At 40.3% G+C, this 64,673-nt stretch overlaps 5 protein-coding genes across 7 annotated transcripts; 3 read left to right on the forward strand and 2 right to left on the reverse strand.

The window, feature by feature from the left end:
• Nucleotides 1-1,757: 1,757 nt before the first annotated feature.
• Nucleotides 1,758-20,211, forward strand: LOC141810343 (aldo-keto reductase family 1 member B1-like). Its single transcript, XM_074697772.1, has 10 exons — nucleotides 1,758-2,039; nucleotides 12,292-12,459; nucleotides 12,538-12,654; nucleotides 12,743-12,820; nucleotides 12,931-13,053; nucleotides 16,603-16,709; nucleotides 17,240-17,321; nucleotides 17,451-17,534; nucleotides 17,631-17,713; nucleotides 17,789-20,211. Exons 1-10 carry the CDS (start codon nucleotides 1,974-1,976, stop codon nucleotides 17,829-17,831), a joined length of 951 nt encoding a protein of 316 aa, XP_074553873.1. The 5' UTR covers nucleotides 1,758-1,973; the 3' UTR covers nucleotides 17,832-20,211.
• A 3-nt stretch (nucleotides 20,212-20,214) lies between these two features.
• LOC141810342 (aldo-keto reductase family 1 member B1-like) lies at nucleotides 20,215-28,832 on the reverse strand. 3 transcript variants are annotated; one of them, XM_074697770.1, is made up of 10 exons: nucleotides 28,678-28,832; nucleotides 28,017-28,184; nucleotides 21,976-22,092; nucleotides 21,765-21,833; nucleotides 21,480-21,602; nucleotides 21,282-21,388; nucleotides 21,122-21,203; nucleotides 20,819-20,902; nucleotides 20,492-20,574; nucleotides 20,215-20,362 (listed from the first exon to the last, which is right to left on the reverse strand). In XM_074697770.1, exons 1-10 carry the CDS (start codon nucleotides 28,741-28,743, stop codon nucleotides 20,320-20,322), a joined length of 942 nt encoding a protein of 313 aa, XP_074553871.1. In that variant the 5' UTR covers nucleotides 28,744-28,832; the 3' UTR covers nucleotides 20,215-20,319. The 3 variants fall into 3 exon arrangements, with proteins under 3 accessions (XP_074553871.1, XP_074553870.1, XP_074553872.1); XM_074697769.1 differs by having other exon boundaries at nucleotides 21,765-21,842; XM_074697771.1 differs by lacking the exon at nucleotides 28,678-28,832 and adding an exon at nucleotides 28,362-28,449 and having other exon boundaries at nucleotides 21,765-21,842.
• A 2,436-nt stretch (nucleotides 28,833-31,268) lies between these two features.
• LOC141810818 (dnaJ homolog subfamily B member 9-like) lies at nucleotides 31,269-35,271 on the reverse strand. The gene is made up of 3 exons (XM_074698637.1): nucleotides 35,115-35,271; nucleotides 34,573-34,814; nucleotides 31,269-32,661 (listed from the first exon to the last, which is right to left on the reverse strand). Exons 2-3 carry the CDS (start codon nucleotides 34,787-34,789, stop codon nucleotides 32,186-32,188), a joined length of 693 nt encoding a protein of 230 aa, XP_074554738.1. The 5' UTR covers nucleotides 34,790-34,814; nucleotides 35,115-35,271; the 3' UTR covers nucleotides 31,269-32,185.
• Nucleotides 35,272-35,391: 120 nt separating this feature from the next.
• LOC141810817 (THAP domain-containing protein 5-like) lies at nucleotides 35,392-37,610 on the forward strand. The gene is made up of 3 exons (XM_074698636.1): nucleotides 35,392-35,775; nucleotides 35,861-36,047; nucleotides 36,315-37,610. Exons 1-3 carry the CDS (start codon nucleotides 35,690-35,692, stop codon nucleotides 37,062-37,064), a joined length of 1,023 nt encoding a protein of 340 aa, XP_074554737.1. The 5' UTR covers nucleotides 35,392-35,689; the 3' UTR covers nucleotides 37,065-37,610.
• Nucleotides 37,611-42,455: 4,845 nt separating this feature from the next.
• pnpla8 (patatin-like phospholipase domain containing 8) lies at nucleotides 42,456-58,807 on the forward strand. The gene is made up of 10 exons (XM_074698615.1): nucleotides 42,456-42,543; nucleotides 44,126-45,238; nucleotides 45,678-45,827; nucleotides 45,938-46,089; nucleotides 46,168-46,262; nucleotides 46,340-46,511; nucleotides 46,595-46,652; nucleotides 50,768-50,962; nucleotides 54,459-54,654; nucleotides 57,645-58,807. The coding sequence occupies exons 2-10, from the start codon at nucleotides 44,294-44,296 to the stop codon at nucleotides 57,917-57,919; spliced, it is 2,238 nt and encodes a 745-aa protein (XP_074554716.1). The 5' UTR covers nucleotides 42,456-42,543; nucleotides 44,126-44,293; the 3' UTR covers nucleotides 57,920-58,807.
• The last annotated feature ends 5,866 nt before the right edge of the window (nucleotides 58,808-64,673 follow it).

Consider the following 64,673-nt stretch of genomic DNA (forward strand, 5'->3'; position numbering starts at 1 on the left):
TTCAGTTTTCTCTCTTTGTCTTAAAGTTTCCTCCAGGGGCCTCTGGTTTTACTCCAGGTCTGTTTTATCTTCAAATGTACACTTTTTTCTTTACCCAGTACTCTAATCAATGCACTCTGAGCGGAGAAAAGGTTTCACTCTGCCTGCAAACACTAAATAAGAGCCAGTGAAATGAAAACTTTCCCCCTTTTTTAGATAACTATTGATGTACCTGTGTCTTCATCTGGTTTACCTGCCGTTCTTTGATCATGGAAGCATGCGACAGTGTTTGATTCCTGGGCTACTTTGACAGTTTTCAAGCAGGCAAAAGGCCCCTTCAGTGTCTGAAGTCAGATCAGAGGAGACAGGGGCCTGAAAGCAGGTGTCCAGCAGGGAGAAGATCAGAAGAGACACAAACTTTAGCGAGAGCCATTGTGAGGTACACAGGGGCTGCTGGATCCCATAACTTTTCTCTTTGTGTGTGTGTTTTTATTCCCGCTTTCCTCTCCATCTCTTATCTGCTTCTCAGTGTTGAATGGCTCAGTTAAAGGTCTGTGAGGTTTTATCTGATTCTGACAAAGAAATCCTTCTATTTTTCGCCCCTTTCAGTTTCCTCTTAGGGTTTAGTGTGTGTGTGTGTGTGTGTGTGTGTGTGTGTGTGTGTGTGTGTGTGTGTGTGTGTGTGTGTGTGTGTGTGTGTGTGTGTGTGTGCGCGCGCTCATTTACAGTGACACTCATCTCTCAATAATGTCATGTAGATGTAGCAGTAAAGCTAATGGAGGCTAATAACAATGAACATTATTTCCTACATTAAATAACACAAACTGGGTTTTAAATATACCAAAGACTTATTCGGAGCTCATAATTTCTAAGGATTAAGTTAGGATAATATTGAATGTGTGCCTTAAGTTAAATATAAAGCATTGATCAATCATTGCAGCCACTTTAATTACCACATACATTATCTAATTATGGGAAAATTATGAAATTATGGGATAATTTGACTTTGGAGCCTTAGATGAGTGATTTGTAGAGACTCCATGCTTGGTAAATAGAATAGAAATGGTGCCCTCTGGTGGCTGGACAGCAGAACAAACAAGTTCATCCAATAAATGAAAGGCAGGCTTTGAATGCATGATATTTGTTTTGTTTGTTTGTTTACAAAGTATTCAGTAAACAAGATGACATTAAGAGGAATGTTCTCTGAGTTCCTTTGGTAGTGAAATGTCTAAAACCTGCAGATGAAAATAACTGCAGCTACATAAAACTGGTGTTGTGCCATATTCTGCACCCCTCGTGTGAAATGCTCCCTCCAGCGGAACGCCCATTGGAAGCATAGATATAGATAGTATAGACTGTAAATGCTCACAGCCACTGGTGCAAATTTCAAGGAAGTGCGCCCCCCCCCCCCCCCCCCCCCCGACGAAGTCACACACTGCACCCCTTAAAAAATTGATATATTTTCAAATATGAGGGAAGAAAACGCAGTAAACAGGCTATTGCTTGTTGACATCATTGAGTGTATGCCATTTTTGTTAACCTTGACTGTTGGGGAGGTTGGCAGAAAATAAAAATAAAGATGGTTGATTCAATAAACATGTGTAATTGCAAGTCATTAACAAAAACTGAAAGAAGTCTGTATTGTGGAGAGGATAAAAAATTCACACAGAAAATGACTGACCACATGAGCTACGTCTGGTGGCCATGTACGGCGACTGGCCCTTTAAGACGAGCGTCCTCAGGCTGTGAGCGTTTACAGTCTATGCTCTATATCTATGCTTCCAATGCGCGCTTAGCTGGAAGAGGTGCATTCACGCGAGGGGTGCAGAATGTGGCACAACACCTGATCAACAGGACGTTAAGGTTATGATCCCCCAGGGTCCCTTAGATAAATTATCAGGCATCATCAATCGATTGCCGAGCTCTTCGCTCTGCGACACAGTGCTCTTTCTGCATTTGTAGCCTCTGCTCGGCAACTGCAACCCTTTGGAAGAATGGCAACAACAGTGAAGCTCAACACCGGTGCACAGTACCCTATTTTAGGCCTGGGAACATGGAAGGTGAGTCTGTTTCGATCCCTCGAAGTTAACGGTTAACTTTCTAGCTGAACGTGCCAACAGAGAGCTGACGTAGAGTGTGTTACATAAACGCACAGTCGAAACGAACTTTACACGAAATGCCTCCAAGTGCTTCAACCTAAACTCGTCTTTAGATAAGCACAGTGTAACGTCAGGTGACAGAATTTGGCTTTTGAGCTTGAAGGAAGGGATTTTGTCACAGACTGCTGTAAGGTCCGTGTGCTCGAGTGGAGTTTGTGTCAGCTTTCAGTGTAACGTGGAAAATAGTACAGCCATAGAATGCTTAGCTGTTCTTAAGGGTATACAACTATGAGACCCGACCAGCTTTTCTTGTTAAGAGTGTTCATACAGACCACTAGTTTTTGCGTAACCCTGCTCCCAAAGGCACTCATTATGCACTGTTAGATACCCTGTGGAAATGTTCCCTGAAATGCTTCCCTTGAAATTAAATAGAAATGTGGTTACAAAGTGATGACCCTTGAAAAAAACGCTCGAAGTTATGAGCACTGTGACACTGAGTACATGATTTTACCTCCATATGTGATCTTATCGTAGCTCATAACAAATCATGTGGCACAGTTAGATTATGAAACCAGCAGTGTGTCTTAAATCGCATACTTCCATACTGTGTACTCAAAATTTTCAAATTGAGTGTACTAAGCATACTACATACTCACTGGCTTAGTGCACGAATTTTGAGGGTTTAGTGCTGTTTCAAATCGCATACTGCCGAGCGCCGTACTTACCAGAAATGACGACATGATGTCGACTTCTTCTTCTTCTACGTCTAATTGTGACCGGCTTCCAGCGCATTTCTGTCAAATACCGCCACTATTTTGCTGCAAATTTTCAAAGCCTTTTCAGTAGTATATTTAACACAGCTAATAACACAATCAAAATATCAAGATCTTACCATCTTTCTTTGTAATTACAATGAATTTCAATCGCGCTTTGCTACGCCGTAATCAGTGCCAACAACATCTCCTCCTCCTCCTACTGGCTGAAGATGTCCCAGTATGTATTGTTTATTTGTATTTTTACCGTGCTGAGCCAACGGCCACAGCTCTCTTCCGCCATTGCAGCCATGAGTATGGAAGTATGCAATTTTGGACACACACACCAGGGCTCTCAAGTTTTGAGTGCAGACTAGAGTGCCTGCCGCTGGTTATAGTAATGGGTGTCTTTCATAGCTTTTCGCCTCAATCCACTGCTATTTTAGGATGTGACAGCCCTCAACATATCACAACAATAAATACTATGTTATAATTAAAAGAAACTCAGCTTATCTTCATCGTCAACAACATTTTGCCTTAAAAAGACATTTTTTCTGGTTAAAATTTCAGTAGCTTTCTCATTTTAAAATTTGTTGATACTAAATCACCTCTCATGTGTCCTGGACATCCTCTCAAAACTTTCATAGTTTTTAGTTAGTATATAAAAAGGTCATTGAAAAAAACACTGAAACCGTAATCAAGGGCAAGTCACTATAAATGTGCTTTTTTTCAACTTGGAATTTCAGTGGCTTTGTCTTTTTTTAATTTATGACCAAGAAATCACCTCTAATGTGTCCTGGACATCCTCTCACAACTTTTACAGAAAAAATGTTAAAAATGAAACTGTCTTCACCCCGGTATAAACAATTTGTGATGCAGGATACCTCAGGTTGAACTTATCATTTCAGTGACTAAAAACAGCAGCTTGGAGATGGAGTTTTCTGTCTGCGTCTTTACTCTCACCAGCACACAGGGCGCTGCCCCCAAAGACGTTGAGCGTCTCTGGAGGTATTATTCTCACGTATCGGCTGAACTGTTAAGTGACATTACTGTCAGACAACAACAGTAACAGCCACTCTTTAAATGGAAGATATCGAGCCTTTAGTCCACAGAGCGGATCATGGCGGCATCAGATATACTAATGTGTGGGACCGCCAGACGCACGTCATATGATGCGCCATAGCTGATCAGACATTTCATAGTTTTCCTAACATTTAAGCCAGGAAAAGAGGGATCATAATGATTGTTCAAGGGTACAAGTCAAGTCTGAAGTCTCTCTGTGGACATTTTTTTCAGTGTGAGAAATACAATGTGTGGCGGGAGTGCGCGACAAAAGACCCAAAAGAGTGACTGTCACGCTCAATGCGTGACACTTGAGAGCTCTGTGAAACATCGAGGGCACGGCTTTTCAAATAAAAATTAGGTCGGCTCGAAATCCGAAGTCCTGAATTTCCCCTCGGGGATAAATAAAGTCCTGAATTTCCCCTCGGGGATAAATAAAGTATTTTCTATTCTATTCTATTCTATCTGTGGCCATCGGAACATGTAATCACATGGGGCGATGGTGGGCATTGACTATGTGTGCGTTGTCAAAAAAAAGTGGGGAAGAAGTTGAGTTGCATTAACGGCGTGCGCAGAGATTTATTGGGGTAAACATTTGTAAATTCTGTAGAAATTGTTTGTAATTTATCCAAAGTCCTTGATTGTTGTTGCTTTATCTGCGACCCACCAGTGAGCACCGTTTGATATCAAGAAATCATCCCATATGCAGTAACGTAACCCAGGAACTGAAAAACCTACATTAGATCAGGCGTCTTTTGAAGGAAGTAAAACCATAATATGTGTTTGCTAAATGTGAAAGTCTATGAACTGTTTCAAACATGGAGTTCGTTGTGCCTGTTCACATAAGACACATGTACAAAACCTTCTTAACGTTTTAGTTTATTTATATTTTACTTCACGATCAATCACAAAAAGATTCTGATAACAGCCATCAGAAAATGTGACCCTGCTTTACTTCCATTATAATTTATCAGTCCCCGAAATAACTTTTTCTGTGGGTCTATGTCATCATCTCACATTGATCTGGACTCAAGTTTTCCTATTATTGATCAACCCACATTCAGAGACACAGTGATCACACATTCTGGTAGACCATCAGATTATCTGACCCTGCTTTAATTTATTAAAACACCTAAATAACTTTTCAGAGGCTCTTTGTCGTGATCTCTCATTGATCTGGACTCAAGTTTTACTATTGTGGATAATCACACAGAAACACAGGGTTCACAGATTCTGATTGACCATCAGATAATGTGACCCTGCTTTACTTGCATAATAGTTTATCAAATAACCTTAATAACTTTTCTGTGGCTCCTTTGTCATCCCCTCACATTGATCTGGACCCAAGTATTCCTATTATTGATCATCACATGAATCAGAAGGACAGGGGTCAAAGATTCTGATAGACCATCAGATGATGTGACCCTGCTTTACTCACATAATCATTTATTGAAACACCTAAATAACTTTTCTTTGGCTCTTTGTCCATGGAACCCCGAAAGATTCATAATGAAATAAATAAAAACAACACTTTGAAATAAGTTTAATGAAATAAATACTGTTTTGATAAATAATTGACAAAGAAAAATATGTAATATGGTCATTAAATTGTGAAATAAAGCAATGTTAAGTTTGAAATGTGTTATTATTCTTTTATATCGAATTATTATAATCAAATATTTCATAATGATCATTTTAGAAATTTCATGTTTTTTAAGATAATTACTTTTATCCATTTTCAAACTTTAATTAAAAAAAAACCAAATTAAAGGAAAACATTTTCAACAAAGTCAGTTTTTAGTTCATATTGTTTTTTCCACAATGGCCTTTTTATTTCATCATGTCATTTTCCATCAAAATGACTTGGTCTGTTTTTCAGTGCAACACCGCATCAGAGCATTGCTACTATTACCTCTTGGTGCAAAACACCTTTTAAGTATTGTCACCTCTGCATGAGACAGTGCATCTGCTGAATCAGTGAGTCCAATCAGGGACAGCTTCATGATAAGTATAAACGTTATGCAGAACACCCGAGAGTTTTTGAAACTCTAGATCAGCTCTTTTCAATTAGCAGCCCGTAGGCCACATGCAGAGAAAGCAGCTGTTGAGTGGTTGGGACTTGGGTCCAACGAGAAAAACATCTTACACTAACATGTCATACTAAAACGGTCTTTACAAAAATTCCCACGTTATTACAAATATTGACAGCAACACCCATTGTCACCTAACAACCAACCCACAATGCATTGTGTCATTGAGCAGGTGCGTTTAAAAAGCTAACGTTAGCAGCCCTACACAGGGGAAACTAGCATGTCTCTTTCTGACCTAAAACAAAAAAGCAGCAAGAAAAATTGTCAGTTTCAACCCGTGTGGACTGAAAAGTATTTTATTTATTTTACCACCAAGTCCAAAAACCAAACCAATGTGTTTGCTCTGCAACGAGTGCATTGCAGTGCTGAAAAATTATAATGATCAATGTTCGAAGACACCACACTGAAAAACACGTCACATTTTAATCAAACTTTCCTTAGGGATCTCGTGAGGGGATGGCTAACAGAGTTTGATTACGTTTTACAACGGGAGCTGTACTACAATGAGGCAGACTTGCACAGCTCAGGCGAAGGCCACTGCAGCTTAACTTAGCTGCTAAAAGTGTACAGCCCAGCTCATGTCCTTAGTATGAAGATCTGGTGTTGTGTTAAACCTACCGTTACTTAAGTGTAGATAGTGCTAGATATTTCAATTGTCCATCATTTTGACGGACAGGGTCAAAAAAATTCTGTCATAATTAACATTGATCTGCAATTTAAAAAGTCAATGTTAATACCTATGAATTATATATTTTAGCATACCATCACAAAAGCGACTCAAAGACAACTTGTAACATTAATTACACTAGGCAATTTTATTGATTACGGGCCAAAAGAAAAAATTATAGACACAAAATAGAAAATGTGTATAATGATTCCGACCCTGCTGCCTAGAGCTTTGAAAAGCAAAAAAAATTCACTCACAGCAGGCGAAATTTCACTTGCTGTCAGAGTTATCTTGTTTTTTTTAATTAAACAGAAAAACTCAAAGCTGTTTTCACAATAACTGTTAATTTTTATTGCCAGCTCTTTTTGTATTCTGATTTGCCTGAGCTTAAACTTCTCTCCGGGGCTGCATGGATTTAAAGTGGATGTCCATTTTGGTGTAATCAAGGTCATCAAGCAAGAAAGCGGCAGAGGAGAACAGCTTCAGGTTATGTGTCTTTGCCTCGGACGGCCGACTTCTCGCGTCTGTTTGGATTTTATGGAGGCTGAAGCCCAGTTCTGCTGCTACACTACGGACTGGAATGACCACTGCTACTTCAGTGAGTGTTTAAAGTCTGGAAACATTTCACCCAGTGAAGTCATAAACAGTCAGCCCGATTCTTAAAAAGACGGGTTTCCTGGTCCTGCCAGAGCCCGCTTCACTGGGAGGAAATCCTGTAGCATGTGGTCCCCATGTACGGGAGAGATGGTCTCAGAGTCATACTGGTCACAGATGCGCCCCAATGGATCATCTCCATAGATCTTAAGCGCACTGCCAGCAGCAATCTGTGGCAACAACATATCAACATAATACCTCATTAGTTATGCACTTTCGCCACCAACTGGGCAGAGGGTCGACTGTAGGTGCTGTTGGAAATCAATGAATGGTTGTGTGTGACAATGAAAATGATGGACTGGCTCGCTCAGGTTTTCTGATCCATCAAAATGACGAGCAACCTTCAGATTTTTTCTTCATTGCTCAAAAAATTCAGCCAAAGACAGTGAATAATTAGTTAACACAACCTCTGCTGAAGAAACACCAAACCACATACACGCCTATTCAAAAGAGCAGAAATAAACATGTTTACAGCCTGGTTAAAGAAACCTGGTTCTACATAGCTCATTTCTGTGTCAGCAGAAACTGAACTAGTGGAGAAGTTTTCTTATCTTTTTTTCAGTTATTACACTTACGAGATGTAAGGGCATGGCTAATTTGACTGACAGGCGACACCCTGTAGCCGTCTGATAAGACGCTAAAGGGCCACCTCTTTACAAGGGGTGCAATGAAATGAAAACTCTTGGCTGAAATCGAAAACTAAAAGTGGGGAAACCTGGATTGAAAAATGAAACACTGAAAGAAGTTATTATGCCAGTTAATCGTACCATTGCATTCTTGACTTTGACTGTGTACTAACCTCCCTAAAATTAATACAGTGCCGTTTCATCAATATCAGTTCTTCAAATAGTAATGCAGTCTTCACAGAGATGGCATTATTTTTCCTGACCCTGTGTCCGCTATACAAGTGTGCTTCTCTCTGTGTCTAAGCACTCATGTGTTTGTGTGTTGAACACATTGGGACTGAATTCTGCCACGCATGATAGAGAGAGCAGTTTAGTCTGTTAAATAAACAACAAGTAATAGACCTCACCCATACGAGAGGTAACTTTAAAGTACTTTTGGTTTGATCTGCACTATATAGAAAATAGAATTAATTTGACCTGTAGGGGAAACACTGTTATTATTTGGGGCACTCTCTTGTCTGAGTCTTTTATTTCTGCTTCTCCATCTCCAAGCAGGCTTTCTGCATCTCGTGAGGGCATTATACGCGCTGGCCCTTTACACAGGCCCTTATCCAGACCAGAACATGCTGACTGCAGTTTTGACTGTTTTGTTTCTGTGATAAAAGTCTTTCAGCTGAAAACCAAAAATGCACTTTTGGGTCATTTTCAGCTAAAAAATTTTCATGACTCAATTTTTGGAGCATCCCTACTATTAAGCCGCGTTTCCACCAAGCAGTCCAGTTCGCTTCAGTATGGTTTGGCAAGGTTTGGTACTCTTCAGCCTGATCCCATTTGGGTTTCCACAGCAAACTGTGCCCCCTCGTGGTTGGTGGCACGTAAGCCGGATGCTGAAATCTGCATCTAATAAATAACAGCAAGACACCATAGCAGTGCAACACAGTGTACCTCGCTAATAAATCCAACGAAGAAGAAAAATGCGTTCAGTAAACAAAGAGCAGTGATGGAAGATATCCTGCAATTCATCCTCTTTGTGATTGGCATATGGCTCTTTGATACAAAATCAAGTTTTCAATCAGAGAAGTCTGTGTGCCCACAGGAGAATGCAGCCGCTGTTGCATGATAAGTGACGATTCTTTCAACCAATCAACGGTCTGCAGTGTTACAGCTCCACCTTCCGAGATCTTGGTTTCATCTGGCACCTCTATGGAAGGGTGCCAAAAAAGGGGACAGCTTGTCTTGTTTATTTGGAGGTCTGTCCCGGGATTAGTCAGCAGAAACGCTGTAAAATGCATGCTGTGCCAAGATGACCTGAACTGAACCACTTGGTGGAAACAGGGCTTTTACCTTATCCTAACTCAAACAAGGTGAGGTTGAATTCAGCTTTTCCAATATGGCCTCTGTTGATGACTGGCTTCAAAACACAGCAACAGAGACAGTTGGGTGACGTCACTGAGGGCATGTAGATACAGTCAGTGTTGTGTCATACAAGGGGTGCGGCATCCTTGTAGAGAAAAACAATTGTTCTTTCTCCACCTGCAATAATGCAAATGTCTGGATTTCAAACTATGTTACCAACTCAAAGAAGCTGTTGACAGTAACTTGGACAGTGTACTCAACCTGTTTTTCCCCAGATTTAATGCATCACACTACACTTAGAGCAGCACATAGTCATAGTGGAGGGTTAATGTATCTTTGTTTGGGAGCAAAGATACATGATAACAGGGAGGGACAGGGGGTGTTTCACAGCTTTAGGCTTGGTACAGCTGGTGGGTCCGGCCTTTTCTGGACGCGGCTCTGTGCTGGGGAGCAATCTCCATCTAATGGGGCAGTGGCAGTGGTCTCCAGTTGCGTCTGGGCTCCGGGGCCCGTGGGTGGGGGCCCGGAGTGGTGCTTGGGGGGCAGGCGGGCCCTGCTGGATCTTGCACTCCTCTGTGGCCTGTGGTGCTGGATCCGTCGGCCTGTCACTCACTGGGGACCTAGGCGTGGGTGGCTGCCTGTGGGTCACTGCTCTGTGCGGGTTGATCGGGGGCCTCCCTTGGCACTTGGGCGTCGGTCTCTGGCTCTCGACTCAGCCTCAGCTCTGCTTGGGGGCAGGGCCCTACCACGATCTCACCAATGCACTACCGCTCTCCACCTCACCTGGCCTTGCTGCAGCTGCTGCCTATGCCCTCCTCCTGGGGGGGCCAGGCCCCGGGATATTGGCCCAGTTGCCCCAGTTGCCCTGGTGTCTTCCTGAGTTGCTGAGTTGGGCACTCCTACACACCTTCTCATGTCCCGTGATGTGTGCGCCTCCATATCTCACCTCTATGGGTCCTCCCCCTTTTATCAAGACCCCACATCTCTGGTGTCCCTGGTTTCTTACAGCCTTTACTTCCTGTATGGACTTAGATCAGCACAGCACTTGGACTACTATCTTTAACTAACTACAATTCCTGTTTGTCCTTCCCCCAGTTGTCTTGTCCTGTCTCGTCCTGTCTGTCACTGTTTCCCCTTCTTTCACACTGTGGTGTGGCACAGCCCTCCCCTTCAGCTCTCTTCAGGGGTTAAATAAAGTTTGATTTGATGGAGTAGCCTACAGGTAGGGCTGCAGCGATAAGTCGACATAATCGACTAGTCGACGATAAAAATTAAGTGACGCAAATGTAATAGTTGACGCGTCATATTATTGTTTTTATTGCAGTTGTCACATAGTGAAATCAAATACCAGGGGGCAATACTCATTTGTAACTTCAGTTCACAGCATGAGGTGCTGTGTTATTGGATACTTTTATGGGAAAAGATCACTAAGTTCATACGTGAGGAATATTGATGAGGAAAAATCTCCACTCCCAGAGAGCGCTGTGCGCTTACGGAGGCTCTGCATCTCCGGCTTGGACAGCCTGACAGCTCCCGGAGTTTAGCGTCTGATAACGTGATTTAGAGAGTCTCCTTCACTCTCTGTTACAGACAGTTTTTCAGGATCTGAGTAACAAACTAGTGTCAAAACTCCCCATACTTTTTCAAAGAGAGGACACTTATCTGATGGAGCTCTCACTCTCAAGCTCACACTGCAGTGGTAACACTCAGCAGGGAGGAGGAGGGGCGGAGTGCGCATGAGTGAAGTAGCGCATGTAGAGAAACAAAACTAAACGCGTTGTCATGGAGAGCTGGGAGAGAGTCAGGCGGGATCATACAGAGAGCAAAGCCCCAATAAACAGATAAACATTAGAAAACAAGCCCAAAGTCACTAATAAGCGCTCTGTTCAACACTGCGTACAACAACTTCATTTCCCTGTTACCTGCTTCATTCATTTTGAGATTTATTTAATTTTTTTGTATAGAAGGCTACTTATATTTTTATTACGTCATCATGAATGAAATAAAGACAAACTAACAAACGAACATGACACAGGGCTGACCAATCAGAGGTGAGAACCTAACTCTGGGTAAATGCAGTGAAAATGCAACACACAGGTTGAATTATAAAGGCCTGCACATTTTAAAGGACAAATTAGTTTGAAACTCAAAATAATCGTGATTAACCGACTACTGGAAAAAATAGTCGATAGATTAGTTGACTTTAAAAATAATTGTTAGTTGCAGCCCTAATGGACTGTAAGAGTAAACAGACTGGCCTTTTTATTTTTTAATTTCATTTTATATTTTGCATTTTGCTGTGCAAAACAGTTTTGTTTAATTAGCTCTGTTATGAGAGAGATCGTTTTGGCATTTCTTTGGGATACATTATGGTTTTGAAATAACTGAACAACAGAAAAATCGTCCAAATAATCATTAGATTAGTCGACTAATCGATAAAATAATCGCCCAATTAATCGTTTCAAAAATAATCGCTTACCCCCAGCCCTACCTACAGGGAGGGCTGATGATGGTCACTATAGCAGTGAATCATATTTGCATATCTCTCACAGCTAGAAAAAAAATGCATTGATCTTTCCCAAGCTACTACAGGACACAATGCTCAGCTGTAAAGATAATGCAGACAAGGGAAAAAAAAAATTAAACGACCAATATAAGAGGAATGCAAGGTTAAAGTTACTGAAGTGCCAAACAAATAGTATTTTTCATCACTGCTGTGCTTTGTTTATAAAATAAAACTTTGAACAAAGAGTTTCTAGCTCATTTATGATGCAGCTCTTTTGAATTGTAGCTGGTTGTTTGCCCCCCCACACTGGATGTCGATTGTAGTAATACCAGATTACCTTTGAATCCTAGCTTCTAGGTTTCCTCCTTATGTAAAAGACACACTTTTTTTGTTTGTGAAACAAATAAAACATTGATTAGTGTAAATATTTTATAATGAGGTTGAAATGCTGTTATCCCCTGTACACATGCACAGTAATAACTTCTGTCACTGTGTGTTAGTCACCCAAAGGTGCAGTCAAAGAGGCGGTGATAGCAGCCATAAGAGCAGGCTACAGACACGTCGATGGAGCATTCTGCTACCAAAATGAGGTAGAGGTTGGAGAGGGCGTCCAGGCCATGATCAAGGAAGGAGTGGTCAAGAGAGAGGACCTCTTCATGGTTAGCAAGGTAAGTGGAAGGTAAAAGGCTAAATGTGTCTGCTTGTTGTTAGGAATCTGCTCCTTAAGTCTCTCCTTTCCTTTTTAGCTATGGTGCACTTTCCATGAGAAGTCCATGGTGAGGAAGGCCTGTGAGAAGACTCTGAGTGATCTTAAATTGGACTACCTGGACCTCTATCTGGTGCACTGGCCAATGGGTTTCAAGGTTTGGACACCATTATTTTCTCTTAGAGTGAAAACATTTTCTTTAGATTAATGAGGTTAAAACACAATGCTTCTTTCTGATGCCACAGCCTGGCGATGAGCTGATTCCTTTGGACAGTGCTGGAGAAACCATCAATGATGATACTTGCTTCCTGGACACATGGGAGGTCAGTCAAGCAGACACACATTGCTCAGACTATGGATGGTTCTTTAGCACAACTTGAGTTTGACGGGTTGTGCTTCTCTAACTGTTATTTTTTTTTCGGATTTCTCTTAGGGGATGGAGGAGCTGGTGGATGCTGGTTTGGTCAAAGCTATCGGCGTCTCTAACTTCAATAAGTCACAGCTTGAAGCCATCCTCAACAAGTCAGACCTCAAATACAAACCTGCCAACAACCAGGTACACTAGCTCCCTATTTATCTCAGTAAAAACACCTCTCAGTTATAAAGGTTACACATTTAATCTTCTTTTGTTTAAACAGAAAAACAACTTTGTGTTCTAAAAGGAGGTCAAACAGAGGAACTCAAAGTTCCCAAAGGGCAAGAAGCCATAATGTTATTATCTGAGTCCTCCCATCAGCTCAGAGGAACAAACGTCTTGTTAATCTAAATAGGCCACATGAGTATCCCCTCAGGCTGGTCCAATAAGAGGCTCTGACCTTTTTTATTCTGTTTTTCAGAACAAATGTTTCCAGGCAAAATCTGATTTAGTTTAATCTTAGGATGTATTTGATTAGAGCACCAAGTACCCTTCTCCTTTCCTATGCCACCAAACACAGAACAAAGACCTGGACTCAGGGTTTGGTCTAGGAATGACTTTTTTAGGATACAGAGAGTATTGGGAATAACTGAAAATACACACACACACACACACACACACACACACACACACACAAACCTACACCTATAGCAAGTTTTTGAACTGTGGGAGGAAGCTGGAGAGAACTCACAGTTTCATGTGAAGAGCATGCAAACTGCAGAAAAAGGCTCCATCTTAGTAAAAGAATTAGCATTAGCACTGAAAAAGAAACTCAGGACACAGTTACGGTCACGATTCACCTCTCAGCTTTGGAACACATTGGAGAGGTGGGCCTCAACACGGTTCACTTCATGCACCAGCACAAGCACACGGACAGAGCGTATGATCAATGACATATGATCGCTGAGACCGCTCCTCTCGACAATCATTTTAAACAATAGTGCTGGTGTTAAAGGGCTGTGTCAGACCATAACAACTTAACATAAACCAAAAAATCCCTAAAGTTGTAGCAGTGCTTTCTGTATCACTGTGCTGACATCTGATGAGAAATCCGCTTCATGTAAACCAGGGGTTCAGAAATTTGGTGTCTCCCCAGGACCCAAACTTAACCATCCTTTGTACTTGACCAAGCATGATCCTTTGGTCACTACTGTTGTTCTCTTTGGACAAACTTCAACAACTGTGATCAGAGGATCAACATGTTAAAGTGATACTCCGGGATGGAACAGGTTGGGTCCTATCACAAGGTTTAGGGCAGAAATGACCCCTACAGCAGTGTTTTTGTGCAGCAGAAGACCAGAGCGCACGCACCAAACACCCCCTCCCTGCTCCTCTGCTGGTTTCCTCTGCACTCAGACAGGGCCATATTTTACTTGACCAAAAACACAAATAAACAGACTCCCGCCAAAAAAATCTGATATGGGTCTGCATTCACGCTTTATTTAGAGAATTTTCAGCGTGTTACTTTCACATAAAAACACCGCTAAATAAGGCTCTAGTTCTCATCGTGTCGTAAAACGGCGCCACCTCCGCTGCAGAGCCACAGCTGGCTACGAGGCGCTCGCCACTTAGTGTATCATTCCTGCGCGGTGTGCCAGATATAAACAAACCCAGGTAGTCTGCCAGGACGAATTATGCAATAAAAACGTAAAGATGAGTGATTATGAGAGCGAGGACGACCTGTTGCTCACTTTGCATTCCATTCCCATATTGTTTACATCTGTTTGTTTATATCTGGCGTACTGTGTGTTTTGTTTTTTTGTTTCTGTGCTTTGTTGTTAGTGTTTCCTGTAAAAGCACTTTGTAAACCTTTTTTTAAAAGGTACTACATAAATTAAGTTATTATTATCATTGTAACAAAACACACTTCATTTATAACTAAATCTACCATTACCATTTTCTAGATTAAACGCTGCAAAATTGCACCTCACAACGAGTTGGTATCTGTCGCCTACAAACAAGAGCTGAGGCAGCAGCAGGTGCTGCTCTGTGTCCAGTTGGGCTTTCTACTTCTTTTTATGTATTTTGTTCGATTACACATTTCACAGTCAAGTTATGTGATTGGTTGATTTTACTGTCCATTCATCCAACCAGGAGCATGGGGCAGCTTTTTACCCTTTTTTTTTCCTTTTAGTATCAACCAATCACTGCTTTTAGAAGACTGTGTCATACCTATGAGCGGGGTCAACCACACCTCCCCACTCCTCACTAAGATGAACTTTTCTGTCCAATCCTTGCTCACAGTTGCTTAGGGAACCTTCCTGAACCCCTCAAAAGCTAGGAATCTTTGCTAGGATTTTTTAGGCCAATCTAGGAGCTCTCTGAGAGGAATCTGAGGAGCTCTGTAACAGGCAGTAGTGTAGGTTCGATTTCAACATGGGTGGGGACATAGCCAGTATAGCCATAAACCCCAGCACCAACACCACATTTTTTTTAAACTGTGTAATGACATAATGACATATAAAGCTGCTGAGTTATGATGATGTCTAAACTTTGCTTCAAATATAACTGCATGAAACAGACATTATACGTAGATTAACAACAAAACACAAACAGATTGACAGCTCACATATTAGCACTATACTGAGCATTGAGGAGCATGACTTGGTGTTAACAAAACAATCCTCCGGGATGTGGTGTGATTTAAAAATCAGGCTACTCTGATGAAAGGTTTCCTAAAGTAAAAAGTTATTTTCTCACGAAAAAAAACTTTAGGTCAAGATCACTAAATTGGAACTACAAACGAAAATCTGTGTATAAAAACACATTTACCTGCGTTTTATATTAATATCAAATTCACAGCTCTATCACAGAGGGTCTCAGTCGTATTTTATATACATATAATTTTTCTATTTTTAAATGAACCACCATGTCCTAGTTCCAAATCACCTGTTGCTGTTACCCTGCCACTCCACTGCTGTCTCACAAACAGGAGAGCTCTGTTGCTTCTTGTGCCGCCAGAGAAAAGTGAAAGTAACAAATCGATCATAATTAAGAGTGACAAATGGTGTTCTGCATTCAGTAGTGGTTGCCTAAGGGGAGAGACTGCTTTCCTCACATACCTTCCACTGTTGGGTGATAAAGCCTTCCACCTTTCTTTTCTTGACCGATATCCAGACTCAAAGACGTATTTGGGAGGCGGTGACAAAGTGGGAAAGGATTTAACCCTTTGTGTGTCGCCTGAGGCATATTTTCCCCCCTCTAACCTTAATATTGGTGGGGACATTTAGCCATTGTTTCAGATTGGTGTGAACACATCCATACGATCCATACACAATTCTATGCTCTTGAAAACAGGCCCAGGATTAGAGCTCTACTGCGTGCTAATGGCAGGACAACTGATTATTCACTTGATGATAGGATGGATTATTGTTTTTTGTTCAGGTTTGAACACACTCTCTGTGATTTGTTTAGTTTGATACCTAATGTTGAGAACTGACATTTTGAAAATGTCAAATTTAAATTTGTTTTTCTTGTCAACGATCAACAAAAAAAAAAATATCACTTGTATTTGTTGGTGTCTTTCTAATGCATTGACAGCTTTTGAAACACACACAACAAAATAATTTTCTTCACATTTTTCATGATAATGTTTAAGATTGTTTTAAATTTTATTTTACTTGCTGGTTTTTCTGTTCTAATACAAATTTGAAAAGCTGCTCAGGATTTGTTTTGTGTCTGTATACTCAGGTTGAGTGCCACCCGTACCTGACCCAGGACAAGCTGATAGATTTCTGCCACTCTCAGGGAATCACTGTGACGGCGTACAGCCCACTGGGCTCCCCTGACAGACCCTGGTAAAATGCAGCAGCATCAATCAAATATGATCCTATGACTTTTTTAAAGGACTGTTTCACAATTCTATCATGAAATGGGTAATTTATGATTTGATTCAGAATCAGTGTTACTCAGTGTAATCAGACATGTTGTACTTGAGGTTGGTTTTTACTTGTGACCCCTGTTCCTCTTTTTCTATGTGTGTGTGTGTGTGTGTGTGTGTGTGTGTGTGTGTGTGTGTGTGTGTGTGTGTGTGTGTGTGTGTGTGTGTGTGTGTGTGTGTGTGTGTGTGTGTGTGTGTGTGTGTGTGTGTGTGTGTGTATCTGTGTGTGTATCTGTGTGTGTATCTGTGTGTGTATGTGCTTTAATTTCTCATGATGGATGTTGAGCTATCACCTTTTTTTGTTTTGCTTTATTTTCAGTGATCTCATGAATCAAATATTTCCCAGATATTTTAAAAAAGATGACTACAGTTGCAAATGCAAATGCTTGGATGTGAACACGCCAACAGGATTTACATTGATCCATGTGAATAATATTTAATGTGCAGGGCTAAACCTGAGGACCCCTCGCTCCTGGAGGACCCAAATATAAAAGCCATTGCTGAGAAGCACAAAAAGACACCCGCTCAGGTATGGTTTCTCATCAGTAGTGTGGTGTGCATCCATTACAGAACTATGGATAGCTTAAACACCTCTGACTGTTATCACACCTGGACTCCTGACCTCTAAACTCTCATATGTTTTTCACTTTTTTGCCAGGTCCTGATCCGCTTCCAAATTCAAAGAAACGTGATTGTGATCCCCAAGTCTGTCACACCTCAGCGCATCCAGGAGAACTTCCAGGTGATTAGCTGAAGAATAGTTTGGATGTTTTCCAGGATTAGCTTACTTGCTCTCTGTGTTCTACTCATGCATGAAAACATTTTTTCTAATGTGCAGGTGTTTGACTTTGAACTGACTAAGGAAGAAATGAGCACTATATTGGGATTCAACAGGAACTGGAGAGTGTGCCCCATGCAGTGGTGAGATTTCATCTTTCTAAAGGCTGTTAAATATATTTGAGGAACCTTTTCATATTTCCTCTTTATTCCCTGCAGGAGCGTGAAGCACAAGGACTATCCATTCAACGCTGAATACTGAAGTGAAGAACGCTGATTTTCCACAGGTTTACATTAGATGCTGGGGTTTGCTCTTTAGACTGCTCGCTTTGCTCTTCTTTTGGAGCAGTTAGCAGTGAAAGAAAATGAAGTGTACTGTTATCGCCTTGAACACTCCGAAAACTTATATATGAGACACTTGAGTATTCCAAACTCAAGCTGTTAATGGTTTTCAGAGAAATGGTGGAGTGTATCATCCTTCCCTTCAGTTTGTTACTTTGTGCAAAAACAATGGCACTGAATTACTTTTGCACATGTGCCATTTTTAGTTACTGAACTACCAAAAATGTGCCAGATGCATTACTTATTAAACATAGATAGCATACTTCTGTAAGTGGAGAGCATTCAATGTTAGTCTTTGAGTACATCGCAGCCTGTTTCGTGTCTTACTTGTTGCTTTATGTGTTTGGTTTGTACTATCACCTGTCAAAAACAAAACTTGACAAAACCATTCAACGTGACTACAAAATGAAAAGCTCATCATCCCTGTTACAAAACACAAAACCGTGACTTGTCATGGGAACTTAACTGGAGTACTCACATGTGGTCCTTAAGAATCATGTGCACCTGTTACAAAACTGTCGCTTTCACTTCCTGTTTGAGCTGCTTGTTTTTTCAGACATTAAAAGAAGTCCTGTGGCAAAAAGAACATCTTTGTCCAAGTTTCCTACACAGATGTGCTGTAAAGGAACCATTATAGGGCTGAGCAATTAATCAAATTTTAACCGACATCGCAATGTAACAGAGTACAATTTTCAAATCGCAGAATCTGCAATTTAAAAAAATAAAATTTTAATAAAGTTTAATGTGCACAGACTTGGAGGGAACAAACTAACTTGTGCTCCGCCTTCCTTAAAACAAGCAAAAGTCAAAATGCTTTTTTTTTTGGCAAAAATATTACACGTCCACAAAGCTTGAAGTTAAATCAATCTGTCAATATTCTTCTGTGATCGTGATAGTTAAATGAAGATATATTATTTGTATCAATTTATGCATCAATCTATTTCATGTCATCATAACATATAGGCCTGGCCTTCATACTATAGAATGATATAGAATGATTTATGCATTGTTTTTAGTAAATAATGCAAAAGATACCCCCCTCCCAAAAAATAAATAAATAAAATAAAACTAAATTAAATTAAATTAAAAAAAATAATTAAAAAAATTGCATTCTAAATCACAATCGCAATATTGGTCCAAATAAATCGCAATTAGATTATTTTCCAAAATCGTTTAGCCCTAAACCATTATTATTCAAAGGTTAGACCACAAGAGGGCAGAAAACATAAAATCAAGAGTGAATGAGAAGCTGCAGCTTCTAATAAGGTGCTAATTTGGAGTTCATGTGCTGATTTCACAAATCCACTTTAGCTGAAAATAACCTAAAAAAGACTTTGAATGTTGTGTTAGATGTTATCACATATTGATGGGAAGAACTTTGAGTTGCATCAGCACATTTTCACCGTGACATGGTTACCACATACTTCCATAAAAAACAGTGTCAAAGCCTCCGTGTGTTTGCACAGTGTAGATCCTAAACTGATCCTTTACTAATTGTAATCATGGATTTGATTCCCTCCAAACTGGACTCTACCTTATGACAGGTGCTGACATCTGATGGCACCCAGCTAGCTTTCCAGTAAAATCCCACTCTTGCAAACGTTTGAAGGAGTTTTATTTAACAAATGTTTACATCCTCAAACAAGGAAAAATGTGTGGTTTTAAAGAGTCGTAGTTTTGTGAGAATAATAAGTTAATATTTCAGTTGTATGTTCAGTGTTTCACTTTCCTCAACCCCTGTATTTTGAGGGATGCTTCCTTTCGTGAGTCCCTTTTATTTCCCTTTACATTGTGTTGTTGCTCTTGCAAATTTTCTGACACCTACTGGCCACTGTACTTGCGGTTTTGGAAATAAGAGTTCAAGCCTTTAGTCAGATAACCAACCAAGAGATTGTAATTATATGTATGTTCAGAAGTTTTCAGAGTTGCTGAGAGATTTATGTTTTCCATCATTTATTTAATGTTTACAGTACTTTCTGCTACAAAATTGCATGGGGTCTTTAAAATTTAATAAAATTGTTCGTTGTTTGGACTGTGAGTTTAGGATCTGAAATTATGAACTACTACATTTTGTGTGATTTGAACTTTGAACTTTTCAGTGTGACCATGCACAACAATGCATATGTCTAACTAAAGGAATCTGCAGGTTGTCAAAGCGTACAGCTACCCAGGTTATGTTTATTACCTTGACTGTTTAGCTGTACTTTTGAGCTCCTTTCATGCCATCCATACAGGCCATGATCCAGACGTTTCATGACAAGGGACACACAACTTTCAAGTGCTTCATTCATGTGTTCATAAAACTTTATTAAATGAACTTTGAAGGCTTTTAAAATTATTTGACAACATAGAGACATAAAATATGAGCTCAGCAAGGACATTATTAGTGCAGCATGTTGTGTGATGAGTTAGTATTCTGCATTCAGAGGGTAGTCTTTGTGATTTGAGGCCCTGTCAAAAAAGAAGAGGAGAAACACGTTACTTAAGTTCGGCTGGTAATAATGATATTAGGTCAAATAACATGGGTTATAAACCACTAAAGATCAGTTTGATGATCAGGCTAAAGGGTTGTCCACTCACAACTCAAACGTGAATCCTCTCCAGTTCTTGTTCAGGCTCAGTATGGTCTTCATGTCGTCTTCACTCAGCTCAAAATCAAACAACTTAAAGACAAACCATAGAAGCGTAAACTTAAATGCTGCATTAAGGACATCAAACTGTTATGGCTGAGGCCAAAAAAAAAGAAAAACAAAGACAACCCAAAATGCAGCATTAAATCTAGACTTAAGATTAAGAACAAAGCAAAACAAAGACAAACCATAAACTTCAATTATCGCTTCTAAATATGTCACCTTTGTTCTTGTTATAGAACAATCAGCCTTTTTGGTGTTTTGACCTGTATGTTACCTGTATGTTTTCCTTGATTCGATGGGGTGTTACTGACTTAGCAATGACAATCACGTTCCTCTGAATGTGGAATCTGAGGAGAACCTGTCAGGGGAAGCAACCAAAAGTGCATCATTCTGGCTTTTTCATTCCATCTTTGATGGTAGTTTTACTTAAACTTGCACTGCTACTATCTCTGTGTTGTCTTTAAATACTGCTCCAAGATACTCGAGGCTTCTTCTCTTACTCATGTCTACTATTACATCCTCTGATGGTTTTATGGCTTCATTGACAAGATAAGGTCAGTAACCAGTCTTTACTCACCTGAGCTGGGGTCTTGTTGTATTTATCAGCGATGGCTTTTATCTGAGGTTCCTCCAGCAGTGAGGGGTCATCAGAGGAAGCCCTAATAACACAAAGACAGGTTAACATGGCTGATGAACCTTCAGAGGATCGTGTTTGATGGATGATGCTGTTTTTTTACCAGGGTCTGTCCGGGGATCCCAGAGGGCTGTATGCAGTCACGGAGATTCCCTTTGAGTGGCAGTAGTTGATGAGCTTCTCCTGGGTCATGTATGGATGGCACTCGACCTGGAGGAAAACCCAGATACTTTAGCTTTTATGTTCTTTATCATGTTCTTAATTACTGGTTAGGACTGTGCAAGGAGGATCTTGTTGGTACCTGGTTGGTTACAGGCTTGTGTTTGAGGCCCGGCTTGTTGAGGATGGCTTCAATCTGGTCTTTGTTAAAGTTTGAGATGCCGATGGACTTGACCAACCCTTCATCCACCAGCTTTTCCATGGCCTTTAAGACATGTTACATTGATTCTTATGTGAGGGACGACCTGACTTTGGAGAGCTGAGTTTCCTTAAATACTCGTCATATTCCATACTACATTTTGGTGAATGGGTGGCGTTTTGTACATTTCAGTTCTTATCAGAAGAATGTCAAAGTGTGCTTCATTACCTCCCAAGTGTCTAGGAAGTTACTCCCATCAGAGATGGTCTTGTTGTTCTCGTCCATGGGGAAAAGCTCCTGCCCAGGCTGAAATGTCAAAGATAAAAAACAGGCTAATTAGACTGTATGCTAAAGGTACTGGACTGAATTCTTGGTGCTGTAAGTTAATATATAACACAGGATGGAGTCCTAAGAAGAGAAGGAACAGTGGTGTCCACACCTTCATTCCTACTGGGGAGTGTATGAGGTAAAGGTCCAAGTAGTCCAGGTTGAGGTCACTGAGTGTCTTCTCACAGGCACCCCGGACCAGAGAGGGGACATGAAAAGTGCACCACAGCTTCAGGAAACAAACAGAGACATGAATACACACAGATCTGTGGATTTTACCAGGTCACACAATATATGTACTCAAAGTACATGTGATGACTCAACCAAAGTCACATCTGATAATAGGAAGCACACAACTGAAGATTAATTTATAAGCATGACTTTACATTGATTATCCTTTACTTCCAGACATGGTGGTGTATCTGTAATTTGCCCTATCTAGTACCATTAAAGGCAACTGTGTTGGCAATAATGATAGAAATGTTCTCATCATAGATACAACAAGGGCGAAACATTCCTTAGAGATTTGAATTAAGCTTCAATGGCATTCCAACACAACCCAAAGGAGCTCTACTGGCTTGAGATCTGGTGACTGTGGAGGACATTGGAGTACAGTGAACAGAAATCCAGACTCATCAGACTGGGCAACATTTTTCAGTCTTCTATGGTCAAGTTCTGGTGAGTCCGTGTGATTGTAGCTTCAGTTTCCTGTTCTTGGCTGACAGGAGGGACACCTGGTGTGGTCCTCTGATGCTGTAGCCTGTCTGCTTTGCTTGGACATGTTGTGCGTTCAGAGATGGTCTTCTTGTATGGAGTTGTTATTTGAGTTACCATTGCCTTTTTGTCATCTTGAACCACTTTCTCTGTTTGGGAACATTCTCTTTAAACCCTGGAGATGGTTATGGATGGAAATCCCAGTAGAACAGCAGTTTTCCAATACATACATATTTTTATTTCCAATAAAACAAAACACAAGATAGCAAAAATATCTATCATGATACAATTTCATTGATTAGATGAACTTCTAGTCGTAGAAGTTCTAGTGGTAAAAATGCTGAGATCTGATTTATAAAGGTCTTGAGAGCTGGAGGGGAGTCATCTTTCCAAAGTAAAAGAATGCATTTAAGCAAAGTATGTCATCAAAATTAATATGCTAACTTTTGTCCTGTCAAGCTAAAAAAAAATTGTAGTTAAATTAAATAGTGTTTTAAAAACTAATTGTGTAATGGAATGAACTGAATTCCAAAAACTTTGTAAAAGATAGCATTCCCAAAACATAAGCATAACTGTCCCCTCTGTCCTTTTACATCTAGGACATTTTGCTGAGATAGTCTTTGAGATTTTGTTCATTTTTATTGGTGTTAAGTACAATTTATGAATAAATTTAAAATCAGATTCCTTAATTTTTCACAGATTTGTAACCAATTACACACCTCAAAGACCATATTCAATTCCTTCTCTCATGTCTTCCTTAACATCTGGAAGGATGACTTACCTCCTCTTCAGAGGATATTATAAAGTTTACTTATTTTCCCTTTTATAGTCTCTGAGGACTTCTATCTTCGATCTCAGACAATTCAAACCGTAATTTGTTTGCTTTAATAAGTGAATGTACAAGACTCTGAATTTGTAAATAAATAATCAACAAATTATTTTAATTGCCTGTTCAAGTTAAATAAATCCTTAAATTGTATTAAACCACAGTTGGTCCATTCTCCTACATTGATCTTTGTTTAAATGTTTAAGTTTGGATTTTGACTGATAGGGGAATTAACAGAAGTACAAGAAGTGATACCATATTTTTTCCGACATGTTTTCCAGGTAGACAGAGTATTAAAAACAGTTTATCGCGTTCTTTTATCTTTTCAAAATGATTTATAAACAAAAGAGGGATCAAGAGTTGTCAGGGCCTCTAGCTCTGCTTAGTGGCAGCCTCCCTTTTTCCCCCCTCCCTTCTCTCTTTTCCTTTTCCCAGGTGGGCGTGAGTGAGGTGTGTGGAGTGCAACCAAGTGCAGGCAGTTGGTAATCAACAGCAGTTCCCTTCCTCTGCCTTAAAGTCAGTCTGCAGCCACCACTCGGAGCCAGACCGTTGCTTACCCCGCTTCTGGACCCACTCTGCCTGAATCACCTCTTTTGGATCTCTGTAGCCTGAAGCCTCTCCTGCCTCGCCACACACCTCCTCAGCCTGCCTCCCCTTAAGCTCTCCTCTCAGTCAGGCTGTCCTCCAAGGCTGCCCCTCTCTTCCTGGGTCGGCTACTCTCTAGGGAGAACTCAGTAGTGAGGTAGTGCAGTTAGTTTTTGCCCAGTTTGGCTTTCTCCACGCAGGTTGCATGCTTCTTTCTTTAGCTTTATTCTAGTCTCAGTTTGGGTTCTCATTTAATCTTTATTTAAATCTCAGCACAGCCTCAGTTAGCCGGTTAGTTTCCTTTGTAGCTTCTTAGTTAGCCTGACTCCTTAGTTGTTAGCCTCTAGTGGCCAGTGCCTGTTTTGTGCCCTCAGTTTTTGTAAATAAACTTTTTGTTGTGGATTTTCTGGTCTGCTGTGTCTCCTTGTTGTCCTGCATTTGAGTCTCTGATTTGCTCCGTGACAGAGGAGATGTTTCAGCAATTCTGCTTCCATCTGGATCCATAAAGATTCCTGTCTCTCCAATACACCATGTTTCTCAACTGAACTCCCAAAAAAATGATATTGTAGATTAGGGAGACCAAGACCTCCAATGGTTTCTGGCTTCATGAGAGTTATTAGACTGATCCCAGGTTTCTTATTGCTCCAAATAAATTTTGAGATACAGTGATTTAATGACTTTAAAAAATCTACAGCTAAGAAACATGGTAACATCTGGAAGATAAAGTTAAGTCTTGGGAGAACATTCATTCTGATAACATTTATTCGTCCTAATAGTGAAAGTGGTAACAAGTCTGATTTAATCGTTTGCACAAGAGGAGTATTGTTTGCTTTAAAGAGGTCATCTTAGTTCGGGGTGATAATTATAGCTAAATATTTAAAGCCCTTTGATGTCCAGTTCAAATGGCAAGATGTAAACATTTTTTTTTTTTTCCGTTGGCACCATGTGTAAGAGAAGCACATTAGATTCATTGAAATTTATCCTATATCCAGAGTAGCTTCCAAGTTGTTGAATCACATTTTGTAGATGTAAAATTGATTTCTCTGGATCTGTAATGAATAAAAGAATGTCATCAGCATATGTGGAAATTTTATGTTCATAATTATCAACTTTTAAACCTTGAATGCTTGTATTATTTCTTACAATTGCTGCCAGCTGTTCAATCACCATGGCAAAAAGCAATGGTGACAAGCAACAGCCTTGTCTTGTTCCTCTGGTCAGGGAGGAAAAAATCAGGGCAGCTTCTGTTAGTTATGACTGCAGCTTTTGGGCAGTTATAAATCTCTTTAATCTGTTCAATAAAGTTATTACCCAAATAAAATTTTCGCAAAACAGAAAAAAGAAAACTCCATTCAACCCTGTCAAAAGCTTTCTCTGCTTCTAAAGATAGAAGTAGGGATGGTTCTTGCCTATTGTTGAAACAATTTATTACATTCAGAACTCTCCTCATATTGTCAGCAGGGAATCTCTCTTTTATAAAACCTGTCTGCTCTGGGTTAATCAGCTTAGGCATAATAGACTCCAGTCTCTTTGCCAATAACTTAGTGATGATCTTATAATCCTGATCCAGGAGACTTGATGAGCACTATAGAGGTCTTTACCACTTTTATGTAAAACACTAATATGTGCCAAATTCATTGATTGATCTTTTTGTGACAGAAATTATTTATCATAGCCATAAAAATGGGTTGTATCTCTGATCAGAATTCCCTATAGAATTCAACTGAAAAGCCGTCCTGGACTTTTATTTGTGGCCATTGAATTACTTTTAAGCATAATTTCTGTTTCTGTAAATGGAGAATTTAAGCACTGTCGGTCAGACACAGGTACTTCAGGTACCTTTACATTCTCTAGATAATTATCTAAAGCAACCTGTGAATGTCCGACTAAAGATTGTTATAAAATTCAAAAAAAGCTATGTTTATTTCTTTTGGGTGATAGTTTACCTTATTTTCCTTAAAATATATTGCTTTAATAGTCTTTTTGGCTTGCTCCTTTTCTAATTGACAAGCTAATAGTTTACCTGGTTTGTTCCCAAATTCATATTCCTTTTGCCTAACATAGGTCATTTTTTGTATGATTTCATCTGGACTATCAAAATTTTATTTTGCTCTGGCAACAAATAATTTAAAAAAAAAAAAAAAAAAGGGGGAAAGAAAACAAACACACATAAAACAAAACCAAAAAAAACCCCATTACACTCTCCCTAATCTCTGTTCATGGTATGGTCCTTCCATTTTCTTTTTGGTTTTTGTTTTTTTTTACCTCCCAGATAGTCAAAGAAGTCAAACAGCTTTTCAAACCACATGTGGATTATATGGAAAGAGTTTTTTTTTTCAAAGTCAATCCATTCAAGATGTTTTTTTTTAATAAACAGTAACTTTTGGTGCAAGGTTAAATATTGAAAACGATTAATTCTGCTGTAATATAATTATATGCCTCCATTTCTTTTCCATTTCTTTTTCCAGTTTGTTGGGGTTTTTTCTTTTAATGTAACTTATAGTGGGATTATTTGTTTATCAACAACGGCGTATGCAAGCGCAACTTGGGTGCAGAAGCACTATGGAGTATAATGGTTTGTTAACCAATGTGGAGGAGGTAACAACCAAGAAACACATTTTTTAACTTAATGTCATCACTTTGATGGACGGTAAAATTCTCACGAGTTTGTGAAATATCAGTGAGTGGACAGAAGAGATCAGCAAGTGGACAGATATTAGGTGGACAGACATTTGTAGCAGAGAAACCAGAGTGTACCCAGAGAGGAAACACAACTCTCACTCGATGTTCATGACTGCATTATCTGTGGACACTTATCAGACTATGACATACCAGGATCTAAACATTGTTTCATAATATTCCCTAATTTTACTTAGGTCATAAAATCTGTTTCTGTTAATCATAATTAATACGTTCTCTCATCATTTACTGTCCATATTGAGTCCATGTTTGGTCAGAACCTCAGCCCCAAACCAACTTTTTCATTAAATAAGCAAAGTCAAATCTGTATTTTCAGTATCAGCGGTTATTATTGCTTGTTTGCAGTCAAACCTGTTGGATAAAGAATACACATTTAATTACACTTACGCAGACGTAAAGTGTGACCCAGTTAACTGGTGGCTCTCGGTCGTTAATCACGGCTGCCATCGGCTAAAAGTCACCAGTTAGCATGGTCGCTATTAACACCGAAACACTGGTAGCACTGTAACGGTCGAAACTTGACAAAAGTTGCCTCTATTGTGTAGTATTGTTTTTGACAGCTGTCCACAGAAAAAAAAAACGTACATTTTGATGCTTCTAACAGGTTGAATTAAGTGTTTAAAACACGTTAACTCGTCTGAATGAGTGGAGCTAAATGCTGCCTCTGCGGTCGAGATGCATGCGTCTTTATAATGACGTAGACTAATAATCCCTCTATACAACTGAAAATCATGAAAGGAGCAATAACACAAAAAATATACAATGACTTAGAAGAACTCCTCACTGAAATGTAATAACTTTATCACTTGCTTAATTTTATCAATGTTTTATTGACCTCCAATTTAACTTTTCTGTTTTTGTATTGTTTGTTCCTGTATCTTAACCACTGTTTGATGTGCCCGATGTTTGTTTTATACATTTATATTAAAACAAAACAAAACAAAAAATCCATCAGCTGTACTTCCTCTTTCTGAAAACCAGGGTAGAATACTACAAAACAGACCCAACAGAACAGTCAGACTACATACAACATACAAAAGCAGTGGGCATTATACAGTGCCTACTACATGTAGTAGGTAGTAAGCGATTTGGAAAAGAGCCCATGTCTATGGTCCTAAATCCATCGAGTTGCTGTGATTGGCTGATTAGATATTGACATTGATGTGCAGTGAAACAGATGTATCTAGTAAAGTGGTTGGTGAGTTTATGCTGGCTGATATCCAAGTCCTAGAGTTGGTGTCAACATTTGTTAATGGAATAAAAAAAGATATAGGAACCTCTGCTCTTAGAAATTAGCTGATTATCTCACATTTGACTGAATACCATACCTTACTGACGACAAAAAGATCCTCTCTCTTTACAACACCTTGGTCAATCATTACTTTGATTCCAGCCCCGACTTCCTTTTCATTTTGGTACACGTAAGCACCATCAAAGTGTCGGTATCCTTCACTTATAGCCACCTTAACAGCTTCAGTGACCTTTCCCAGCTCAGCCTGCAGAGGAAAGCAAGATACAGAGAAGAATCAATACAGAGAATAACACGTTTTTACGATGAACTGCATCAAATTAAAGTTACAGGCATGTCTTCAATGCAAGAATTAAAAACTACAGAAACCCAAACGTTTAGACAGTAGTAAGTAGTGCCTACATAACCTCTCCTTATTACCCACTTTGCAGAAACAGCCTCTGTAACAGAAAGGTGTAGACCAGTGTTACCCAACCCTGGTCCTGGAGGACCCCTGCCCTGCATGTTTTAGATGTTACCCCACTCCAGCACACCTGATTCAAATGAATAGCTAGTTATCAGGCTCCAGCAGAGCTTGATGACGTTTGAATCAGGTGTGTTGGAGTCGGGAACATAAAAAACATGCAGGGCAGGGGTCCTCCAGGGTCAGGGTTGGGTAACACTGGTGTAGACTCTCAAGGCAGAACGCCAATAATCAGTTCATTTTCTAAACTTAATGAGTATTAATGTTTCATTCCTACCCTCCATGTTCCCAGACCCATGATAGGCATCTTCTCTCCATTGTTGAGAGTCACTGAAGGGATCATTTCAGCTTGTTTGTTAAAGTCCCAGCTGCTGTCTCTTCACTAGGCGTGTTGGAGCTCACAGGCTTGTGCGACAAGACAGAGCAGGATGTGGGCTCTCATTTCAGTCAGTCAGGGAGGCGGGGTTAGTGCAAGGTTTGATTAGTCATGCCTGTCTCCTACAAAAATACTCCACTCAGAGACAGAAGCATGACTCAGCAAAAGCTATGACTAAAACCTGAAAATTGGTGCAAATAACTCCAGAGAATAATTTCGACTTTTTATCTCACAATTATGACTTTTTATCTCATAGTTATAACTTTTTATCTGATAATTTCGACTGTTTATCTCATAATTGTGACTTTTTTTAAATCTCACAATTATGTTTTTTTTTTTTTTCCCCTGGTGGAAGTTAACACTTTTACTCATACTTTTGCAGAAAGTCCATTGAAGGAAGGGAAAAGTGAAATACACCGGATGTGTCTGCAGTGCATCTGCGTTTCATAATGGCAAACAGATCAAATAGGTTTCATTCAGATCAATCTGTCAACTTACACAGGATCCGTTCTGTTGCATTGTGTCTGCGTGGCTGGTCTGTCATGTTGCAGGTAATATGAACCCATCCTATTTTTTGATGGGCGCCAAAATGTGATGCATTATTCACTGTAGGAAAGATCGAGCAGGACAGGAAGTCTTGACCGGATACTACCTAAAACACCAAGTGACTTTCAAAATTAAACGAACTGTGTCAAAATCAGTTTGTATTTAGCTTGACTACGATGTTAAACAGACAATAAGCAGAGCAAGACCAGGAGTCAACAGGTTTGAAGTTTTACAGCCCAACATGAATGGAGACTTATCAATGGAGCGGGAAACTCTGGGACTTCTTGGTCTCCAGCTGTCTATCAGTCATGCAGCTTGTGGGAGTGAACCATGGACTTTAAAAGAAAAAAAAGGACGTTATCTCGCTTGAAGTGAGGTCACCACAAAAACTGCTCTCTGGCTGCAGTATAGATCAAAAAATCCGACTCTTCAGCCATTCCAGATGGGCTGTGGTCAAACTTTAAAAAATAAATACACCTCATAGAAATTTTTCTCACATTTGATTGTTGCTGTGATTTGATGATAACATTCTGTTGCCTTGTATTCAAGACCTCTTTTTTCTGAAAATGTTCATTTTCATTGGTTATAAGAGGTTAAAAACAAGGTTTTATGTCACATTTAACAATGATTGGCAGCTGCCATTCTTGTGGCATATATATATATATATATATATATATATATATATATATATATATATATATATATATATATAATATATATATATATATATATATATATATATATATATATATATATATATATATATATATATATATATATATATATATATATATATATATATATAAACACTGGCCATAGGAAGACTTTGCAAAGGGAAAAGGGGAAGAACTTGAACTTCATTCTATAAGGTTGGTCTGTTTGGTATGGTGTGGTGTGTCAGGTCAGAGGGTTAGTGCCTGCACTGCCTACACTGCCTACACACTACACTTCACGCTGCAGCTGTGCTAATCCAGCGGCATCTTGCTGTTCACGGACGTGGTTGACGGAGCAGACATCGGACGCCGCGACACATCGGAGGAGCTTCACCTGCTGTGAGCAGACAGGATCCAGGAGACAGAGACTGAACAGACTGCTGGGGAGGCTCAGTCCTGGACCCTGTGGAGGTGGAGACTGGCTGGGCTGGAGAGTGGTGGACGAGTGGAGGACGGGATGTCGTCATCTAATTTCTTATGGACCTTTTTGCACTTTCTATACTCTTTCTTACTTTTGTTTTCTTAAATGCTGCTGTGACTCCTGAATTTCCCCTCGGGGATAAATAAAGTATTTTCTATTCTATTCTATTCTATTCTATTCTATTCTATTCTACACAGATGGGGAAATGAATGCAGATTTGACTTAATTTCTTGATGAGTTGTTTGATCATGAAGTGATTTTCTTTTTCTGTTGCAGGTACCCGTGACTGAATGTTTTCTGCATCTGTGATCTGTAAGTTGTAATAAATAATGTAATGAGTGATACAGATTATAAGTTGTTCACAATGTTTTTTAAAATAAAAAAAAGTTGAACATTTTTAGAACGTACTTTTTGCACTACTCAAATAGAAAAATTGGGCTTTTTTATGTAGCTGCTGAGCAAATATAAGTTTGATATATGGTGTTGATAGTGTCAAAGACCTGCCTGAACAGTTTGTAAAAAGGCGCCCTCTACAGGAGTTTAGCCGCCACAGCAGCTTTCTGCTGTTCTGTTTATGTGGGAACACTTGTGTCCTGTGGGCAGGACATCAAATTCCTTTCATAAATAAGCAGTGTAAAAACTAGAGAATCAGAGTGTTTCTTTTAAGTTTTAAAATCTCTGGCAAAGTCTTAGCAGATAATTAAAAGATTGTTCCCAGTTTGACAGAAGTTTCTGTTTTAATGCTGCATTTCTGATTATAAATCTGCATGCTTCAAGTCCTCCTGGTAGCTGTCTGTTGGTGCATAAAAGTGCATAAACAAACCTTAGAACTTGTGCTTGAAACTTCTTTATTCTCCAAACATCAAGCCATCATTCAGCATTCAGGCCACCAAAGGCATATACACACACGCAAACAAAACACACACACACACACGCACGCACACGCGCGCGCACACACAAAGTGCAGACATTAGACAATGAGGTGAACACAGCACTGTCTATGAAGGTTAGGCAACATGAAGAGTGAAGGGGGCAAATATTGCACTTTAAGATCAGTTCAGAAAAGCTTTTTGAGACCATTCAGTTTTTTTTTCTTTTTTACCATCAGAGGGAATACAACCAGCCATTTCTCAATGGACCACGCTGAAGTTCCAATCCTGACGGTGTAAAGGATCTGATTCTCTGGGAGGGAACAGAATGAGGTAACAGTTGATGATTACTGACTTGCATTGATTTCCCAAAGCTTGTTTATAAATATTTGGGAGGACAAACCACGGGTCTAGACTACACTTGACTTAGCAGAGCTTTGATGTACATTAGCATATGGTTTATTCTGTAGGGAGCAAACTCTTGAGTATGGCTTGACTGGCTGCAGAACAGATGATTCAAAATGAAAATGAGATGTTTATCAAAATTCTTTTGCCTCTTCTGAAACCAGTAGGCCATACCTGAGTCTATAGGATTGTAAAAGAATGAACAAAAGTAATCAAAATACACACACAGGTATTTGATATCCTGCTAAGAGCAATGATGTGTGAGTTATTACTTGGAAACAGCCATCAAAATAGGCCAACTTGAATAACTGTCCCTGGGGGAAATTTTATAAGAAAATAGCACAAATTCCACACTTCACCATTCTTTGGTTTGGTGGAAACCAAGTGATAAATAACCATTCAATTCCAAAACCCCAACTTAAACCCAGTAGTGTCCCAAGAGCTCTGTGCGTGCCTCAGGAGCAGTCAGTGAAGGTGGTCACCATGTTCCCCCTGCGCTGAGTCACTGTCCTGCAGTGCTGCCTCCCTGTTCCCGAGCTCTGAAACCTACTCTCAGTCCGTGTGCTGTGCATGTTAAAGGAGAACATCTTCTCCAAGTCTTCAAACATGTCATCAAAGAGTCCTCCACCAAAGCCCCCCTGCTGAGCCTGCCTCCGCTGCCTGTTCACGGCCTCCCTGTGGGCCTGGTAGTGGCTGTCAAAGTGTCTCTTTTGGTGGGCTTGGTTTTGGGAGTGGAAGTGGTGTTGGTGTGGCTTTCGGTGGCTGGAGTGGTCGAAGTCTTTGAAAATATCGTCAAAGTTGAACGACTGGTAGTGATGGTTGAAGTTGTAGTTTCCACCACCTGTTCCACTGTGACCCTCCCCTGATGACGAGCCGGGGCCAAACTGGTTGTACTCTCGCCTCCTCTTATCATCTGATAACGTCTCATAAGCTGGTGTAGAAAGACATATTACATCATCAGTTATTGTTGGTTGCACTGACGCCAGAACTCAGAGGTCTGGGATCATTTTAAGTTTCATGATGTGTTTATTTTATTGTAAAATAAAAGAGAATTTTTTTTTAAAGGCATAGCAACACTGAAAGGACTTGTTGTAAAGAGACAATGTACACTGTGAACCCCAAAGTTAAAATTACTTCATTGGATTCAGCTGTGAAAACTTAAAATTTGTTAGTAACTATAATTTCCACAAATGTCTGAGTTTTCAGTGTTGAAAATGATGACTTCTTAGTCTGTTTAACTTTTGTTGTTCTGTTTAAGTAAGCACATCTTAGAATCAACAGTTTGTGACTGCGTTATGTAATCGTGAGTGAGGAGGTGACGTAGTTGATATGAGACCCTGCTGTACCTCTAGACATGCAGCAGTGGCACAGGTTCTCTGTGCTCCACATTATATGGACTGTTTGTCTGTGCGTCACAGCATGGACCAGCTGTCTGTACTCCTTGTGGCATCGATCAGCTGTCCATGCTCTATGTAGTGTGGACTGACTGTGTCAAAAATAAATAAATATTTCTTTTTATGCTTAATTTCAGAATTGGCCAAAATAGTATGATAGTCCAGTCAAACATTTCATTTATTAATATATTAAGCATTAAGCACACAGGTACCTACAAGTCAGTAGGTACAAGACCCTGTGCCATGGAGCACAGACTGACTGGTGAATCAGTGGGCTCAAACAACCTGTGCCCCCTGAAGAACAAAGCTTCAATGTACAGCAGGGTCTCATATCTACTACCTCCCCTCCTCACTCACTGTTACCAAAGTTATGAAATTGGAGCTGATTTTTGTTGTGCCAGCGTTTGCAACCATGAGTGAGGAGGGAATGCTGTGGATATGAAACCCAGCTGTACTTTAAAATGTTATTGATATCACATCTTTCAGTTTTAAGTAAGTTCAACTTATTATGTTTTACAGTGGTATGCAACATTTCCTTACCTTTACTTATGATATGATATTCTAATTAATAACAAACAGGCATCAGGTTTATTTGATTAAAGACATTAAGTACAATGGTTTTCCATAATAATCGTAACTACTTCAGATGTTGAGTTAAATTCATTTATTTCATTACTTAGTTTTTTTAAGGTAACCGGTTTACAAGGATTTTTTAAGTAAGTAAGTTTTTACTTTAACTTATTTAGTCAGTGCCCTGCCTTATTTATTGTTGTGATTTGCTATTTATTGCCTTGAACTTCTCAGTGGGTTTTTATCTGGTTAAATAAAGGTATATAAAAAAAAAAAGTAAACTCATCTTATCATGGTTTACACTGTAGGTGGGGATGAGTAAGGAATTAAAAAATTTCAAATTATCATTAAAAAAAATATATAACAATCTAATATTTTATGTGGTGATTAGTTCTTAAAAGTGTTTTTTTTTCTGATTATTTTTACAGCCTCCTATGTGTTAACACTGCCAGATAGTCTTTGTATTCAAAGCCGCATTCCATTTGCTCTTTGCTGATAAATAACAAAATCCCAGCTGTCAGAGCTAGCTGTCAGTAAAACTGGTTTGGCTCTGTGAGAAAAAGTGGAGAAAGACACAGACTCCTGCAACACCAAAAAAGCTTTGGGTGGAAGAAAAACTTGGATAATGTGCACAATTTGAAGGGAAAATTAATTTATAGATATTATATAGATAATATCCATTCATGTATCATAATTAATTAAGCTACAACAACTTTGCACAGAAACATAATGGATTTGTGCCCCCTTAAATCTGCAGGGGGTCGGGGAATTATTTGAATGATCTGCTAGTGTTTTTCTTGATATGCCCATTCCTGAATGTCAGTTGATAACTAAAAGATAACTTCAAAGTCACTGTAACGATCCAGTGACTCACTCACCTTCTGCTATTTCTCTAAACTTTGCTTCAGCGTCCGGGCCCCTGTTTCTGTCAGGATGGTACTTCAGAGCCAGCGTATGAAAGGCCTTCTTGATCTGGCGCTCTGTTGCATCCTTGGGCACCCCCAGGATATCGTAGTAGTCCCTCTTCGCCAGGATGAACTCAGAGATCAGCAGAATGTTCACTGCAAGAAGCAAGACTGACTGTGCTGTGGCCATGGTGCTGGATTTAATACCTCTGAGGCTGTGAAGAGATCAGTTTGACAGCTTAACTTACGACGTTTCACACCCCGCTGGAAGTTTAGAAATGAGGAGAAGTGAAACATTTTTGAAGGAACTATAAGTTTTTAGTTTACAAGGCGTTAATAGCTGATGAGAGGGGCGTTACACCGCTATGAAAAAACTGTTTTGTTGTACTGCAAGAAACTTACATCAGCTCCACGGTAAAAACATCTTGTGAAAGATACCCTTGTTGTTTGTTCTCGGGTTTCAGATTAAACATCCAATGTAAACATAGATAATCCGCATTAAAAATTGCAATTACCTGGAGCCGGGTTGCCCTGGGACCCTTCCGAAGCCGCCAACAGCTCCAGCTGATACAAGCGACAGCTATCAGTTGTTGACGAGCTGCATTCCTGAGCTGAACACCACGTCTCGCAACGCTATTGGTCCGTTTCTTAACACAGTGACTCACTTCGCTGCGATTGGTCCAAACAATGCGCACGTGAAGAATGGGGAGCGCCCCCGGGAGAGTATGTGCGATGCAAGATGTCATCTGTAAGCATTTCCGTTTTCGAGGTCCTGTCAGCATCGTATTTGAATGACATTGTCAGCCCGGTAAATTACACGGCACAGTTTTTATACCTTTTGATATACAAACGCGTGACTTCGGTACGAATCGTAGCGTCAAGCACAAACCAGCTTATTTGTTTTTCCTCCAACACCATCTATAGCTGTTTTTTAATCGATCGCTTCGTGAACTCGATTTGTGGTTTAGCAGTGCAACGTCACATCCGCTACGGAGACGACAACCCAGAAGTGAAAGTCTGTTCTGTTTAAAGAATTCTTTATTTCGAACCAGTCTTGGCAAAACACATTTAATGGAGTTTAACTGCAGATATGCCACGGTACTGCGCTGTGAAATTCTGCAGAAACAGGAGAGGAACTACATCCAAACAAGGCAAAAGGAGAATTAGCTTCTACCCGTATGTTTTCATTTCTCTTTGCTGTGTCCCTGTGTGTTTAGTGAGCGTGCAGTAGTCTCCATGTCGTTTCTTCTTTTCCTGAAAGGTTTCCTTTGCTAGACAAGCCCAGACTTCAGAAATGGGTGGACAACATGAAGCGTAAGGAGTGGACCCCGAGTCGTCACCAGTACTTGTGCAGTGAGCATTTCACAGAGGACTGCTTTGATATTCGATGGGGCATCCGCTACCTGAAGAACACAGCCATCCCCACCATATTCCCCTCCACCGAGGATGTACGTCTCAGACTTATTTATTGTGTTTTCACACTCATTACACTCCAACTTGAAGCAGAGTAGGGATTTATTCACATGACTTGTGTTATATCTTAATGCAGAAGAAACAACACAACAATCAGTGGAAGAATAATGTTTCATTTGTCAAAGTATCATGTTCAGTTAAGGTTATTCTTCTTAATTTATTCTTAACATTTTTAGCAGTGCTTGTCCTTTGCTGAATCTGTATAATTCTAGCTAATAAATATTAACTACCCTCTCCTTTAGGAAGAAGATAAAAGATGCAGCACTTTAAAAGGAAGCCTCACAGCACAACCTGGGAACATGGACACTAAACCTAGTAGATACGGGTCTCCCCTTAGTAAGAGACCTCTCATTTTAAGCAGAGCTTTTAAAAAGGCCCAGACAGGGACTACAAAAAGCACTTCTGCTGGGCACATAGAGTCAATAAATGCACCACTCCTGGTGTCAGGCACAGGCATACCTCCTGATTCAAATCTCCTGGAGGTACAGGCGGTTACATGTGAGTTTCCAGCTGTCAGTGGACTGTCTGCTGTGTCCTGCCCTGCACTGTCACAAAGCAGTGTGGCCGTTTCTAGAGCACAGGCTGACTCAGCTGTGACTGTGGTATGCTGTGAAACCATGGGCCCTCTTCCAGACAGAGAAAACATGAATGCAGCCACTCTTCAGGCAGCACTTGGACAGAATTTGAGCTTCATCCCTGTGGAAATGGTGGAAGATGAAGTGTGCTTTTCAGAGGAAAGAGGACCCTGCAATGGAGAGCAAAGCTCTGTTGAGGAACACGCATACTGCAGACCTGACATGGATAAAGTTCAGCTTTGTAGTAAAATCTTAAGTTTGCATGCTAAGATTGTTGAACTGGATCGCAGGGAGGAGAGCACTGTGGCCAAAATTCAAGCTCTTGAAACTGAAGTAGCCCTCCTGAAGAAAGATGGGGCTGTTTTTAAAGAGAAACAAAAAGTTCTGGAGGATTATATTTCATCTGTGTTTCTCTGATTCAGAAAGTAATTAAAAACTTTTGACTATACAGCTAAGACTTAAAGCTAAACAAGACTTGATATGTGCATCTTTCACCTAACAAGTTCCCAAAAAATTCTCTATTTCTAATGTCTAAATCCATGACAAAAATGAGGCCTGAAGTGTGCATTAAGTGGAAACTGTCAGTGGGATGAGAAATACATTTGCTGGTTAAGTTTCTTAAACTAAGAAATAATTTTTAATTATGCAAACAAATAAACTTTGCAGGAAAATTTTCCTAACCCCTTGACAGATAATTTCATTCTCTATAAGGTTTAAAGTTACCATTTGAGTCTTTGATTTCATGAAATAAGACATTTTTCTGGACAAGGAATCATACCAAAAACAAGACAAACATTTCCTCTGATTTCAGCTTTTACAGAGTAAAACGTGATTTTTGAAGTTCATGTAATGTAAATATTGATTCAAGATGACACGGTTGCCTTTCTTGTTAGCTTGGTACTGCAACATTGCTCCTAGATTATTACATCAACACTGTAACATCTTTGTGTTCGTCCACATGGTGGCACTATTTGACCATCCCAACATGAAGTATTTTGATGTAAATCTGAGGTGTTAATGCTTGAATGTTCTTTGCTACCCATTCTGATGAAAATCCAACATTTTTCTGTTTTGCTGGGGATTATTATTTATGTGTGATTTGATTGAAGTTCTCAAAACTGTTTTTATTCATTTGTTTTGAATCTTTCCTAACTTAATTTACATCTGTTCAACATTGCAGCCACTTTTAATGACTCAGTGGCAGAAAAAAGATTTGCTCCCTGTGAATTACATTTTTTTTTCTTACTGACACCACAGGCACCCATAAAACCAAGAACACCCTGTTTCAGGGTTCTATTTTTTTATTTATTCTAGTGGACTACAGTAACTATAAATAACATCTTAAGTGACTTAAATAATTCAAAATGCAACTAGTGCGTACATTCAAATCAAAACCTTGTTTTAAAGCCCCTGTGAGGAGTTTTTACCTGCTTACAGTACAAACTGTAATTAATGATGAAGGCTCAGTTTGTGTTTCTAAAAGCAAACTGGGCAATCAGAATAAAAAAGCAAAGCTACCCCAGGGTGTCCGCGGGTCTTAAAAAGTATTGAAAGTTGATCAATTTTGGGAAAATTAAGGTCCTTAGAAAAAAAAGTCTTAATTGTGGTTTTACGAGGTATTAAGTTTCATAGGTATTCAAGCTTTGACCCAAAAAATATCCATGAATATCTATTTTCCTCCTTGCAACTGTCCCCTGATTGGGACGTTAAACATTCAGCTGATAAAGTTCTAAAATAGAAGAGAATAGAAAAGAATAGAGTTACTATATTGATCCCAAACTGGAAAATTGTTGCGTTAACAGCAGAAATCGATGGAGTCAGTTGAAAAATACAAAAATAAAAAAAGAATTAAAAAAAAGATACATAAAGACTCAAGTTACAATAAAATACTACAATAAGGATTGTGAGCGGTATAAACACCAGCTATAAATTAATGTCATTTCTAGTTTCATAAAGAGAAATCAAATATAACATTAAAGCAAATCACTTTCTCCGGCACATGTCCTAAATTTAAAAAAAAAATGTAAACTACAACTGTTAAAAAGTGGATGCCAACAACAACTGAAAGTTGAGATAAAGTCTTCGTTATAAACATCATGAACAGCATAAGCTGGGAGCTCAGCAGCAAAATAAAAACCCAGACAGAGCAGAGCAATCGACATGAATACATTGACAGAAGGAGCTGGGGTGAAGGTGGGTTGCAAAGTGCCAGCAGAGGAAGCAGGAAGGAGGCTGGGCTAGAGCTAAATGCAATTTTCCAATAGTAGGTGGACACGGGAGTCAGCTGAGCCATCAGCTGATCTGCACTGATGATGACAACTAAGCTGTTAGAGCTTGTCATCGTGGCCTGCCTGAACTTACGCTACGCTTGATAAATTAACTGATTGAGCTCACCTTGCTCCATGCTCCCTCAACACACGCAAGCCTGCACTGCCTCCCCCTGTTTCCTCCACACTGAGGGCTCTAATTTCGTAGACCAGTCGCAAACGCAGGCGCACCTGTCCTGCGCCGGCAAAGGCCGGCGCAGGACAGGTGTATATGTGTATATGTGTATATGTGTATATGTGTATATATATATGTATATATATATATATATATATATATATATATATATATATATATATATATATATATATATATATATATATATATATATATATATATATAAATATATACATATTTAGCTGTTCTGGCTCCATTCCTATTCACACTTTATACTGCAGACTTCAAATACAACTCTGAGTCCTGTCACATCCAAAAATACTCAGATGACACTGCTATTGTGGCTTGTATCCAAAATGGACAGGAATCTGAATACAGGGATCTAATAAAAGCTTTCTGTGACTGGAGTCATAGAAATGGTCTCCTACTGAACACCTTTAAAAACAAAGGAAATGATTGTGGATTTTTTTTTTTTTTTTAATTTTTCCCCTTGTCCTGTTCAGCGTCACGACAACAGAATTATGGTCTGGCTGCCGTATTGTGCAGAACACATTTGCTTTTCCAAAGGGAGCCGTTAATGTATAAAGCTCCCCTTGAGTGTTAAAATTGTACCCTGTATTAGTGTTTTTTTTTTATTATATATATCTATTTTATACATAAATACACATACATATATATACATACACACACACATACGTATATATGCACATATATATATACATACGCATACATGTATCCATACAGTTTCCTTCTCGTATATTGCCAAGTTTGAAGATTACTGCTTAACCAGAACAAGGTGATATCAGGAAAGAAACAGTGATAAAGGAAAAGATTGTAGAGAAGAGACTAGACAGGGGGGGAGAGAGAGACAACAAAACAACAGTAGAGAACAACCACAACAACTGAACAGATGACTACAGACAGGAGAAATAAACAACCAGCTACTGAGCCTGAAAGGAGACAGTATCCTGAGGTCTTTGACATCATAATCACAAGAAGAACCTGGAGAGATGAACTGGAGAAATCATGAGTAGCAGTGAGCACAACAATGACAATTGCAAAGAGGTACATATACGTATATAGATCTATACACAGAAGCATATACTCACCTACACATATAGGGCTACAGGTGGCAGTACAGAAAATTGGGTTTGATTTAGGTCAGGTGATCATGCCAAGGTGTGATCATGCAGATGTGGTCCGGCTGCTCCCAGAGGCCAAACATGCACTGAGATAGCCCTCATCCCCGGGCATCCTGCAGCCACAACAGAGCACAGGGCCCAGACAGACCACCATGGAGACAGCAGCACGCCAACCCAGGAGGAGGCAAGGAGGGGGCGTCTCGGAAAGGCTAGAGGCAGGCCCCCGACACTGCGGAGGGAGGACCCCAGGGGGCCAGGGACTGAGGTTTGCAGGCCCCGCTAGACGCAGGGCCCCCGATCGAGTGCAGGGGGTAAGACCAGGGGTCACCTGTGCCCAAGGGCCACTCACCCCCGAGGAGGGGGGGCTCGGCCAGGCACCCGGGAGGACGGACCCAGCCCAGGCCACCAATACCCCTCCTTTTCCTCCTCACTCACCAGAAAAAAAAAAAAAAAAAATATATATATATATATATATATATATATATATATATATATATATATACATACACATATATACATATACACACATACACATATATATACATACATATATATATATATATATATATATATATATATATATATATATATATATATATATATATATATATATATATATATATATATATATATATATATATATATATATATATGTATGTATATGTATGTATGTATATATATGTGTATATATACATATATATATATACATATACATATACATATATACATACACACATACATACACATACATACATATACACACACATACATATATAAATAATTTTAAAAAGAGGATTAAATAAATAAATAAATAAGTAGATATAAAGCCATGGGCATCCTCCGGGGCGCTGCAGGACCCCTGCTGTGCCACTCGCCCAGAACCCAAGGCAGCGGATCCCCTTTTACCCCATGCCCCAGGGGGCATGGTAGAAATAGGGGTGTGAGAAGAGCTCCCTACCCTACCTCCCCCGCTCTGTAGTGTGTGGATGTTTGTGATCCTAATGCAGTTAAAAAGAAAAGTTAAAATTGGGGAGTGGACGGCCGCGTAGCTCATGGGGCAGTGCCCTTCAGGTGGTTAGCTCAAAGAGCCCTGCCTACCATATACCACTTGGCCCACCCCAAGGGTCTCTGTGTGTGTTGTGTAGAGTAGTAGATTGTGGATTTCTGAAGGTCTGGGCTCTGCCATCAGCCAGTTAACATCCATGGGGTGGACGTGGAGGTGGTGCCAACCTACAAATATCTTGGTATACATCTGGACAACAAGTTGGACTGGTCCCTAAATACAGATGCACTCTTTAAGAAGGGGCAGAGCCGTCTCTTTTTCCTAAGGAAGCTCAGATCAATTGACGTCTGTGAAAAGCTGCTGCAGATGTTTTATCAGTCTGTGGTAGTGACCGTTTTGTTTTATGGTGCAGTCTGCTGGGGAAATAGTTTAAAGCAGAAGGACAAGAGGCGACTGAAAAAAATGGTGAAGAGAGCTAGCTCTGTGGTTGGATCCAGTTTGGACTCACTGGGGGCTGTGGTGGAAAGGTATACACAGAAGAAAGTGGAGGCCATCATTCGTCACACTGATCACCCACTCCACACCATCATAGTCCAAAAGAAAAAGCAGCAGTGGACGACGCACCTCTGTGCGCTGCAGGACTGAGAGATACAGAAGATCATTCCTCCTTGCAGCCATCAGAGTTTATAATTATTTAATCTTTGGAAGATGAGCCCAAACTACATAAATGTCCCTTTGGCGATGAAAAAAGCATTTTATTCATCTATCTATCTATCTATCTATCTATCTATCTATCTATCTATCTATCTATCTATCTATCTATCATATATATATATATATATATATATATATATATATATATATATATATATATATATATATATATATATATATATATATATATATATATATATATGTGTGTGTGTGTGTGTGTGTGTGTGTGTGTGTGTGTGTGTGTGTGTGTGTGTGTATGGCATGTCGCTTATACACTCACACACTCACGCACACAATAGTAGTAGCAGTAGTAGTAAAATCGCTAGATCAATAAAATTTGATCAATTCAGAGATTATATAAACCAACATCCGTGAAATTTAATTGTCAAAAAACAAATGGTATTTGTGGCAGTATTTGTGTGTGTATTTCTCTCTGAAAAGTATTTTGTTGACACCTGGTGGCTAAAACATTGTATTGCCAAACGCTTATACGTCACGTCCGTTTCTCTTCCTGTTTATGTAAGAAGCCCCGGTACCCGTTCATTGAATAAACCGATACCACGGGGAATCGTTTGTCAGAGGTTCATGCCGTTTGGTAAGAATTAAACAATGTGTTGTTGCTTGAAATGAAACAAAAAAATAATTCAACGCCCAGGTTTCTGTTGTTTATGGGTAACATAGCAGCAGCTAATGCAGCAAATGTGTACAGAGTATTTCTGAATGGTCTGTCATATGCAGCTAATGCAGCAAATCTTTACAGTGTATCTCTGAGTGGTCTGTCTTGTATATATATATATATATATATATATATATATATATATATATATATATATATATATATATATATATATATATATATATATATATATATATATATATATATATAGATAGATAGATAGATAGATAGATAGATAGATAGATAGATAGATCACCAGTATGTCTATCAATATGGTGTAACCTGTTATACATACTGAACTGCTTACAGTAGACTTTATACCGTCAGTCTGTGAGCTACCAGTTTACCCTCCCAAGTGGGTGTTGTTGTCCAGTGAGCTAGCTCGCTGTTCAGTGTGTATAACGAAGTCTAGTTTTAGATAACAGATAGTTTTTTTCCGTTTTATTCATACACACGTAAAACGGTTTACAGAACAGTACAGCAATGATCGCTTCATGTGTTAAAAAGGTTTAAACCTCTCCAGAGCAAAGCTTTGCTCTCGATCACGTCCACCAGCCACCTTTTTCTGAACCGGGTCTTTCCAGGTGTGTGAACCAGACTGCCTGTCTCCATAACAAACAGCACCTTTACTGGCTGAGTCTGGGGCTTGTATTTAGAAATGCCCACCACGAAGTAGACGCTAGCTGTCCCCGGAACGGGCTCCTGTGGGGTCGGGGTGCTGAAGCGAGCTGCGTAGTGGTAGAAGGTGTGGTGGTCCTCCTCGGTCGAGGCAAGGAAATCCAGACTGTAGAGCCAGCAGGACTGAAGATTCCAGGTCTGGATATACTCTCCGATTTGGGTTTTCCCCACATCGATCGTGAAGTCCTTGCATGCTGTCCAGTTGATATCAGCATTCTGGGCGGCATCAACCTGATCCATGACACCGCTTCGGTGTTTCTCCAACATAGTTTTCACAAGTAGTGCTGACGCCGGATTTAGAGCTGTATTGTCGACCTCCATCGTGTCCTTTTACAACAGTGACAGCACTCAGTGGGTCGAGAATGCAAGTGTTGTGTTTTAGAAGACTGTGTTGTTCACAGTATCCATGGGTACCAGAGTGACAGGCAGGGCCTGCAACGGAGCCGACTTCCTATTTACTGATACATGATAGTATTGTATGTTGCATTTTGTTTACTTTACTTCATTTCCCCATACTAATCAATTACTTTTAGTTGCTGTCTCCAGATCTTGTCATTAGATGATCATACCTCATAGCACTAGAATTGCAGGAATGTAAAACAAAAAGTATAACAGTGACTAGCACATTGCAATGCTATTTTCTAAATCACCAAAAAATGATGGTATCATCACTAGAAAAGCACTGTTTAACTTGATAAATAGATTGGGATCTGAGGGATATAACTGAAAATACTTTTTAACATGGATAAACTATGTATATGATAAACATGAATGTTTGTCCACTTAAGGCTTCTAAATTGAGCTTTTTTCCCCTTTTTTCCAGGAGGAACTGGATAAATCTGCTCATATATTCCATCAAAATGAATTCTTCACTTCAGAGAGTGTAGCAGGCGGCAGGCATCCACCAGAATGCTACATCGTTTAAAGCACTACTCATTTTTCTGATTAACTACAAATTTTCATCTCCGGTCCCAAGTTTGCAAATTAACGCATGTCGCGAATCAGGACCACCCTCGACAGCGTCACCAAGGCAGTGGGCAGCACAGACCTTATCTCTAAGTTCTCTCGCCTCAAGCCCTGCAGTGCTGCAGTCGACAGCACCCATACTGAAAAAGCTCTTGTCAAAGCTGAGATCTTAACTGCCAAGAAAACAGCTGCTGCTCCTTCACCTGAAACCACCATGAAGGAGGAAGAAGAAAACTGTGAGAGCAACAAGGCAGAGGAAGAGCAGGTCACAGAAAAACCTTTCGTCTCCACAAAGAAGTCCACATCCAGCTTAGCTGCAGCAGCAGTCATATCTGCAGCAAGCTCCTCCTCAGCTGTGGCTAAGCAAACCATGCAGCTGTTTCATCCAGCTGCTCTGTCCACCAACATGGATGAGACTTACAGAATTCTAGCTCATCACATCAATAGCTACTTTGGCACAAGCACACAAGTGGGCCCAGATGATAACAAGACGCAACAGAAAGTAGCTGATGATAGTGCGTCAGAGCCCTCTCACAGCTCAGTTCCTCAAAAATATGAGGACCACATTCCTATTCTGTCTGCAGTGGCAGAGGCTAAAAACAATGACACACCCATTACCTCTCCCCCCCCTTCAAAAGAGCCATGTTTCCCAGTAGACACACCATCTTCTGAAACCCTTTTACCTGAAAGTTCACCTCATCCTATCCCCACGCCCACCACGTCTCCAAGAAAAGGTTTTACCCACTATCTCTCCTACCCTCGACCCAGCGTTCAGGCGTTTGTCGGCAATTACATTGCACCCCTGGTACCCAAATTCAAAGGGGATTCCAAAAGCATTGCAGCTGAGAAAGAAAAGCCATCAGCAGCTGATGTGGAAGAGTCTGCTTTGGAGAGGGAAAAACAGAAGGTTGAAAGTGAGCAGGATGAAGAAAAAAAACAGGCACAGCAGCTGTTGATGCAGAGAGAAAAGGTGAGTTCCTTTGTGTGGCTCTGGTAGGTACTAAGTGTGCAGCTGGTTTTGCCAACTGAAATAGGCCATTAAAAAGGATACAATGAAAATGAGGGAAATATTACCTGTTTATATTGAGACACTTTGTTGTCTTTATAAGCAAATCAGGCATGATTTTTGTCACGTAATATCTTGAACTAAGACATTTTCTGGACTTGTCAGGTGAATCTGGCTCATGTTATATCCAATTAGACAATTTTACTAGCAATAAAATGTAAACTTGCTAAGGCTGTATGTTCTGCAGTGCCATAGTGACAGAGTTTACTGTTTGTGGTTTTAAATCAACTTTTAGGTTAGGTTGAAAACAGATTAAGCAAACAAAAAAACAAACAAAAAACTAAGAAAAGATAGTTCTTGGATGGTATCTTAGATCTGTCGATGGTGTATGTACCTTTCACAGATTATAGCCAGGGTGAGTGTAGACAACAGGACCAGAGTCTTGGTTAAAGGCCTGCAGAGAGTCACTGATGTCAAACTCCTCACCAGTCGAGTGGAGGAGCTCAGCTATCACCTCCTGGAGTTCCCTGAGACGCGAGGTGTTGCCATACAGGTAGGTAGGTGTGTGTGTGTGTGTGTTTGTGCTGCTTTTCACTTACACTGGCGTTTAGCTAACTGTCAGATGGGTTGTGAGTATATGTGTGTTTCATTGTGACCTTTCAGGAGAGCTTGTTGCCCTCCCTACTGCGCTTTCGACAAGCCAGGGATCTTCCTCTCCAGGCTGCTGTGAGGGAGGCGCTGGCTCTGGTTGGCTTCACTGACCCGGTTAAAGGCAGAGGGATTCGGGTTTTGGCAATAGATGGAGGCGGAACAAGGTGAACAAACTTCCAGAAGAGGAAACTTTAGTGAAACTTTTGGTAGCCACGTTCATAAACCTTGTGCTATTGTTGCAGAGGACTTCTGGCCCTACAGACTCTTCATAAACTACAAAACCTGACAGGCAAACCAGTCCACCAGCTGTTCGACTACATCTGTGGAGTCAGCACGGGTAAGCTGATAGTTTACCCCACATATGAATTCATTCATACACCAGATGACAAACATCACTCACTTCTCTCTACTTAGGTGCAATTCTGGCCTTCATGCTGGGCATTTTTCAGATCCCTTTAGAGGAGTGTGAAGACATGTACAGGAAGCTTGGAGCTGATGTGTTTAAACAGAACGTCATAGTTGGGACCGTGAAGATGGGCTGGAGTCATGCTTTCTATGACAGCGAAATGTGGGAAAACATCCTCAAGTGAGTCAGAGGGAGCCTTTTATGTTTCGAACTCTTAACCAATTCTTCCTTTTTTGTTATTTATGTGACTTGTCTCTTTTTAGGGAAAGGATGGGTGAGGGGATAATGATTGAGAGTGCAAGGGATCCCAACTGTCCTAAAGTAAGTCAGATATCAGATACTGGAAGGACTGACTTTTTCAACTTTCATTCATACAAACTCTGGACTTCAGACATATGTAGGCAAAATGCCACAAATACACTTATTCATTGTCTTATCTTTGAACTGTTTCTCTTTAGTCCCTTCCTCATTTTTCTTTGTCTCTCTTTTGTTTCACCCATCATTCCTATACTCTTTAACTCATCCATTGATCCCCTGGCATGACTTCAATCAATCAGTCTTTGTATAGCGCAAAATCATAACAAATGTTATTTCAAGACACTTTCCAAAAACATTTACAGGTCTAGACCCATAAATGTTAATAAAATTTTATGAGCATGAAACCCAACGTCAAGACAAGATAAGGAGTCTGATCTTATCTTAATCCACCATGAGTACAGGACTTTGCAGCATTTAGCAAGTTACAATGGCAAGGAAAAACTTCCCTTTAACGGGCAGAAACCTCAGACAGAACCAGACTCATGTTAGACAGACATCTGAGGAGACTGTGTTGGGGTTAGAGAGAGACAGATAGAGAGAGAGAGAGACAGACACAGACATATAGTGCGTCCCAAATCGCATACTTCCATACTTAAATACTCAAAATTTTGAGTATACTGCGTTGAAATGAAAAACAGTATGCATAGTATGCGAAAAATGAGTATGCAAAATTACCAGGATGATGTACTCAAATCAGCCCGGATTTTGAGTATGCAGCTGTGGACACTTAACGCACTCATTTCATCCTCTGGCAGCAATGTATAAATGTAACTTATTGATGTTGTTTTTTACACTTGTTGTTTCCACCAAGCACCATCAGCTGTTGACGTTGTGTATGTGGTGTAACTTGTTTTTGTTTGTTTTGTCCTGCGAATGATAGGCTATGCCAGTGTTTCTCAAATCTGGTCCTGGGGACCCCCTGCCCTGCATGTTTTAGATGTTACCCGACTCCAACACACCTGATTCAAATGATCAGCTCGTCATCAAGCTCTGCTCGAGCCTAGCTAGTTGAGCTAACAGCTATCTCAAATGCCAAAGCTCATTGGGCTAACAGTTACCGGGGCCCTAGCATTACCCGGTGAACCAGGTAAATATAATAACAAGCGGGTTAGACCCTGCACAGTGAATACATGACCAGAAGCACCACTCAGACATTTAATTTGTGGATGTATTTTAACTGCCACAGCGCCCCGGTAGCTCTCTTGGTAGCTTCAGTCAGCTGCACCGACCCCCATTAATAAACTCTACACCGCTGATCGTGTTATTAGCTGTGCTTAATATACTACTGAAAAGGCTTTGAAAATTTGCTGGCAAATAGTGGCGGTGTTTGGCGGAAACGCGCTGGAAGCCGGTCACAATTAGACGTAGAAGAAGAAGAGGTCACATCATGTCATCATTCCCGGTAAGTATGGCACTCGGCAGTATGCGATTTGGGACAGCACTACACCCTCAAAATTTGCGCACTAAGCCAGTGAGTATGTAGTATGCTTAGTACACTCAATTTGAAAATTTTGAGTACACAGTATGGAAGTATGCGATTTGGGACACACTAATAGTCCGAAGTTTGGCGCTGTGGCGACAGTTAAACCAGTAGGCCATTCACGGCAATAATCCAAAGCCGTAGCAGCTGGAGTCTGACAGGAGCACACCAACAGGCCGTCCACATCACTGATCCCCAGGAACCTACAAGACAAACTCAGATCCTCCCAGAGAGGTGTATGGTCAGTAACTATAACAGGACAGTAAAGACTAGAAGTTAGACTGACAGATAGAGAGGGAAACAGGAGCCCTGTGTGTCAGTTTTACCCCGGCAGTCTAAACCTATAGCAGCATGACTAAGAGCTGGTTCAGACCTGATCCAGCTCTAACTGTAAGCTTTATCAAAAAGGAAAGTTTTAAGTCTACTTTTAAAGGTTGAGACCGTGTCTGCTCCCCGGACCTCAACCGGTAAGTTATTCCAAAGAAGAGGAGCCTGATAACTAAAGGCTCGACCTCCCAGACTACTTTTAGAGACCCTAGGTACAACGAGCAGACCTGCATGTTGAGTACGCAGTGACCTAGATGGATAATACAGAACAATTAAGTCCTTAAGATAGGATGGCCCGATGCCATTAAGCGCTTTGTAAGTCAGAAGAAGAATTTTAAACTCTATCCTAGATTTTATAGGTAACCAGTGTAGAGATGCTAACACTGGAGAGATGTGCTCTCTCAGTACCCGAGCTGCAGCATGAAGAGTCCTAATAGACTTATTAGGACAGCCACATAAAAGAGAGTTACAGTAGTCCAGCTTAGAAGAAACGAAAGCATGGACTAGTTTCTCAGCATTGCTCTGAGACAAGATGTGTATAATTCTCTTGATATTACGAAGATGAAAAAATGCCGTCCTTGAGACCTGTTGGATGTGAGAGTTAAAGGACAGGTCCTGATCAAAAAGAACTCCCAGGTTCCTGACAGTGGTGCTGGAAGCCAAGTTGATGTCGTCCAAGGGGGTGATGTTGTTCAAGAAAGCCTCTCTGAGATGTTTAGGTCCAAGAACAATGACTTCAGTCTTCTCTGAGTTCAGCAGTAAAAAGTTTCTGCTCATCCAGGACCTTACGTCTATTGTTGCAGTGGAAGCGGTTTCTTCAGGCTTCATTGACAAATAAAGCTGAGTGTCATCTGCATAGCAGTGAAAGTTTATGGAGTGTTTCCTCAATATAGTGCCGAGAGGAAGCATATACAAGATGAAAAGAATCGGTCTGAGCACTGAACTTCCTTTTCTTTTTTCTGCTTTCTTCCCTTTTTGTTATCTCTATTGTGTTTTTCTCTTTCCTTTTACATCTTCTCTCCTGAGCTCATATCCCTTTTCCTCTATTTTTTTTTCTCTTGCCCTGATTTTTTGTATTTTCAACCTTGTTCCCCCTTTTCCAATTCCTTATCTTTCATTACATAAACACATTTTTACCTCTTGTTATCCACCCTTCGTCCCTGAAGATGTGCCTCCTTTCCTCTTATTTTCTTTCTCCCCTAATTTGATTTTTGACACCATCTTCTTTCCCATCTGTCTTTTTTTTTCCCTTAAAGAGGACATATCATGCTGATCCGTGATTTAATACTTACATATAATATAATAAATTTGAAAACAAAACCTTTCACCCCCTAATTTTTTTTAAAATGAGATATTGTATTTTTTCTAATATCCTAGAACGAGATTTGATGCGTCTGAAAATAGGTCATTGCTAGGTGGCCACGAGATTTTGACCGTCGTGACAAAACGAGGTATCTATATTTTTATTGGAGTAATCTGATAAAGCAGCTCCTCCTCTGTGATGTCAGTTAGTCACACAACCGCCACCGTGGAATACATCCACCAAGAGCCGAGTATCCCCCCTCAGATGCTGGATGCAGGGACTCTGCTCTGTGTCTAGGTGGATTTTCTTCCTCCTGAGCTGCAGAACCGTCCGGGTCTGACTCGGGGTCCAATACAAAAGGACGTATCCTACACTCTGCTACTTTATTAGTGCTATCAATGACTTATGGTGAAGTTTCGGCAAACAGCAAACTCGCTCGGTCTGCCCCATCCAATATGGCGATTTTGTAAATACTGCCATGCTGCAAAAAACGCCCCCTGGCTCTACCCCCTCCGCCCCTCTGATAGAACTGACCAATCAGAGCACAAAGGGCTGTGACGTTGCGAGGTTACTGGAGGTCATTCTGGAAACTGAGCGTTTCAACCAGATCTTCAGAATGGCCTAAACTGAGGATATTGAGAACGCTATTGTGGGGCAATGAAGGAACTAAATGACTTGTACTGAGGGCAGAAATGCTTTACAGGCATCCTAGTCTGGCATAGTGAAAATGAGAAACAAGCATGATATGTCCACTTAAATTTCCTTAAATATTCATAGTTTTTTTTGTCTCACACCTTCATCATTTCATGTTGCATTTCTGCCTCTTGGCTTTCTGTCTGTCCTTTTGCCCCTCTTCTGAACTGCAGTTCCTCTCTTTAAGTCTTTCCTTGCATTTTTCTTCCTTCACCACCTGTAAGAATAAACTTTCATTTCTTTCATGCTCCAAAAACTTCAGTCATAAATGGGTATCCATCTATGGCTTAGAAATGACTTTCCTTTGTCCACCAGGTGTCAGCAGTGAGTGCCATTGTGAACAGGGGTTTACCCCTGAAGGCCTACGTGTTCAGGAACTACAGACTCATGCCAGGGGTGAGATCCCACTACCTTGGAGACTGCAAACACAAAATGTGGCAAGCCATCAGGGCCTCATCTGCCGCTCCTGGATACTTCCAGGAATTTGTCCTTGGGAAAGATCTCCACCAGGTACGAAAATTACCTGTTGTCGCTGAGTTCAGCTCTGCTGAAAAGTTTGGGAACCCTGGATCCAGTTGATCTTAACCCGTATGTTGTGTTCTGGTCAAATTTGACTGATTTGGAAATTTTATCTTCAAAAAACAGAGTTAATTTGCTCAGACTGACTTGAGGTTTAATGACTTTGTCCCAACAGAGGTTTTAAACACACAATACAATTTTTATTGATTGGATACTATTATATGTGTGGGGGAAAGGAATGGGGGGAGAGGGTAAAATGAGTGTTAAAAAACTAAGCTCAGGTACCTCCCCATTTGTCAGACGGCTACACACAGACATATGCAAGCCTAGATACCATACACACACACACACACACACACACACACACACACACACACACACACACACACACACACACACACACACACACACACACACACACACACTGGGGTAAGTATTGCCAAGAACTGCACAAATACATGTATGCATCACGATAGTTGGGTGTGTACGTGGTTTCTGGTCTTTTTGTAGCCAGCCTCGAGAGGATTCTTGCTGAATTGATGAATGCAAGTTTTGGCACTTCTACACAGGCTTCATTTTCTAAACGGGATGTTGACCCTTGTTCAACAACCTACAAAACATCAAAGGCTGTATCCTCTTTGCCCCGCCTTGACTCTCTGAGGAGAAAAATTAAAAGCTTACAGTTTGATTTCTAACAAAAGCTGAATGCCAACTGGCTTTCAAGCCATCTAGATTTCTCTTACATGTGTCGCAGGCAGGTGTTTTCCTGTTCTTTGGTAGTGAGGATTTTTTACTGAAGGTAAGTCATCGACACTTGCTGAGATCTCACTTTTCGCAGTGTTCTGCTAATGACGTAGAGGCTCTTTCTTCGGTCAGAAAAGGAAAACACATTAGGCTCGTTAATGATAGATTAGGTCTGTGTAGAAGGTATTATTGATAAGAATCAGACTGGGAATTTTTCTTATGTATGTAGCGTGCATGAATTCAATTTGTTAAGATTGAATGTAAACCACACCAATATCCCAAAGCGCCTGCTATGCCTTGTTTTTGTAAAGACTGATTAGTAGGTCATATGTCTTTAGATGGTCTTTATGGGCAGCGATTTGACTCAAGGCTCAGTTCAATTTTGATAACGTACTTAAGGGGAATTAGCTTTTTCCCTTTTTTCACCCCATTGCTGCTTTCTAATATAATTTACAAGCCCCTGGGCTGTTGTAGACAATGAGGATTGCTAATCTGTGGTCCCACTCTGCAGGTTTACTAACCAAAGGCTTTATTCTCCTCGTATTACTCTCCTCACTGTATAAGGGAGGAAAAACAGCTCAGGAAAACTGAGTAATGTTTCTTCAACCTCCACCCTTGACTTGATGCCTTAAATGTGAAGTTTTGGGGGGTTTTATTTTCACTTATTTCAGTTGAATTGTTCAGAGTTTGTCCCAAAGATTGTGGGACAACAGTAAAGATGAAGAGATGGAGAGTGAACTGGTAGTGTGTGTTGTTCTACACATTCCTCTTAAAGCTGCAGAGTGTTTCATCAACAGTGTGGGCACCTGTTGCCACCCACTGCTCTCACTCTTACTCTAGTTTTCAGCACTCATGGCAGTATTTCTCAGGACAATTCCAACATTGTACGGCATCAAAAATTCATACACACACATAAACAAAGTGGGATAAGAAGCATTCACAGCCTTAATGTGGAGAAGGAATTTGTGTTTTTTGCCTGGGCTGAAGAATGATGAAGAAATTAGTAATTGCAAAATAACCCAAATATTTAGTGCCTGGGAGCAGGCTGTAATTTGAACCTCAGGGTGAGAGGTTGTGGGTCAGATCTGAGGTTCACCTGTGTGATCAACCTGTTCTGGTGTAAACATTGTTCTGATTGAAAAGTTGACACTTGAGGGTTAAGGAGCATCTACGATGAGGCTCTTGGTGTTTTAGACATGTTTCCACTAATGTTCTGAAGGCAGAAATATTGACTGATAAACCCACACCCACTGGAGGCATGGAGGTGACCTTTGCCCTCTCTGCTGGGTAGGATCAGACTTTGCATGGGTGTGTTTCCAGCACAGTCAACCCCGCCAAGGGTGCTGGATGTAGTCCAAAACAGGACTCAGGGCCCTAAATCTGCTCCATTCAGCTTTTCTTTAACTCCTTATTTAATAAGAAAGAAAGAAACAAAGCAGGTACATAACTTCTGATTAGCCTCTGGTTCAGTCAGGATTAGGTACCTGGAATAAATAGAGATTAGTTTAGTGTTTCTTCAAAAAGCTTAAGACTAGACCAATCAGTTCAAATGTCCTTTTTTAGCTGGCTGAACTGACAACTTTACGTGTTTTCCCCTGAACATAAGGGGCTTTAACCAGCATTGCACATCTCTGGCCTGGAGCTTCACTGCTTCCGGACTGCCTGCTCAGTTCACCCCAATTGACTTACAGAATGTCACAAGAAATATATACCAACACAGAGTTGCTCTGTTCATTTCAAGTGCCTTTTTGGTGCATTAATCTCGGTTTGTGACCACATCTAACCTATGAAATGCTTAAAGTGATGCTCCGGCATGGAACAAGTTGGTTCCTATCACAAGGTTTAGGGCAGAAATTACCCCTACAGCAGTGTTTTTGTGCAGCAGAAGCTCAGAGCGCACGCACCAAACACCCCCTCCCTGCTCCTCTGCAGGTTTCCTCTGCACTCAGACGGGGCCATATTTTACTTGACCAAAAACACAAATAAACGGACTCCCACCAAAAAAATCTGATATTGGTCTGCATTCACGCTTTATTTAGAGAATTTTCAGCGCGTTACTGTCACACAAAAACACAGCTAAATAAGGCTCTAGTTCTCATCGTGTCGTAAAATGGCGCTATCTCCGCTGCAGCGCCACAGCTGGCTACGAGGCGCTCGCTGCTCAGTGTATCAGTCCACGCGCGCACGGCGTGCCAGATATTAACAAATGCAGGTAGTCTGCCAGGACGAAAAGACACACAACTAGAGCATTATTTAGCTGTGTTTTTGTGTGAAAGTAACGTGCTGAAAATTCTCTAAATAAAGCGTGAATGCAGACCCATATCAGATTTTTTCTGTGGGAGTCCGTTTATTTGTGTTTTTGGTCAAGTAAAATATGGCCCCATCTGAGTGCAGAGGAAACCAGCAGAGGAGCAGGGAGGGGGTGTTTGGTGCGAGCGCTCTGGGCTTCTGCTGCACAAAAACACTGCTGTAGGGGTCATTTCTGCCCTAAACCTTGTGATAGGACCCAACTTGTTCCATCCCGGAGGATCACTTTAAGGTGACTTAACAGCTTCAGGATCTATCTAACAAAGAGCTATGAAAAGCAAATAATACGTTTTGGAAATACATGTCCCTTACACTAGAACATGTCCACTGCAGATTTTTTAAGTTTGATAACCCTCTGACCCACTTTTTCTGCATTAGTGTAAGTGTGTGGCTTGGCTGGTTGGAGTTCTTTGGAGTAATTTATGTCTTCTTTTAGGATGGAGGACTTCTGATCAACAACCCCACAGCATTGGCCATCCATGAGTGTAAGTGTCTGTGGCCAAACACTCCGCTGCAGTGTGTGTTGTCTTTAGGCACCGGACGTTATGAGACAGCGGGGAAGAACAGCACAACTTACACAAGTCTGAAGGCAAAGCTCACTAATGTTATCAGCAGTGCCACAGATACAGAAGGTAAGACATGTTTAAACAGTTATAAAACCTAAAACCCCCAAATCTGAAAACGGTTCCATTGTTAAATGGTTAAGATAGCTAATGTTTGTTTCTGGTGAGTCTCACTTTAAACAGTAGGTCATACAGAGGCTTTACTCAGGCTACACTGTGAACCCCATAGTTCAAATTACTCCTTTGGATTAAGCTATGAAAACTTCAAATTTGTTAGTAAGTTCAATTTACTAAAATGTCTGGGTGTTAAGTGTTGAAAATGATGATTTCTCGGTAGGTTTAACTTTTGTTACTGTTTACTTAGCACAACTTAAAATCAACAGTTTGTGACTGCGTTTTTTAATCGTGAGTGAGGAGGGGACGTAGTCAATATGAAACCCTGCTGTACTTCCAGAGTGCAGCAGTAGCGCACTCCACATTATACTGACTGCTTGTCTGTGGACCAGCTGTCCATGCTCTATGTAGCGTGGACTGACTGTGTCAAAAATAAATATATCTTTTTACACTTAATTTCAAAATTGGCCAAAATAGTATGATAGTCTAGTCAAACGTTTTAACGTTTTGTTAATGTATCAACCATGAAGCACACACTGCAAAAGTCAGTAGGTACAAGACCCTGTGCCATGGAGCACAGACCACTACTCAGTGGGTTTAAACAAAATGTGCCCCCTAGAGGACAATATTTCAATCTACAGCAGGGTCTCATATCTACAACCTTTCCTCCTCACTCACAGTTACCAAAGTTATGACATTGGAGCTGATTTTTGTTGTGATAGGTTTTGTAAGCATGAATTAGGGGGGGATGTTGGGGATATGAGACCCAGCTGTACTTTAAAATGTTACTTAGTTAAGTGGTTCAGATCTGCTTCAATTTTTATTATTATATTTACTTAATTCACAAGGCAAATTTATTGATATCACATCTTTCCATGAATTTCCCTTTGGGGATGAATAAAGTATTTTTTTTATCTTTTATCTTTATCTTTATCTTTCAGTTTTGAGTAAGGTCAACTTATTATGATTTACAGTGATATGCAACGTCTTTTTTAACATTACTTAATATTTTAATTTGTAACAAACAGACATCCAGATACAGATTTCTAAAGCTACATATACTTTGTCTCTTAATTTGTGAAAAGAGCTCCCAGCAGCCTGTCCAAAAAGATTGCAACAGACTGTCTAACAGTTTGTTAGTTTCCTTTGCAAAAAAAAAAAAGTATCTGCTTTTAGATCACAACCTTAAAAAAGCACAGTGGGAATTTGTCCTGCCCATACACTGTTTTCCCTTCATGCACCAAAGTTTACGAGTAACTTGTTAGTCAGTATTACTTAGTCCACAAGTGTACCACAAACAGTGCAAAACTGAAATCTGAGTGTTTTATTATGTAAATGACTTATTTTGAGTAAAAACATGCTGATAGATTTAATATGAACACAGTTCTTACTGAAACTAAGACATACATGCTTAGATTCCAGTTTTTGCAGTAAATGTAACTCATCCCATTTGAAAATCCGGATCCTTTAGGGATCCTAAAACTCAGCAGCCCTTGCTAGGTTACAGAAGCTGTCTGTGGCTCCATGACTCTTCTCAGTGACTCTTAAGTATGTTTTAAAATGAACTCTATTATATTTGCTTTCATAAGAGGACATGCTATAAAAAAACGTAGTATTAGTCCAAGAAAACAACATATGGTGTTTAGACTTTAAGTCCTGCCATTTTGATAACACTGGGGAACACAATTTTTCTTGAGTTTGGTCTGACAGCTGTTTTTAAGTAATTTTTGGGTGCGGAATCCAAAACTGATCTCAGTTTTCTCTATCACGTCAAGTTTTTGAACTATAGGATCTCATTTTCTCAAAATATGAAAAATACTTGACTTAGCAGATATGTGCTTGTTCTATAAAATGTTCAAATTATGACATACAATGAAATTTGAAAGAAACAAGCATGACTGCAATGTTTATTTAACACTATTATATTTTTTACAAAGGATAGGGCTACTGGATGAGCTACAGGAGCAGACATGATCTGGAACAAAGGAAATATACCTATGTAAACAAAACAATAAGATGGAATAGTTACAAGTTTTGAAAATTAAAAAAACAACATAAATAACTTATAGTGATATGCCCATGATTATAAGGTTGATGTTAATGGTAATGGTATTGGTAATGGACCAGTACTTATACAGCACTTTTCTAGTCTCTTGCACCACTCCATGCCCTTTACACTTATTCACCCATCCACACCACATTCACACACTAATAGCAGAGGTTTACATACATTAGTTAAAACCATCAGTTTTAACTAACACATCCACTCTCATCCACACACCACTGACCAACAGGGGGAGCAATTCGGGGTTCAGTGTCTTGCCTAAGGACACTTCAGCATGTGACTGCAGGAGCCGGAATCGGGCCCCTGCTTGAGAGGCAACAACTCTACCACTGAGCCACAGCCACCAGAGAAAAGCAGCACAATTCGTCTTAATTCCTACTATGCTAGCTTTCTGTTTGTAGATATTGATGGTACTGACCTATTGGGAGCTGCATACACCTCTCATCACACTGTTGCCGCTAAACCTGTAGATGAGTCCAATTGTAATCAGCTAGCAAGTCTTACTATAGCTAACCAGTGGAATTTTGCTTATCTGGAGGGTAAGCTGTGGAGAAAAAACTGACTGTAGTTTTGAAATCAGCATGCTAATTTTAGTTTCTATCAGCGTAAAAATCTAACTCAACAGAATTTTTTTTTTCAAAATGTTCCCCAGTGTAATGGTTGGTCAAAGAGGGAGGTGTGACATTGACGAGCATTGCTGTGGTCTAATAGTTGAACTGTTTCAAGGTGAAAGCATAGAGGCAAATACCATACATGCTGAGTGCACTGACCTGTGTAGGTTTTGTTTTTAAAATATATTCTTCCAGTGTTTGTAACAAAAGCCCTCTACCTGTTAACCACCAGCTTTTGTTTTTCCATAACCAAAATCTTCCTATTTTAGAGGTGCACACGATGCTGGACGCTCTCCTGCCTCCTGACACATACTTCAGATTCAACCCCTACATGACTGAGGACATCCCACTAAACGAGAACCGCACGGAGAAGCTGAACTTTCTCAAGAGCGAGGGTGAGCGCTACCTGGAGCGCAACGAGGCCAAGCTGAAGAAGGCAGCGGCTGTGCTGGGCCAGGAGAAGAGCACCATCCAGAGAGTGGCCGAGTGGGCCAAGCTCAAAGCCAACATGTACGAGGGGCTCCCCTTTGTCTCCAAGCTGTAGGTGATGGATTGAAGTGACCACAAATATTATTTTCAAAGTGAGACAACATGTAGTGAACAAACTCTAAGCAACTGGTTGATTAAGTGATGAATGGGGAACAAAATTGACTTTTTTCCGCGTCCTCTTTGGCAAAATTGAAAGAAATGCCAATTGAGTTAACATGGTTTCATTACCATCTACCTAAAGACTGTTTCAACGCACTCAAAGCTGCTGTTTTGTTTCTAAAAACAACAAATGGGCACAGAATAATAATAGACACTACAACAGGAGAAGGAAGAAGTATGAGCATGACTTTTAAACTGACTAAAGAGTAAGTTTGGAATGCACAAAGACATTCATGTGCCAACACATTATGATAATTTTATGAATAACTGGTCCAGAGGAAGCTGAAGTTATTCACAGAGAATGAGAGTGATGTTCCTTTACATTTCAGTCACTTGAATTAACATGAACATTGCACAGCGTAGAGAAACAAGACTTCATATTTTACCCACTGTACAAAAGACAGGCCTCGTGCTCATTGTAAAGGATTCTTAATGTAGTTCAACATAATGTTTGAAGTAACTGTAACTTATTATTGAAGGCCTCTTCTCTTGTTAAATACATGACAAATAAGAACTGCTAATCATTTCATCTGCCTGTATCAACTAAACTTTCTAACCAGATTCTTCTTATGCTGATGATATCAGAATGTGATCACTGTTTTCCTCTTTGCACAAAGCATGCTTCCTATCCTGGCCATTTTATGAAGCTTTGAAAGCTTTCGCCTTTTACCTTCATCAAGCCCGAATTCCTCAGTCTGGAAGCATTTTTTACTATCCTGGTAGTTTTATGTTGATGCTTCATGGAATTAAAAAAAAAAAACTTAATGTGTCCTAAAAAATAAAACCTGGTTTTGAAATCTAAAGTTCTCTGTATTATTGGGGTCTGTGCCAAGTATAGTCCCTGACAAAAGTCTTGTCACTTATCCATTTTGTAGAAACAACAGCTTATAACCTAACTTTTAATTAATCCATTGGTTTTAGAAATGGCTCATATGAAAGCTAAAGCCCTTCCAAATTATGTTTATCATACTAAAATGAGTTTGCTTCACTAAGGAAAGCTTGATCATTTATTGAACAGAGAAAGGTCAGATTTGGCCAGACAAAGGTTTTGTCACCTACAGGGAGTAAAGTGAAAATTTAACAAATAATTTACTTCAAATACAAAATTATGTTGCATTAAACATCAGTTTATCAAGGAGGGATGCTGTGAGATCCATGTTTAGAGAAATTGAATAGAATAGAAAATACTTTAGTTATCCCCGAGGGGAAATTCAGGAGTCACAGCAGCATTTAAGAAAACAAAAGTAAGAGAGTGTATAGAAAGTGCAAAAAGGACCATAAGAAAATAGATGACAACATCCCGTTCACCACTCTCCAGTTCAGCCAGTCTCCACCTCCACAGGGTCCAGGACTGAGCCTCCCCAGCAGTCTGTTCAGTCTCTGTCTCCTGGATCCTGTCTGCTCACAGCAGGTGAAGCTCCTCCAATGTGGCGCAGGCGTCTGATGTCAGCTCCGTCAGCCACGTCCATGAACAGCACGATGCCACTCCGCCCTCCGGCAGCCCCTCTGCCACTGGGCTAGCACGGCTAGCTCGTCTATTCCACTGGAGATAGATCCCACGTTCCCAACGATGGATGGAAGGACATCGTCACCTCCCAGCTCACACCCGAGAACCAGCACGTCGTCCTCACCTCCTCCTCCTCACCTTGTGAGAAATCATCAAGCCTTACACTAGTTAGCATTGACATGCTACAGGCTGCTAACAGCTGATTTCACATGTAAACAATGCAGCCATGGTTACATGTAGGATCTCCAGACAAACACAAGAGAAAAGTAGTAAAAATATCACTGAAGCCACAAAACGTTTGGTGTCCATGACCAACAATGAACCATACAAAGTAATGATCCACTCCAAATACACAGATGACGAAAAAGAGACAAAAAAATTACAAGAAACGGGCGAAGAAGAGAGAGCTGCTGCAACAGGCAGCTACTTGGGCAGCACCTAGATCAGTTTAATATCTTGTGTGAACATGAAGGACTGCATCCATGCGGTTCGACTATGATTCATACAATTTATTGATGAAGTCATCAGGAAAAGCAAAGAAAGCAGTCTTACATGCCTTCCAGAGTTCATCAAGATTCTTTGGTTTTGTCTTCCATGCTTCCTCTTTCATTCTATCCCAGACATGCTCAGTTGTGTTGTGGTCCGGTGACTGGGCTGGCCAGTCTTGGAGCACCTTGATCTTCTTCGCCTTGATGAACTTTGATGTAGAGATGGAAGTATGCGATGGAGCACCATCCTGCTGCAAAATTTGACCCCTTTCATGGTTGGGAAAGTAAGAGGTAGCTAGCATTTCTTGATATTTTAGGCTGTTGATGCCTTCCACCCTGCAAATCTCTTGCACACCTCCATACTGGATGTAACCCCAGACCATGATTTTTCCACCACCAAATTTAATTGTTTTCTGTGTGAATCTTGGATCCATGTTGGCTCCAGTTGGTCTCCTGCAATATTTGCGGCAGCTGTGTTGTAATTCAACCAAAGATTCACCTGAGAAATCCACTTCCTGCCACTTTTCCAGCATCCTCTTAGCAGGCTGTGGGCCTTGGCAAATGCCACATTTTTTTTAATTGCCTTTTGTTTAGTGCTGGTTTCTGGACCCTGATTTGACCATAGAGGCCATTTTGAGACAGAATCTTGCGAACTTGAGGTGACCAGGCCTGGTGGAGCTCTGCTGCAGGGGAAAAGGGGCTGGCCTTGGATTTTCGAGCCAACAAACCGACCTCCCCAGCAGTTGTCTTGTGGGGTCTGCCGGACTTGGGCTTGTCAAAAACATTTCAAGTCTCTTCAAATCTTTTTCTTATTTGTTGAGACACATTGAAGGTGTCAACCATCTCAGCAGTGGATCTGGTCTTCAGCCTCTTGATAATCAGCGCTTTGGTCTCAGGGTGAATCTTAGGCATGTTGTCAGAGGTCAGGTTACAGTTGATGTGAAGATCTGGTGTACTGTTTTTTTTTTTTTTTATACACACCCACTAATTGATCGATCAATTATTGATCACAGGTGAGGCTGTAATCTAGGATTGGGTGCATCATATGACAAGGCGACAAGACTTTTGTCTTTGCAAAAACTGACCCAGTGGGCTTTACCAAGCTGTGAACGTTTGAATGCTTGTCAGCAGTTTGTCTGGCACCAAAACATTTTTTCAAAAGCTGGTGGGATTGAAATGAGCCATTTCTTGTAAAAAAAAAAAAAAAAAAAAAAATTAACAATATTTGAGGGGCACTTAAGGTTAATTTGTACCCAAGCAACAAGACTTAAGCCAGGGACTGTATAACATGAAATCATCCATATTCTCAAACACACCACAGAAAGCTTCACAATCGAAACATCACAAAAGGAGTTCAGAATGTCTCCCTGTGATCAATTGCTTTTTTTTTATTTTAGCTGTACTCGTTTGTTTTGTTCTCTTTTGAAGAGTCACCAACGTTCTTCAATGTCATTACTCCAAATCACACCATCGTTTCCCCTGTCAACATAAACAGTGCTCCATGAAGGGGGGAACCCACAGAGCTCCACAGCTTCAAGTTTGACATTTCCATCAATCGGGCTGCACGGTGGTGCAACGGTTAGGGCTACTGCCTCACAGCAAGAATTTCCCACCCAGCTTGGCCGGCTGGTCTTTCTGTGTGGAGTTTGCATGTTGTCTCCATGCAGGCTTGGGTTCTCTCTGGGTACTCTGGCCTCCTCCCACAGTCCAAAAACATGCTTTTCAGGTTAATTGATTACTCTAAATTGTCCGTAAGTGTGAGTGTGTATGTGAATGGTTGTCTATGTGTCAGCACTGTAAGGGGGGGCTTCTCGCCCAATGACAACTGGTATAGGCTCTAGCCACCCGCTACCCTGAACAGGATAAGCAGCTCAGAAAAATAATGAATCTCCATCAATCATTAATTCCTACGTCATTGTTGGGGCATCGGAAGGTAAAAACACCCCTTAACTCTGTAAAAAAAAAACATTTCTACTATGTCTATTTGAGCTTATAAACACTTAACATCACAGAATTTATGCACCAAAACATAAACATAAAAGAGTCGCACATAACCAGACACCACCTCTGAAATTTATATTTAATATATATTTTCATATTGCCCAATCATTTATACTTTGATATCCTCTGAATACCACTTTACAACTAGAGACACAGGTGTGTGTCGAGGAAAAACTTTCTCTCCCTCGTCCTTGTCACTGTTCTCATGTCATCTCTTACATATACACCAAAAATGAGCTCCAGTAGGTTTAGCTGAAGAATAGAAAGAATAGAATAGAAAATACTTTATTTATCCCTGAGGGGGAATTCAGGAGACACCGCAGCATTTAAGAAAACAAAAGTAAGAAAGTGTATAGAAAGTGCAAAAATGTCCATAAGAAAATAGATAACGACATCCCGTCCACCACTCTCCAGCCCAGCCAGTCTCCACCTCCACAGGTTTCAGGACTGAGCCTCCCCAGCAGTCTGTTCAGTCTCTGTCTCCTGGATCCTGTCTGCTCACAGCAGGCGAAGCTCCTCCAGTGTGGCGCCGGCGTCCGATGTCAGCTCCGTCAGCCACGTCCATGAACAGCACGATGCCACTGGGTTAGCACAGCTAGCTCGTCCATCCCCCGGAGCTAGATCCCACGTTCCCAACAACTATGAATGGAAGGACAGGTCCACGTCACCTCCCAGCTCACATCCAAGAACCAGCACGTCGTCCTCACCTCCTCCTCCTCAGCTCAAGTGAAATCATCAAACCCTACACGAGTTAGCATTGACATGCTACAGGCTGCTAACAGCTAATTTTGCATGTAAACAATGCAGCCATGGTTACATGTAGGATCTCCAGACAAACACAGGAGAAAAGTAGTAAAAAATATCGCCGAAGCCACAAAAAGTTTGGTGTCCGTGACCAACAATGAACCATACAAAGTGATGATCCACTCCAAATACAAAGAGACAAAAAAGAGACGAAAAAAATTACAAGAAATGGACAAAGAAGAGAGAGCTGCTGCAACAGGCACCTACTTGGGCAGCGCCTAGCAACCAATCCAATCAACCAATGAAGAAGCTTTATCCCAAATTTTGAGCTAGGGTAGTGTTGCAGAGGAAAGATTTCAGAGACAGAGGAGGGGACAAAAAGGAGAGCACTTTAAGAATGTGTTTTTGCCAACCCGGAGGGCACTTGAACACAGGCTTTGAATAGTTATAGTCATAGTTAATAGTTTTTATGTAGTTATTAAATATAATTTTAGGATTTAACATGTATCTTATGTCTTTTTTTTCTAAATGTTTGTATAATCTAAAACAAAGTTGTTATTGGTTTTTCCTGTGTTTGACTGTTTTGAGTGGATTTACACACATAATTGATGTAATTTTTTGAACATAATACAAGGGTTAAAGAAGACGGTTGTGATGGGAGTATCAGTATATGAGTATATGTTTAAGTACTTGTGTGTGTCAGTGACAGAAAGAGCACACGTGTCTTTGTTTCTGAATTAGTTAGTATGAACAGCTGTGGGACATGAAAGGTTTTCGTAGTAGCCTTCTCTCAAGGCTGTGGAGAGCTGCACCTGTTTGACTTCAGTATGTGACAGATGATAAACAAGCGAAAATTAGGTTGTGAATCTCCTGTAGCTGTGACAAAACTGTGAGGGCTATCAGAAAAACGATTACATTGTGAGAATCTGAAGACTGATGAACACAGTGATGTGTTTTACATGTCTGTTCAATAAAGATCTAACTTCTCAGCAGCAGTCTGACTGCTGATCTCAAGCACTGAAAGAGCTGACTTTTTTTTTTTAAGTTTGTGTTGCTTAAACAGTAAAATCTTATAAAATGTATAATATATCTAAATATAACTAAAAATTTACATCATTCATAACAACTGAAAGATCTGAGAACATTTTGAAGCAAAAGTGAGGTCTGTAAGTGGAAATATGCTGATGTTTTAACATCTCAAAGTTAAGGGAGATTTAGACGGTGAAGCTTAAGCTCATTTATTTTAAAGGAGCAAATTTTGTCAGAAAAAGTTGAAGGGTAAGAGATGAGAATAGCAACCATGTCCAGGAGAAGCTGAATAATTTGAAATTTGAACTGTGAATAACGGACAAAATTTGAGGAAGTTTAAGTGTGGCCAAAAAAAAAAAAAAAAAAAAAAAAGATGCAAGAAGAAGATGTTACTGATGGAGGTGTTTTGTGGCCCCCAGCCCTCCTAATAAGCCCTCACTCAGCTCACCTGTCCTCATTGCACTAGCGGGTGCTCATCAGCCTGGGTAGTCTTTAAAAGGAGCTTCTTTCCTCAGTTAGGTGTGTGACACTAGAGATGCCAACACCTTCATTTGGTTTCTCTTGGTTTTGTGGCATGAGTGGTTTTGGGAGCGTGTGTGCATGTATGTGTTGAGGGACAGAGGATCTCTAAGGAAATTTTTTATTTTTCACAGTTGTAATTCTCCCCACCAAGTGACTCCACTTTTATTTCAGGCCTTTTTCTTTCTGTTTGTCTACTTTTTTTAGTAGATTGAGCGTGAAACCTCCACTCCACCTTTAAGACCCCAAAGGCCTTGTTTTTGATTTTTTTTACTAAGGTGCAGTTTTTCTTTGGTTAGTTTCCCTGTTCATGACCCCTATCATTTACATCAGTGTTTCTCAACCCTGGTCCTGGAGGACCC

This window comes from Halichoeres trimaculatus, unplaced genomic scaffold (assembly GCF_033239565.1).
Source record: "Halichoeres trimaculatus isolate MK-OKI-2021-1 unplaced genomic scaffold, fHalTri1.1 fHalTri1_scaffold_21, whole genome shotgun sequence".
Taxonomy (NCBI): Eukaryota; Metazoa; Chordata; class Actinopteri; order Labriformes; family Labridae; genus Halichoeres; species Halichoeres trimaculatus.

Excerpts from the sequence above, each read along its gene's own strand:
- pnpla8 (XM_074698615.1), top strand. The coding sequence starts at position 44,294 with ATGTCGCGAATCAGGACCACCCTCGACAGCGTCACCAAGGCAGTGGGC. Across the intron at positions 45,239-45,677 it reads TGTTGATGCAGAGAGAAAAG|ATTATAGCCAGGGTGAGTGT; the intron begins GTGAGTTCCTTT and ends TACCTTTCACAG. Across the intron at positions 50,963-54,458 it reads TTGGGAAAGATCTCCACCAG|GATGGAGGACTTCTGATCAA; the intron begins GTACGAAAATTA and ends GTCTTCTTTTAG.
- LOC141810818 (XM_074698637.1), bottom strand. The coding sequence starts at position 34,789 with ATGGCCACAGCACAGTCAGTCTTGCTTCTTGCAGTGAACATTCTGCTG. Across the intron at positions 32,662-34,572 it reads GTTTAGAGAAATAGCAGAAG|CTTATGAGACGTTATCAGAT; the intron begins GTGAGTGAGTCA and ends TTTCTACACCAG.
- LOC141810343 (XM_074697772.1), top strand. The coding sequence starts at position 1,974 with ATGGCAACAACAGTGAAGCTCAACACCGGTGCACAGTACCCTATTTTA. Across the intron at positions 12,460-12,537 it reads ACCTCTTCATGGTTAGCAAG|CTATGGTGCACTTTCCATGA; the intron begins GTAAGTGGAAGG and ends TTTCCTTTTTAG. Across the intron at positions 17,714-17,788 it reads AGAGTGTGCCCCATGCAGTG|GAGCGTGAAGCACAAGGACT; the intron begins GTGAGATTTCAT and ends TATTCCCTGCAG.
- LOC141810817 (XM_074698636.1), top strand. The coding sequence starts at position 35,690 with ATGCCACGGTACTGCGCTGTGAAATTCTGCAGAAACAGGAGAGGAACT. Across the intron at positions 35,776-35,860 it reads AGGAGAATTAGCTTCTACCC|GTTTCCTTTGCTAGACAAGC; the intron begins GTATGTTTTCAT and ends TTTTCCTGAAAG. Across the intron at positions 36,048-36,314 it reads TATTCCCCTCCACCGAGGAT|GAAGAAGATAAAAGATGCAG; the intron begins GTACGTCTCAGA and ends CCTCTCCTTTAG.
- LOC141810342 (XM_074697769.1), bottom strand. The coding sequence starts at position 28,743 with ATGATCCCTTCAGTGACTCTCAACAATGGAGAGAAGATGCCTATCATG. Across the intron at positions 21,603-21,764 it reads ACTTCCTAGACACTTGGGAG|GCCATGGAAAAGCTGGTGGA; the intron begins GTAATGAAGCAC and ends CATGTCTTAAAG. Across the intron at positions 20,575-20,818 it reads GAATCAAGGAAAACATACAG|TTGTTTGATTTTGAGCTGAG; the intron begins GTAACATACAGG and ends TTTGTCTTTAAG.